We start from the raw sequence: 72,089 nt of genomic DNA on the forward strand, positions 1-72,089 counted from the left end.
TCGATTCTAGGGAGGGAAGTTCTAGTTCCTGATTATTATTTTTTTCAGTATCGATGGTTCTTGGTTTTGTTCCCGGCTCCTATAGGAGCGGAACCAAATTCAAAATTCTCCTATTTTCATCCATTAAATAATAGTTAATTACTTGAAAAGTTTGTTTTAAATTTTCAAGTTGCAAATATATTTAGTTACCAAAATAGGATTATGAGTTATTTAAATAGTAAAATGAATAAAAATTCACAAGTTAAAGGACTATTCATAAAGGGCCAATCGAATTCCTAAATTTAATTATAAGATCTTTTTTAATTGATTCTCTTATCATATTGTGATATTTTCCTAGGGAACGGGGGATGGGAACCGGAATCGGGTTCCTAAACCCAAAATTCCTGATTTCAATATGTCTCTTCTCTCTCCCCGTTCCTGATACTTTTCCTTCTCTTTCCTCTCGGCGACGCTGCGACGCCCCCAGCAATGACCCAATGCTGCCCACCACCCTCGATGCCGCCGTCACGACCCATGACGTCGCCGCCGATGCCACTGCTGCTCCGTTTGACGACGGTGCCAACTCTGGCCGTCCCAGTCTTCTTCCACTGTCTCTCCTCCCGCTTCTCTCGCTGCCGCTTCCGCTTCTCTCGCCACTGGTCGTATCCTCCGACTTGTCAATCCTCAGGTATGCTCTCTCTTGAGGACTCTGCTTAGTTGGTTGGTGTCACTGCTCTTTCATTTTCTTTCTTTTCCTGGCCTTTTGGTTTCCTCGTTGCTCGGGTATTGAGATCGGCTCGTGCAGTCGTCTTCATGCCTGTGCCTGTCTGCTCTCCCCCATTCCTCTTCTCTCCCGATGTTTCCATTTGCCATTCAAAAGTCTCCCTTTGTTGTTGCTATTGCTATGTTGATTTGCCGTTCGAAAGTCTCCCTTCGCTCTGAGGCATCATTCTCTTTTGATTCTCTAAAGTTCGTTGCAAGAGGTGGTTTTCACTTCGTAATTGCTTGGACGGTAGAGTTGATTCTCGAGGATATACCCAAGGATCTTGTACTGATTTAACTGTCTGTGTTAGGTCAAAACAAAAATGTGAGTACCTGCAGCTGATTGTCTTGCTGTTTAGTATCTTGTTACATGTCATCTTCCTAGCATTCTATCTTGAGGAGAATGGATTTTCTTGCAATTTCATTTTCTGGATTTCTCTGGAGCTGCTAGAAAGCTTGCGATGAATGTTGTAGAGAGCTGTGAAGCAAAACTTGAACCGGGTATAAAGCAGCTTCTTGTTTCAATGATGTCTGGAGATAGCAAGCCTTTGAATAATCAAATTGACTACCACAAGGCTATATGTGATGTATATCAATGTGCTCCTCAGATATTGTCAGGAGTCATCCCATATCTAAATGGAGATCTAAATGGAGATCTCGTGGTAATGCATGACTTACGGCCTCTTGTTTGTGTTTTTTACATACTAATTTTTTGGCTAGAAACCTGCTGTGCATGAATCGATTCATTCAAGCATTTCGTTGTCGGGGATGCCTGCTCAAGTAGTCACTTTTTACTATGCTTTTGGATTAACTTTTCGATCCATTGCACATATAGAGAACCTGCACACTCTCTATGTTCAACGGCTTAAGAAAAGAACTATCAGTAGAGTAACATTATTTGCATGATTTTCATTTGAGAGTGATACAATGTATTACATTGTGGACTCGGGAGGTTTAGCCTCATAGGAAATTGAGGGATAATTTCTCTGTTTGTAACATTCTTATATGTAGACGGATCACCTAGAAGTTTGTTTACAAGCTGTGATACTAGTTGGAGACCTATTTTCCACTCCAGACCATGCTATCACTGAGCCTTTCCAGCCAATCCTTTCAGAGTTCTTGAAGAGGCTGACTGATAAAGCTGTTGAAGTAAGAATGTCTGTGCTTGAACATGTCAAGAGCTTCCTGCTGTGAAATCCTTCTAGAGCTTAATCTTCTCAAATAATTGGTAAGGGGTGACTAGTGAAATTTTTTACGACAATCTGTGTTTAAAATTTGTTGACATGTTTTAATTTGACTGTTAGATGCCTTATGCGATTGACTGCTGGACTATGATGAGAACGTGAGAAAGCAAGTTGTCACTGTTATTTGCGATGCGGCATCTAATTCTCCAAACTCCATTCCAGCTGATGCTATAAAACTCGCAGATCGTCTTTGAGACAAATCAGTAACTTACCTATCCTACTGTTGATTCTCTCTCTCGTCGTAAGAGGCAATTTATCTTGCTTTAGAACTACATGCCTTATAACACTAGAGTTGGCAATAGAGGGAGAAGTACATATAGGATATCTACAGGTTCAGGTGTTTTTGGTGGCTGTGATATATAGGCTTAAGCTATAACTTGTGTTCCAAGTTGAAGCCAAGAATTTTTTCCCTCCCAGACACACTTGGCTTTTCACTTTTGGTACTTGCAACATCCATTTCAATGCAGATTTTGTTCCCTTTCTTCTCTTTTATCTAGTTGAATTTCTTGCCAAGCAGCAGTCAAATCCATTTCTTCTCTTTTGGTACTTGATTTTGTTCCGTTTCTTCTCTTTTATCTAGTTGAATTTCTTGCCAAGCAGCAGCCAAATCCATTTCTTCTCTTTTGGTACTTGATTTTGTTCCGTTTCTTCTCTGTTAGCTTTGATAAGTTCCCTAACGAGATGGCAATATCTCCAGCCAAACGGTTGTTGCTCAAGTTCAGGCTCAACAACTTCCATAGATTTCCCATCTCGTCGGGAATTTTCCCGGTCAAGTCATTGCTGTACAAAGTCAGGACATGCAACTGAGACAACTCCCGAAGCTCTAGTGGGATGCGGCCGGCAACTTTGTTACCATACCATCTATCTTCAAATTCGTGAGATTTGTACACTCTCCCCATTGTGCCGTGAGATTCCCGACAAATCGGTTGTTGCTGAGGCTTATAAAGTCCAGATTCAAATAAACTCCAAACGCACTCATATCTGCAGTGAACTGATTGCTGTCTAGATGGACTCTCGTCAGCTTCGAACAATTCTTCAAGCAGTCGGGCAGCGGCCCTGTGAAGTCATTCCCATCGACGGCAAGATATCGAAGAGCAAAGCCGCTGCATAAATCTCGCGGCAGTTCTCCAGTGAAGCTGTTGTCCGGAAAGCAAACATCTCTCAGAGAAGGGCCATACTTGCCGAAATCACGTGGTATTCCTCCGGAGAAATTGTTCGTGCACAAAAAGATCCACAGTAAGTTAGCAAGGCGAGAGATGGTCTCGGGGACCTCTCCGTAAAGCTAATTCATGGTGAGGTCGAGATAGGTCAACGATGTGAGATTCCTGACCTCCGGATGAATAATCCCTGAGAGCGAATTGTTGAGCATAGAGAGGTATTTGAGCTTGGTCAGGCTTGCGATTTCGGGAGGAATTTGCCCATAGATAAAATTGTTCCGGAGCTCCAGAGAAAAAAGTTTAGTCCAATTCGTGAAGAAGTCAGATAGTAACTCACCTGGCAGACGATTCATTGCTGAATAATCTTTTAATCTCATGATAAAATTACACACAAATCTTGAACTCATAAGATTTAACTGGCTTGAATACTTGTATTTTCTTAGATATAATTTACTAACAATACCCACAAAATAACCCACGCCAAGCACTCGCTTGGAAATGGCGCTTCAATATTTCTTCCTGCTCAATTACGGAGCAACCCACAAAATATATATTTATACTCGAATGAGCACTCCCTGAAAAAGTGCAACAAATCGTTAGAAATAACCCATTCGCGTACTAGATAAAGAAAGGCAAATCGAAGTGGAATTCGGTCAAACCAAAAGTCTAACTTGGACTTTCTTTCCTTCCGCGCGATCTCATCCTGAATCAACAAACCAATTGCATCCATATTCGGTCGACCCAAGTCCAATTGGACTTTCCACTTTTGACTTCTTCGGCCGACTGCACTAACAGGGAAATATAAAGTTGTGTTGTGTGCCCCTCCCTTTATTTCACGACACAGAAGAATTTATGTAATGCTCGATTTCGGACGTCCGTAAAATATCCAATTTGGAATATTCTTATCTCCAGAAGTAACAAATAATCTCTCGTCAAGTTTTGTTTATTGAGCTTCAACTCGAGACATATTTTAACAGAATCCATCAAGGGTGATTTCGCTTTTTTGTTTTTATAAATAAAGTGCATTTAGTTATAAAGAGGGTGGAAATAATGTCACCTAAATAATATTGGGAGTTGCCTCAACAGTCACCCTGCCCACATGGAAAGGGGAAGGTGGGGAGTCTAATTCCCCACCTTCTCAGGAGGGTTAGGGTGGAGACGTTTAGTTTTATGTGTGAATTTTGACTCCCATGCTCTGTAAAGAGATAGAGCAAAAGTCTAAGAGTGAGTTGAGAGTTAAAATATGACAAATAATAATAATAATAATAATAATAATAATAATAATAATAATAATAATAATAATAAATAAAATGGACCACATTAAAGTTGCAAAGTAAAAATAATGCAATCCCCAAAATAATAGGGTATAATTGCCTGGTCAAGTCACCAATAATGCAATTTATGCATAACTTCCGATGCACCAATAACTAATTAATCAAAGTGGTTTTAGGAACAGGTCTCACATTGCCTCAACATGCAAACGTGGGGTTGTACGCCAAGCTCCATTTTTTTTTTTTTTGACCATCTCTATTATTATTATTATTTTTTAACAGTGGAAGAGCGACATATATTAATGATAAAAATCCGTACAACCAGCTGCAAGAGCATCCGCACATAACAAATTCAATAGTGGAAGGGGCGGATGAAAAGGGGATATGCTAATCGTAGGATTTCTACTATGGGCTTTACAGGCCCGGTCGGCGATCCGCGTTAGCCTCCCTAGGGCAAAACCTAGCGAAAGATTGGGGAAGAGAGAGAACAAAGGCCGCCTCCGAGAAGAGAGCACGATCCGGCCATGGCGGCTGTGCTCGTCGATTCAGTGCTTCCACCAGGGAGAGGTTGTCAGAATCAACAACAAATGATGCGTTTTGGAGCCCCTGATCAAGAAGATGACGAAGCGTTAAAGATAGGGCCTGGATCTCCACCTGCAGAGCGGAGGAAGCTGCAACCCTTGCTGAGAAAATATCGGTAAGTTTGCCTTGGTGATCCCTGCAAATACTAGCGATACTACCGTGAGTACTACCCTGGTGATGAGATCCGTCAATGTTAATCTTCAGTGTACCAGGATTTGAGGGACGCCATAAATGACCCATTTGAATGACTGAGGGCTTCTGGTGTGCAGAGGATGGCGAAGACAGTCGATCTACTTAGGTATTAGTAAAAGCTGCTTCTACAACAACGGTCGGATTAGGAAATTTACCTCGGAAGAGGAAGCCGTTTCGAGCCTTCCAGATCTGCCACAGTACATTTGCTATCAGCGCAAGTTGAGGTAAGCGGTTCCCATTAGCAATCGTAGATACAAGCCATGAGTCCAGCCTCGGATATTAGTAGGATCAACGAGATATGCCAATCCGAGAGTGCGACCATACATGTTTAGTCCACGAACATAGTAAAAACAAATGTTCTAAAGTTTGTGAATCTGCGTTTTACAAATTGGGCAACACGGACTGTCGATGATGTGTCTTCTATGCAGGTTGTGTCTCGTTGCTATGGAGTCATTACAAATGGACCAGAGGAATATACGGACCTTAGGAGCTGGGCATCTTCCAAAGATTTCTCCAAAACCAGGTAGGGGTTCTGTATGAAGTAGAAGCACCATCTGTTAATCCACTGAGTTTAGTCTGATTAATTGCGTGGTATGCCGACTTTACAAGATATACGTACCCGAGTTGTAGCTGTCCAAATGAGTGCATCGTAGTGCAAGTTGGTCGAATCTGAATGGCTGTGATTTCTTGAATTATTGGCAAGTCAAAAAATCTATGCAGTAGGTCTGTTTTCCATGAACCAGTAGAATGATCAATAAGATCAGCTACTAGAAGGGGTTCTACTTGGGCCTTTGGTCCACCTAGGATACCCATGGGTAACCATCTGTCTGTTCTGATGTTGATGCATTTCCCATCCCCTACTGACCAACAGATGTTCGGTAGGATAGCTGCTCGTCCACTCAAGAGGCTCTGCCAGCCCCATGATGGGTGGGAACCCTTGACAGCTTTAAGAAAGGTGGATGAATGAAAATATAGTCCTTTAAAGAACTTAGCCCATAATGAGAATGGTTGATGAATAAAATGCCACGCTTGCTTACCAAGCATGGCTTCATTGAAACTGATTAATTTTCTGAATCCCAAACCCCCTTCCTCTTTTCGGTGCTGTAGTCTTTCCCAACATTGCCAATGAATTCCAGCTTTGCTTGTGTCATTGTTCCACCAAAATTTTGCCATACGTTGTTCTATAGTTTTACATAAAGACCTAGGAATCTTAAAAACAGACATGGCATATTGGGGAATAGATTGAATCACGGTTTTTAGCAGAACTTCCTTCCCTCCTTTAGATATAAGCTTCTCCTTCCACCCCTGTAATTTCAATTGAATTCTAGTCAGAATCCAAGAAAACATATCCCTCTTAGATCTGCCCCAATCAGTAGGTATCCCTAGGTATTTACCACATCACTGCAAAATAGGAACCCTTAATTCACTTGCCAAATTTTCTTGAAGTGACATAGGACAAGATGGACTGAAAAAATTCCAGATTTGTTTCGGTTAATAGCCTGTCCAATGGCCAAACAATACTGATTTAGGATGTTAGATAGATTCTGGCACTCCATCAAGGTACCATTGAGGAAAACACAGCATCATCAGCAAATAACAAATGAGATAAAGTGGGACACCACTGATTCAATTTTATACCTTTGAGTAATCCCATATCGAGAGCATTCTTAATGAGGAGTGATAGGAGGTTAGCAACGATGATGAATAAGTAGGGGGATAAAGGATCACCCTGCCGAAGCCCCCTAGTCGGATGAAAGCTTTGAAGATAATCACCATTCATTTTAATACACAAAGTTGTAGTAGAGATGCACTGCATGATTAGCTGTACCCAATGAGGCTGAAAGCCTAGACAAAGGAGGTAATCTTGAAGAAAATCCCATTCAATGCGATCATAGGCCTTCTGCATATCGACTTTTAGTACTGCTTGAAAATGTTGCTTTCTTTTTCTAGTTCTAAGCTGGTGAATCACTTCCTGAACCATAAGAACATTATCTTGTATCTGTCTTCCAGCAACAAACGCACTCTGTTCCTTAGAAATCAAAACAGGCAGTAAAGGTTTTAACCTGTTAGCAAGTACTTTAGAGAAAATTTTATAAGCATAGTTGCACAAGCTAATAGGTCTATATTGATCCAAGCACTCTAGGTTTGGGGTTTTGGGAATCAACGTTATAGCAGTTCGACTTAAGGCCACCGGTAAAGATCCCGTACTGAAATTTTTTTGCACTGCCCGATAGATATCTTCCTTAATTACCTCCCAATGAGATTGATAAAACATACCAGTTAAACCATCGGGGCCTGGGGCTTTTGAAGCACCTAATTGAAAGGTGGCCTCTTGTACTTCTTCCATTGTTACCTGTGCAAGAAGCGTGTTGTTCATTTCTATGGTAACCATTTGTGGACATTGTTGTAGAATTTGTGGATAACATCTAGGGCCAGAGGTTGTATAGAGAAGAGAAAAATGATCTGTGGTCATTTGTTGAGCTGGTGAGGGTCTCGAATCCACGTTGATGATTATCTCGCAAGACTGAAATATGATTACGTTGTCTTCTTTGGAGAGTCGTGGCATGAAAGAATCGAGTGTTACGGTCACCCCACCTTAACCAATTTATCCGAGAGCGCATTGCCCAATATTGCTCTTCCCTCTGCCATGCTTTATGAAGTTCTTTTTTTAAATGTTGTTGCTGTGCTTGATTTAGAGAGGTAGGATCGATTAGTCGGCAATTCTAACTGGTGCTCCAATTGTGATGCCATTTTTGTTATGAGAAAACCTCGTACGACTCCACATGGACAAATCAAGAGCAACTGCACGTAGTTTGACGGAGAGCGGGGAATCCTTTCTTGAAATGGAGTTCCAAGAGGATTGAATGGCCACACGACAATCAGGATCCTGATTCCAGAAGACTTCAAAGGTAAAATGTCTTTTTCTTCGAACTATGCGAGGATGAGTATTTAAAACCAGAGGACTATGGTCTGAACCGACTGCAGGGAGTGCAAGCACCTGAGCATTTGGAAACAAAACGCGCTAGTCAGCATTACACACAGCTATATCAAGACGTTCCTTAACCAAGGCATCTCCTTCTCGATTATTAGACCAAGTGAAAGCGCAGCCACGAGAAGGAAGATCGAGTAAGCTGCAATCATTAAGAAACTCTTGAAAAGAAGTGATGCGGTAAAAATCAGTAGGTCGAGCTCCTATTTTCTCCCAGCGATGAAGAATTTCATTGAAATCACCAAGGCATACCCAAGGTAACGCATTAGATCTGCTATATCGTCTCAATGTCTCGCCAAATATATTGATGATCGTGAAAAAGCAGGAGCATGAATACAAGTAATCCGCATTGACCGCCTTCCGAAGTATCTTTGCTGATGAAATCAAAAAATACCGAGTGGAGGTAAAATCGACAACCGAAAGGCCTCATTCCAAAAAAGAGCCAAGCCACCCGAGAACCTAACGGGCTGAAAACTCGAAGATGCAAAAACGCAAGGTACGTTGCAAACGAAATAAAACATCATCACCATTCTTTGTTTCCATAAAAAAAAGCAAGTCAGGCTTTTCTTTTGCCATTAGGGCTTTTAAAGCTTGAACTGTCAGGGGATTGCCCAAACCCCAGCGGTTCAACCGATGATTTTCATCTCGCACGTGTGGCTGTTGTGGGCCGCCACCGACGCCCTTATGTTGTCCTCGTCGCCATTACAATTGGTGTATCCAATAAGAGTGAATCATCAAAACCTCCAGTGTGCTCAGCGGGTATATCATATGGATTATAACGTCTAGGTTTCTTTGCAGGGCCTATTTTAATACTCTGACGAGAACTTTTGCCTTTCTTTACCAGGGGAGGCAAAGTCTGCATCTGCACCCCTTTAAGCTTGTCCTCCGCTGGAATTAGGGCAGTAGTAATATTATGATGTTGTAGGGTAGCAGAGTTCACTATGGCAGAACAACCCTTTGACATTGAGGATTTCATTTGCTGCGCAGGAATAGGTGCTTGGGGGAGAGGTGGTGGTAAAAGAGGGAGTGGTTGAGCATTGGACGAAGGTGTCTCAGGTACAGATTCCTCCCTTTCCTCCTCAACAGATAAATTTCCATAATAAACTTTCCAGTATGGGCTATATTGCTGAACTTCGGCTTTTAACTGGGGACCATAAGGTGTTTTCTCGAGAATCGTGATCATAGTTTCCTCAAAAGGTATAGACGAACAAGCATCAGTGTAATGACCCAATCGACCACATGAGTAACAGTAGTGAGGTAACCTTTCGTACTTGAAATCCAGCCAGAGAGTTTGGTTATTGTATTTAATGATTCGACCAACCTTCAATGGTTCAGATAAAGGCAGCTCAATCCGTGCTCGACCGGCTCTCGTGGTGGAACCAGTACAAAATCTGATTGTATTTGCAAAAGGGGCCAACTATACTTACTGCCTTACGAATCATATCATTTGTACAGCATTCAAGAGGCAGCCCAATAGCTGAACCTTAACGCACGGGTAGAAAAGTCATAACGGTGCAGAGGTGTGTTGGCGACCCAAGGTTTAAAGTTAATGAGGTGTCCCGAAAATTGCCAAGGTCCAAGTGTCTAGAATTCTTTGTTTTTCAGCTTGAGACCGGAATTTGGCTAGATAAATGCCCTCTTCTCGCAGGATATCAACCTTCTCTCGACTTCCATGCCCTCTTCAAAACCGATTGAAAAGCTTGGAAGTTAAAGGAAGGATTCGAAGGAATCTTACCGATTAAAGTCAACTTACATTCCTCGATCGCTTGGTGGGGGTTGAACATGCCATTCATCAATTTCTTTTTCTGAGCATAAGCGTCCCAATTTTTGACATAGTGCTGCAATTCGAGATGTGCCTATATCATCGTCGCTAGCCATTAGTATAGAAGGAATGTCTCCCATTGAGATGCAGACGAAGACTAAGAAAAGATGAACATGCAGATGGAGCTAAAACCCAGGAAGGAAAACCCAAAATCTTCAATCCATTGCGAAAGAGGGTAAGTTGCCGTAGACGAGAAGGCCGTAGATCGTGAAAATGTGGACATGCAAATGAAGAGAAACCCAGATGATGAAAAAACGAAGCACACGAAGGATGAGTGAAGTGGAGAAAAGTTTGGTATGTGAAAGATGGGTAAGCTGGGGGAGGATGGATTGGAAAAAGAGAGTAGAGGAAGATGACGAATTGCCACTCGCATAGCAACGGCGAGGAGAAACACCAGATAACCAGCTTATGAAGAAACAGAGTTAACGAAGAAGAAGAACTCTATCCCATGATAGAGAGAAAACTCGACAAAACGAGAGTTAGCTAATCAAAACTCTACTCAAATGGGTACATTACCATCTCTATTATTTAGTGGGGAGTAGATTCGTCAAATCAGTGCGTTGGGTTAGTTTGAATGGGTCGCAATAGGGTCCAACCAAATTAACCGATATTGACCTATAATATTAGCAATATATACCCAACACATGCCCAATCCAATTGAAACTCCAATTCTTAACAGCTTTTCTCCTTAAATATAGAAAATAACATACCAAAATAAACAAACCAATTTTAAATAAAATAAATTTGAACAAAACTAGCAAATAAGAAATTACTAAAAATAATACTTCTAAATAACTCACATTTTGAAGGCATTAACAAAGTGACCGGGTCGAGTGGGACTTTATTGTCGGTGGTGGGCAAATCCAGGACAATATTGTTGTGGTTCAGGAGGTTCTTCATCAAATTAGAATACGGAAAAGAATGAAGCATTTTCAGGCAGTGCTTAAACTGGATATGGCAAAGGCTTATGACCGGGTCGAGTGGGACTTTCTCGGTGCATATCTTCTAAAGTTGGGCTTTCATACTCGATGGGTGAATTAGATCCTCCAATGTGTGACTACGGTCTCTTATAGTGTGAAGTTTAATGGCGAATCTCTACCCTATTTTCATCCAACTCGAGGTCTGAGGCAAGGGGACCCTTTATCACCATATTTGTTCATCCTGATGGCCAATGTCTTAACAAGCTTAATCAACAATGCAGTGGCAATTGGCAATCTTAAAGGTATTAAGCTAAATCGCTGGTGTCCTACCTTATCTCATTTATTTTTTGCAGATGATGCTATTTTCTTCCTTGATGCGAAGCTTATCGAATGTCGGAACTTAGCCTCTATCTTAAATGAATATTGCATAGCTATAGGACAAGCTGTGAATAGGAATAAATACGGTATGTTTTTCAGTACGGACTGTCCTAGAAGCTTGAAAGAGAATCTGGCCAGTGAACTTAGAGTTCCTATTTTGCAAAAAACTGGCAAATATCTTGGCATTCCTTCGAGGGGGGACATCTAAGAGAGATATGTTTTCATGGATTATGAGTCGTGTGCATTCCAAGCTCGAAGGTTGGAAGGAAAAGTTGATCTCAAAAGGGGGTAAGGAAGTCTTACTTAAAACGATAGTGCAAGCAATCCCCCAATATGCTATGTCGATATTTAAGATCCTTATTACGTTGTGTAAGTTAATTGAAAAGAGGATAGCTCGATTCTGGTGGCAGTTTGATTACATCAAGCAAGGTATACATTGGAAGAACTGGGAGTCTATCAAGCGACGGAAAGATGAAGGGGGTTTAGGTTTTCGCGATCTTTTGGCTTTCAACCGAGCATTACTAGGCAAACAAGCTTGGTGGCTAGTTCAACAACCACATTCCCTACCTAGCAGAATCCTTAAAGGTCTATACTTTCACTCTCGGGATTTATGGAATGCTACTAAAGCTGCTAGACCCTCTTGGGGTTGGCAAAGCATTTTGTTAGGTCGGGAATCTATTACAGACAAGGTCTTATGGTCTGTTGGGGACGGCACACAAATCAAAATACAGGAGGACAAGTGGCTAGCTAGGGGTGTAATAGGGGGCCCTGCTCCTAGAGATGAACCACAGCGAGTTGCAGACTTTATAATCTCAGAACAGCAAGCATGGAACACTACCCTATTAAGCAAGAGTTTTGATAGTAAACTAGTCGATGAAATACTATCTCTTTCTATCTGGCCACAGCACACGCAAGACAAACTTGTCTAGATAGGAAAACAAAATGGGCAATTTACGGTAAAGAGTTGTTATAATCACATCAGAGCTCAGCAAACAAGTCACAACACCAATCAAGCCTCTTCATCATATTAGCCGCCTCGCAAATTATGGAATGCCCTATGGAAAATCACTATTATGCCTAAATTAAAACCATTCCTGTGGTCAATTTGCAACAATGCACGCCGACTAGAGAAAACCTATATTGTCGACACATTATCTCGGACCACGCTTTGCTGTATGTGCACTACACAGGTACCCGAAACACCCGAGCATTTATTTTTGTTATACCCATGGACTTTAAATGTATGGTTACACTCAGAAATCGACATCAAGCATCATCCTACAGGAGTGAATCGCATAGAAAACTGGCCGGTTGCTGTTATTGAGAAACAAAAGGGCTTACCCGAGCTCAAAACAACTGCGGCTCTTCTCTGGCATATCTGGAAAGCCAGAAACAACTTCTTGTTCCGCCAGCAACGCCCCAACGTTGACCAGGTTGTGCAATCTGCGTTAGTAGACGCACAATCTGCGTGGAGCTTCGGTCAGAAAAGGCAGCGGCATGGGAGAAATCAACATGATTCCGATCAGCAATGGCATCCACCAGCCAACGGCTCTATCAAAGTCAATATTGATGCCGCTTACCTATCTCAGTGTCTCGACGCTTCGATCGCTTGTGTGTGCAGAGATTCCTCTGGTGTTTTGCTCGATGGCTTCGCGCAAACAGTGTCTCCATCTTCGGCACTGCAGGTTGAGTTGCTTGGCTTAAATCAAACCTTGCACTTCTTGTTGCAGCGAGGGCGCGGATCGAATCATCTTGAGGTGGAATCCGACTGCTTGACTCTTGTAGACGCCATCAACGATCCTACCCTGACGTCGTGGGAGCACAGAGGCATTTTTCAGGAGATACAAGATTTGAAACTTCGGTGCCCTAATCTCACCATCGTGCACTGCAATAGGGTAGTGAATTCAGTGGCGGACCGGGTTGCAAAGGCCCATCGGGCTTCTCTGCTTTCCTTCGATTGGGTGCATCATCCTCCTTCCTTTTTACAAGATCTTTTGTATTCTGATATGCCTATAAATGTAACTTCTAATCTTAGTTTATAATATATTTCTGTTTTCGACCAAAAAAAAAACAAAGTGACCCGTGTCAATTTTCTGCAATCACCGTCACATCGTCGGCACTATCGCACTGATGTTGTTAGAAGTTTTGGAAATTAAAAATTTCGAATTTGTAATAAAAATTATGTTAGGAAAAGATGAAAAATGTTTCTTCCTTCAAAAGAAAGAACATAATAGACATATATAAGAACCAAAATTCATCCAACCATCTCCTGTAAATTATTTCCTTCACTACAACGAACCTGTATTAATCCATTTTTTAATGTGTTGTGTTCTTAAGAGAGCTAGTGGTGATTGGACCTTTGCGCCTGTGTTCCTAATCATTAAAAAATGAGAGCTGATTGAGGTAACAATTACTTTTTTCTCTCTCTCTGTTTTTTTTTTTTTTTTTTTTAAATCGTGTGTTGCATCATCTATATATCTAGTGTAAGGTCTAAATTGATACGATTTCAAGTGCATGGACCATGGACACGATTTCACAGCTCGCAGCTTTTGAACATGGGATAGCCCTCAATTATCGATCTTTCTACATATAAAGACAAAGCTTAGTCAATCTCAAGTGTTCTTCACGCTCAACTAAAGGAGCCACTATGTATATTAACCAGTCAACCAAATCCTACGCTTCCATCTGGCGGAACCTTTGGAAGCACTTGAGTTTTTCCAAGCAGACATGAATTGCACATTGGGCCAATAGCAGGTTGCACCTATTGGATTGCATCCTGAAAGTGGGCGTAATTGATAAGTCAAAAAGTCACCAGCAATGCATTAATGCCTAACTTCCAACCCACCAATAATTAGGATTGGTGAAGCTCTCTCCAATTAGGACTTTCGCAAATCAATTTCTCTTTTTGAGTAATGTGTCGTGCCATAGAGATGAATGTACCACTAGTGACGTTCAAAACTATGGAAACTTATGGTGGCTGACAAATTGCCAAGCACTTTAAGCGATGACTTATAAAGAGGTTCGGCAGTAGGTGATTTAAGGTTGTCAAAAATAATAAATCAAGAAAAATATGATGTTCAAAGGGACTATATTGCAACTTTCAAAAAGATTTAGGATTTAGACCGTGTTTCTCGAATGGCTAAGAAGTTTACTCATTGATTAAGTAGCATTATGTGAAAATTGGCTAAACAAAGGAAAGAGGGAAAATTGTCCTAAAAGTTCAAAACATATTGTATTTTTACCAATTTAGTTATAAACCATTTTAATTTGTCAATTGAATCATAAACATTTCAATGTTTTGTCTATTGAGTCAATCCAGCCAATTTTGTTCAGAAATCGCTGACGTAGGCGCAAGCATTGACATGTAATTTTTCTTTTTTTCTCTTCCATTTTTCCTCTTCTAGCCTAAGTGTCCAATTTTCAAAAAAAAAAAAAAAAAAGTGGCACTTAAGTATACCTTTTAGAAGTTTTAGCATGCATGTGTCCCTCATTGCCAAGTTGCGGCACTTATGGTGTTCTTCTACCGACTAATTTCCCTTTACCCTAGAGCCTCGAAAACCCTTCTTGGTGGGTATTTCATTTTGATAGAATTATTACAAGAATATTAACATTTTTGTTGGAACATAACATCATAAATTAAGCGAGAAAAAGCCAAATCCTAAACATTCATGCGAGTTTCTCATGCTGGAATTTGTGTGGGCCAAAAAAGAAAAATTGCTAGAGCTGGCTAGTCACATTGGAAGTTCCCATCATGTTACTCTTTTTGGTCATTGAATTTGATAACAAAGTTCCAAGACGTGGAATTTCCATAAACGACTCGAGAATGCGACACAATATTAAAAGTTCAAGTTTGTGTTCATAATGTTTGGTTCACAGATGTTCGTCAGCCCATTTGATGCGATCGACAAAATGACTATTGTTTGAGTTTGTTTGCAGACAAAAACCTACTTGGAAAAACACCATAATAGAGTTGGAATTTAAGCACGCAAGTATCTCTACATGACCGTGAAAAGGCAACTTGGGGCACATCCCGTACCAACATATAGGAAAACAAAATGGAAAAGTGATGACCTTCTTTATATTCATTAGCATATCCGTACTTAGGATTCGTAAGCATGTTTTGATTGATTAATTGTATATGTGAATAAATATTATACATGTGATCTTGGTGTTTTACAATTATATATGATTAGATCTGATACCACATGTATAATATTTATTCACATATACAACTAATCAATCAAGGAAATAACAGATCCATATATGATTGGAAAACACCGATCAATAAATGTAGCGGAATTAAAGCATACATGTTTGAGCCATTACTTCACTTACAGAAAAGTAGATCACTCTAATAATCAGGGATCTATCGGAATGCCAGATCTTCATCTCTATAATTTATTTCAGTATAGCAGCTTTCAATGGGATTAAAGCAACTGATAGGTATAACCTACTCTTTTATAGGCTAGAGAGGGGACCTAACAAACCTTAATCAACAGCATGTCAACTGGGCCCTTCCCATTACGGGCTTCAATTAAACACAATTGCCTCCACTTTGCTGCTCAACTAGGCCCGTTATTAATAGATGACAATACCCAATTCAATCAGATCACTTTAGGGTTCAACAAATATTAGAATATCCATTAACTTGATTATTTAAAATAGAAAATCAATTAATTCATGTAAGCCCATATTATAGGAAATTTCCAACATTGAAGACAATACAGACGCCAAAGGCCTAGCCATAATATTTAAGAGTACATCAAGCGCCGAGCACCATCCATTATCCAATGTTCCTTTCTATTCTGTTGTTGCTCTTCTAGGGGTGATGTAAACTGATGTTGTCAAATAATCATATGGATTAATGTATGTCAGTTTTACTTCTGTGATGTTTCATTGATGTGAAAATGTGGTTTTTTCTTGCATTCATTTGAGTCCGATGTAGAATAATATGAGAATATTGGTTGACTGAGAGTTTTGGCCAAAATGACAATAGTTTTAGTCTTGATAGACGAGAAAACACTGTGTACGTCCATAGCAGATACAGACACTTCAAGTTGGAATGTCCAAGCATGAATGATATAGACAGCACCTTTTTAACACTTGATTATCTCATTAAAAAAAAGCACAGAAACTTGTTACACCTCCCCAGAACAAACTATAGAACAACAAGTTTAAATGAAAAACTCATTGAAGAATCTATCTTTTGTACAAGATATAACTAATAATCAACAAAACATGTGCAATCATTTCACCTCCCCAAAGCTCGAGCAAGTCTTCCAGCAACGTTGCAAAATTTATTAGACAGAATATTCTCTTTTCCATCAGAAGATATAGGAAGCCCAATGACGAATTCATCCGCCTCATGCTGATTACCACGAAAAAATTACTCAGAGGAGTCCATGTGTAGCTTACCTGCAATAACAAAGTCAATTTACTAACTTAAGGATGCCATGAAAATCAACAAAAGAAGAATTCCGACCTCCTTTTCTGCAATGTCCAGAAGCCGCAGCTCTAGCTTCTGTGCTCACAGCTCCAAAACATTAGAAATCACTAATCTAAATGTTAAATTCACTAATGAGCACGATGCACAAACAGTTCATAGATCACAACGAGAAAAGCCCAGCATTGTAGTTTAAAGCCACTGGGTCAAAGAAAGCCTTTGCTAGAGCGATGGCGGTGCGAGGCAATCCCAGTTTTAACCCGAGTGAGAACCCTCCTCGCCACTTAGATCGATCTGAAGGCAAAGGGCATTAGGGGAATGGAAATTCTTTTCTTCTGGGATTGTAGTGGCACGAATAGACCAAGAAGCATCAAAGAGAGGATGTGGAACTCAGGTATTTCACAAGAATTGCTTCGTGACTGTAACTGGATTAGCCATTCAGGTTTGGGAAGAGAGCCTCACTGCCATCGGGGTGATTTTCCACGACATTCCGCACCTGGGCGACGTGTTATTTCAACAAGCTACAATCACTTTCCTTGGACGAATTGCACCAATATGAACAACACTAACCACGGATGAAAGTGAGTGGAGCTTGCAGACAATAAACTTGAAGCTTGCGGACGACTTAAAGCCTGTGGAAAATGAACTTGTGAAAGAGGAGACAACGACAAACAGCAGACCGAAGCTCACGAGGAGCGACGAGGATCAGGCAAGAGCGACATGCTTAAGCATTCGGGGAGAGGAAGGAAGAAAATGTGAAAAATCGAAAATCCTAATCAATTTGGGAATTTTTCAATGTTTTACCCAATTGTAGATTTTGACTAAATTACCCCAATTCAAGTCACTGAAAAATGTTCACCAGTGAATATTTGGTGGGCTGGTAAGTTTGAGCCATTATTTGAAACTAACTTAGCCACTATGGGCCTTATGTAAAACAAAGTACATTTTAAACTCTTTTTTGAAAAAATAGTCCCATTTTAAGTCCTTAATCATTAAAGTTAGAACTTGAGTACAAAATTATCTATAATGGCCCATTGAAAAGGCAACTTACATCTCATACCATTGTAAAGGACAACAAAAGGCAAGGGAGTCTATCGGATCATCCGAAGTGATAACGTACTTCATATTCATTAGAGGATCCATGGTTAGGATTTGTAAACATGTTTCGAAGACAGTGCAATAAATTTTTCTAAATTATCCAAACTGTGCACCCACTCTTTCTCATTCATTACGAGCAAACTCTAAAAGAAAAAAAGAAAGAATAAAAAAAGAAAGAGAGAGACAGAAAAATATCATTTGATCTGCAACATCTCTTAAATCTTTAATCCTGAAGACTCGATAGCTTTGCTGATAGTTATGGAGCCTAACGGCTCAAACAAGTAAGTTTGAGTGCGTACGAATAATTCTTGCGCGACAAAATGCATGTTGGGTCGTGAATCAGGTCTCGTGCGCGTGCACGCCAGTGCCGCCATGACGATGAATACCACTTTCTTGGCTAGTTGGCCAGTCGGAAGAGGAAGACGCGGATCGAGCACATCCTTAAGCAGCAAATTTGGGTCCTCCGAGATTGTTGATGTTTTCATCATTGATAGAGAAGAGAGAAGATCCCCGGATGCTTCCCCATCATAATCTCTAGCGCCACTACTCCGAAGCTATACACGTCGCATTTGTTCGTTACCCGCATCGTAGTTGCTAACTCTGTTTTTCATGAAAGAACAATGCATTAATGTTTTGATCATAATGTCAAGCTGTGCACAAATTTCAAATTTCTTTGATATTATTAATACAAACTGCTTTTCAAAATCAATATTTGCTCTTCTAAATATTCTTGTGAGAATTATTTGATGAATCCAAATTCGGGAAGTTAATGAGAGAAATTTAAACAACTCCAAATAATATGTACTCGCGAAATGCATAGTTAGCTTTGATCATATGACTTACCAGGAGCCATGTAGCCATAAGATCCAGCCATTGTGGTCCAATTGGACAACCCTGAATTCAAGAGTCTCGCTATCCCAAAATCGGAGAGCCAAGGCTTGAGGTCTGACTCAAGCAAGATGTTGTTCAACGTTATGTCCCGATGGACGATAGGCGGTGAGCAATTGTGATGCAAGTAGCCGATCGCATGAGCCACGCCTTGAACAATCTTCACCCTTGTACCCCAGTCCAGTTCAGCTGCTCCTGTTCCTCCATACAAGACCTTTGCCAAACTACCTCTCTCAACAAACTCATAGACCAAGTAAATGCAACCTCTCATGGAACAGAACACGTGGAGCTTGATCACGTTGCGGTGCCGGACATGGGTCAACACGTGGATTTCGTTGTCGAAACTCTGGCGTTTGATCGCTGGGATGTTGCCGGATTCTGGTGCGTTGAGCTTCTTGACGGCGACAATTTGGCTGTTGGGCAATACGGCCTTGTAAATGCTCCGGAACCCGCCTTTTCCAATGCAATACTCTTCGCTAAAATCATTGGTGGCCTTGGCGATGTCACTGAATGTGAACTTCCCTAACCTTTCCCATATGATCTGCTCCGATTTCTCGTGCTTTTTAAGATGCTTGATCTCTTCGTGGAGAAGCTTTTTTTGCCGCCGAAGCACTAGCAAAATCACAGCAATTAGAATCGCTAGAAGTAGTAAGCAGCTCACGCCAACGCTCACACCAACAAGAACTTTTTTTCTATGGTGGGTCGATTTACAGCTCGTGCCCCAAGGAGATAATCCAACCATGCTTCGACACAAGCCCGAATTCCCTATAAAAGCACTTTTGGGCGCTTGTTGGAAGATCCAACCACTAGGAACTGCACCCATTAGCTTGTTGTACGATAAGTCTATAGAGCGTATACTCACCATGTTGGAGAGAGAAGCCGGGATCATACCCGACAAATTATTATGCGAAAGATTGAGATTTTCTAGTTTAGTAAGCTTTGCCAAATTGGAGGGAATTGATCCTGCTAGGGAATTCTGGCTCAAGTCTAGGAGTAACTGTAGCATGGACAACTTCCCGACCTCGGATGGTATGTTACCGGACAAATTGTTGTTGCTTAAGTTCAAGCTCAGTAAATTCTCGAAATTCGCTAGCTCGTCAGGTATGCCACCACTCAACATGTTTGCCGACAGATCAAGATAACTGAGCTTCGATAACTTTCCTAACGAGAAAGGAATATATCCAGTCAAATGGTTGTTGCTCAAGTTCAGCATGAACAACTCCCCTAGATCTCCCATCTCGTCGGGAATTCTCCCAGTCAATTCATTGCTGGATAATGCCAGGACGCGCAACTGAGACAATTTCCCAAGCTCTGGTGGGATGCGGCCAGAGATTTTGTTACCATCTATCTGCAAATTTGTGAGATTCATACAGTCTCCCCATCGTGCCGAGAGATTCCCGACAAATTGGTTGTTGCTAAGGCTTACATAGACCAGATTCGGATGGACTCCAAACGCACTCGTGATATCTGCAGTGAACTGATTGCTGTCTAGACGGACTCTCGTCAGCGCCGAACAATTCTTCAAGCAGTCGGGCAGCGGCCCCGTGAAGTTATTCCCATCAACCTCGAAAAATTGAAGAGCAAAGCCGCTGCATAAATCTGGCGGCAGTTCTCCGGTGAAGCTGTTGTCCGAAAATTCAACATCGCTCAGAGAAGGGCTATACTTGCCGAAATCACGTGGTATTCCTCCCGAGAAATTGTTCGTGTACAAAGAGATCCACCGTAAGTTAGCAAGGCGAGAGATGGTCCCGGGGACCTCTCCATAAAGCTGGTTCCTGCTAAGGTCGAAATGGGTCAACAATGTGAGATTTCCAACCTCTGGAGGAATAGTCCCTGAGAGCGAATTGTTGTACATGGAGAGGTAATCGAGCTTGGTCAAGCTTCGGATGTCAGTCGGAATTTTCCCGGAAAGAAAATTGTTTTGGAGCTGCAGAGAAACCAGTTCGGTCCAATTCGTGAAGAAGTCAGGCAGTAACTCCCCTGACAGGCGATTATGCGAAGCTCCAAATCTTGATAATCTGACCAGATTAGACAGTGAGAGATGCAGCTCTCCATAGATCCAATTCTTGGCAATGGCCAAGTAGGTGAGGTTAGAACAGAGCCCGAGCTCCGAAGGGATCGAAGAGGTCAACTTGTTTACTCTCAAATCAAGCTTTTCAAGCATTCTCAATTGTCCAATGGAGCGAGGAATTGCCCCTTCGAAGAAATTGCCCGCCAGCCCCAAGAACCTGAGCTGGAATAGATTGCCGATTGAGGACGGTATCGGGCCCTCAAGATTGTTCTCGCTGACATTGAAGCAGCTCAAGTTCGGGAACAAAGCGAAGTCAAGCGCGTCGAGCATGCCGCCGAGGCGTGACCTTGGGAGGCTGATCTCCGAGACTGACCCGCCATTGTTGCACGCGATGCCAGTCCAGTTGCAGAGATGGGTGATGTTGGTGAGTGACCATGAGCTCAGAGAAGGTGGTGGAGGAGGAGAGAGAGAGTTCTTCCATTTGACAAGAGCTTGCGCCTCTGTGGTCGGTGATGATGAGGCCTGAAACGCAAGCGAGAAGAGGAAACAGAGGAAGAGGCAGAGGAAGAGAGGGCGGGTTGCAGTTGATTTTGTCATGCCTAGCGAGGTCACTCTCGTGGTTTAGGGAGTCGGTCTCACTTCGCTTGAGCGAGCGCGCGCACAAGGAGTCGTATATAATACCGTTTTGTTGTTAAAATAGTCGAGCACCTTTTGGAAGTTGGCGCATGCAATTTTATATATTTCTTCTACGTCTTTTGTTCCTTGACCGTGAGTTTTGGTTCACCGATTCACACACTTTCACATTAGTCGTTTTTCCAACCTTCTTGGATGAAAATTCCCACGTAGCTGCCTCCAAATAAATAAATAAAAAGAAAAAGAACCTGCTTTCAATACGCATCAACCATTCGACCGAAAAAAAAAAATAAAAATAATAAGCATCAACCGGAATCTCTCGCCCAACACGGCCCAAGGCCGGCGGCGCGACGGAGAAGCCAACGGAGAGCATCGAGGGGGGAATCACGTGCATCGCAGTGACGGAAGCAGGGAACGAAGTTTTTATTGCGGAGCCGCTTCACTGAATCTCAGTCCTCGCCAGCCTCCAACAGAAGCATCAAAAAAATTGAAGGGGGGGAGGGGAGAAGAGCTCACGGGCCCAACAACACGACAAGATCGAGCCCGGGCGAGCAACAGCAGAATAGCAAAAACCCTAAAATTCTGAGAGAGAGAGAGCGAGAGAGAGAGTCAGAATAGCAGCTCGGAAAGAAACCGTTGGGCGATCAAACGAAACGATCATTAGAAAAAAAAAATGGAGGAGGAGATTTGGCCTTTTAATTTTCAATCTCTACACAAAATCTAAGGGTGTGTTTGTTTTGCGGAATACATTTTTAATGAAAATATATTCCTCATTTTTCGGTGTTTGATTCACTCAGAAAAATGAGTGAACGGAAAATGTTTTCCTAATTAACAGAAAAAAATTTCTATCAAAACTTAAATTTAAATAAATAATTTCCCCGTTAAAAAAAATCTAAAAACATTTTCCGAATCTACCAAAACTTAGATTGAGTGCTTGGTTTACAAACAATTGTTCTTATAAAATTATATATTTTTAATTTTTTAATTTTCTTTAAAATTTGAATTTTTAATTTTCTTTAAAATTTGAATTTTTTATTTTTATTTTCTTTTCTTATTTTTTTCTTTTTCTTCTTCTCCACCTATTGTCGACCACGCGGATGGCCAGCGAGCTCTGGCCTTGCTAGATCAGGTGAGCTCATGGCCTATGGTGACAAGGTTCATGCTCGCCCAAGGCTAGTGAGTTGAGCTAGTTCGTGGCCTCCAATGGTAAGCCTCAAGCCTCGCCAGATCAAGTGAGCTTGCAGCCTCTAGCGGTGAGCTGGGGACGCTTGAACCTCGCCGCCAAAGGCCGATGAGCCTAGAGCCTCGCCAGATCGAGCGAGCTTGCGGCCTCAAGTGGCAAGGCTCAAGCTTGCCCAAGGCCAATAAGCCCACAGCAAGACTCAAGCAGCAAGCCACGAGTTGTGCCAGATCAAGTGACCTCGTAGCCTTTGGCAGCAAGCCTTGAGTCTCGCTAGATCGGCGAGCTCACGACCTCCGACGAAGGCTCAAGGTTGCCCCTTGTAAGCGGGGATGAATTGCCATAGGAAGCATAAGGGATGCCATGAGGAAGCAGAGGAGCGAAGGAGAAGAAGAAGGAAAAGAAAAAAAGAAAAAGAAAAAAAGGAAATAGAAGGAAAGAAAATAAAAATAAAAAAAGTAAGTAAAAAATAAAAATAATTAAAAAATCTAAGTTTTTTAAAATAAAACATTAAAAAATTTAAAAATTGAATTTTTTTTTTGGCTGAGATAAAGTGTGAAATCATTTTTTAATGGAATCCAAATAGCATAAATCATTTTTGATTATAAATCACCAACAAAGGAAAACAAATCATATTCATGCAAAACGCTTTTTGGGAAAGTATTTTCCTTATCATTAAGTTTTCCACAAATGCACCTTAATTTTTATAAATATTCCGAAATTTGGGATGGCTCACGAAAATTGGCCTAAAATCGGATTAGTTCAGGAATTTACCATAACTTCAAAACGGGCAGACCCAAAAAGACAAATTCTTATATCATTTTCTCTTTCTTTTATGGGTGAAAGGGGGGGGGAGGGATCTGGATCTTATTGGAGACCAGGGCCCCAACGATTGCCACCATTACAAAATGACTTTTATCAATTAAGAAAAATTCATAAAATACTAGCTATGGGCCAGGCATCGACTCTACTTTACTAAAGATTGCCACCATCACAAGGGAAGCCATTTTTTTTTTATCGCCCTCTTTTTGAATTTGCTTACAAAATACCTTACAACATGTGTGATTTAGCAAAACAAGTAAAAAGAAGATTATGGTATCAACTGGTATGGTAAAGTCTTATTGTCATTTTTTAAGTTACAGAAGTATACCTACAGCATGTTGCGTTCGGTCTAATTATTCCAACTCTAGTGTCAAAGAGTTAAATACCGATTTCCTGCCATTTGACTATGCATCAACGGATAGAGAACTGTTCAAATTCATACAATGGACTGTGCATCATCGGAAGCGGTTAATGATGATTTTGCGCCATTAAAAGGTTGATTGAGGCGGGTAAACTAAGCGGGAGATAAAAGCTGCCTGCAACGCAAATAGATCTAAAAGGCCACAAATCGATTGGAATCGGGCAGAGATAGTTGGTAACATGAAATTTGTAGCAAAACTCTTGACTTTTATGGTTAAGAAATATAGTCAAGGTCGGTTTTCTGAACCTAAAAAAGATATGAAAGTGAGCACTTTTTCGATGGTTATCTACTGAAGATTCCATTTGAGACCAGCTCGAGCACTCGCTAATCTGATTGCAGATTTAAAAAATTTAGTAATGCAATAAAAAAGTAGGATGGATATTGAACGATTCGCTAATCTTTTCTAAAAATACCAGGAAAGAACATTTGGAAGTCACACAAGGGACCACCACGCACTTCATTGTGGCTAATGATCATCCATCAATCAATTCAACCATCGACAAACAGATTTGATTAGAAAAAAACCAATTGAAAAAGCTAAAACCAAGGATATAATAGAAAAAGAGGAAATTCATTTGTACCATTAATCACGTTGGAATAAAAAAAATTATAATCAGGTAAATCAAGACTTATCAAAGCCAGCACGACCGGAAAAGCACAGCGGGTCAACGCACCACCTTAGAAGTGGTGGGCACTACCAAAGGCCGCTAATAAGGGATAAATTGACCTTCAAATTGACTTTGACATTTCTTTCGTGCATCTAGGGCGTTAGAGATGTACTATTATGTCTGATTACTATATAGGATTAGGTTAATTATAATCTATATTAATTGTAATTTTACTCTGATTGCATTCTCACCCTATACACAGGGAATGCAAGTGAAATAAAAGTTGGCAAATATTTAAATCAGTCCTCCTATTAAATATTTTTAATTAGAAACATGTTGTAACAGACGCACAATTATGTCATTTCTTGTTCGATCATTCCTAATCAAAGGCGCGTGAACAATCTAATGTAAACATAGAGTCATTTAAGAGATCTTTGCTTGCTAATCTTGTAATTGACAAAGACCAATAATACGTATGGATACATTTATTTCAAGAAAAATTAACTATTGCGAGAATTTTTTTGAAAATGATCATTTGCGTTGCTTATAAAAATGAATTGATGAAAATAATTTTTCACTAATGAAAATATATAAACATAAACTGTTATTGATGATGAACCTTACTATAAAATTTGGGAAATGAGGGCAATAATGAAACTGACGAGGACGATGTCAAGAAGAAAACATGGGGCTAGTAATATAGCCACGCATTATATTAGAGAGCGATTTTCCCAGACACACTATTCATCTATTCCAGCTAAAATACTTTAACATCAAATAGATTATGCTTGAATCTAATTGAAATTTCTCAAAAAAAGCGGGACAAAAATTCATCAAGAACAACTGCATAGAGGTCGATGGTATGGACCATTCCTTTTGGAATTATAAAAAGCAGTCTTTTAGGCTTTAAAATAATTGCAAAAATTCATCTATCTAAAACATATGGTTCAGAGCTAGCTCAAGTCCATTAGTATTTGTAGCTATGATAAGTCCATTTCTATTTGTAGCTAGGATTTTTGCTTTACATTTATATACGGATATTCTCTTGGCCTTTTATACGATTATATTGCATTATAAGTCTAGCTTTACATGGAGTATGTGGATCTACCAATATTTAACATAAAGATTGTTTGACAAGTCCTAATTAAAGACAAATTGCAATGAAAAACTAGATGCGCGGTTTCCATGTCTTATTTGAGATGTGAATATTCCGGGAGTTTACTTATCACTTATTTTACTTTGTTGACTAAAAGTGTATTTCCTTCATATTATGTTGCACAATTACAATGTTGTTGTCATTCACTTAGGCTCCTGATGCTCCTCCCCGTAGGCCTCTTGTTTGACAATTACAAACAGGGCAAAGTTGTTTTGACACTTATTCGACTAGATCCACCCCTATTTTCATTAGAGAGACAGAATTGCTCTTTATTATTGTCCTATTCTTTCTAGTTTTTCTAGTTTTTCTAGTTTATGTAGCATATGGTTACCATAATTGAGAATAACACATTCCAGTAAATATTATCATGCACATCAAAAACCTCTCTGAGAATAACACATTCCAGTAAATATTATCATGCACATCAAAAACCCCTCTCTCTCTCTCTCTCTCTCTCTCTCTCTCTCTCTCTCTCTCTCTCTCTCTCTCTCTCTCTCTCTCTCTCTACACATGTTAGCAACTTTATTTATTAAAGACATCTTTAGAACTTTTCATTTCCTCAAGTGAACTTCTGGACTAATTTTCATGTAGAAATGCAGAAAAGCCTATATACAAAAAAAAAAAAAAAAAGAAAATTGAAATAGAAACTATGCCTAAAGTAATAGAAATATTTTTCATGAAAGCTTAATTTCACTCATGTTGGATTGACAAAGAAAATGTTGATTTTAATCTTCTAAACAACAATGTATTTAAATTTGAATGGAACCTACAATGGACAGAAATCAATTGAGGGAAAATGCATAAATGTGGAATCCATCAAGGGTGATTTTGCCCGTCTTGTATAATCAGAGTGTATTTAGTTAGGTGGAAATAATGTCACCCAAATAATACTGGAATGGTAAATGATGCAATATTTGACCACATTAAAGTTGCAAAGTTAAAAGGGAAAAAAAAAAGCCTAATTTATAAATGGGTATAATTGCTAGGTCAAGTCACCAACAATGCAATTTATGTGTAAGTTCCAACGTACCAATAAATAATTAATCAAAGTGGTTAGGAATAGGTCTCATATTGCCTCAGCATGCAAACATCAGTTTGTACGCCAAGCTCTTTTTTTTTTTTTTTTTTTTACATTTCTATTATTTAGTTAGAAGTAGACTTTCAAATTGATGCATTGAGTTAATTTGAATGGATCGCAATAGGGTCCGATCCAAATTAAATTATATTGACCTATATAATTTTAGCAACGTGTACCCAAACAAATACCCAATCCAATCGAGACCTCAATTTTTAACAGCTTTTCTTCTTAAATATAGAAAATAACATACTAAAATAAACTAACCAATTTTAAATGAAATAACATGAAAAGAGATCGCAGATAAGAAATTACTAAAAATAATCCTCCTAAATAACTCGTATTTTGAAAGCATTAACAAAGTGACCAGTGTCAATTTTTAGCAATCATCATCGCACCATCAGCACTGTCGCATTAATGTTGCTAGAAGTTTTGGAAATTAAAAAAAATTAAATCTGAAATAAAAATTATGTTAGGAAAAGATAAAAAATGTTTCTTCCTCCAAAAGAAAGAACATAATAGACAAATAGAAGAACCAAAATTCATCCAACCATCTCCTGTAAAATATTTCCTTCGCTACAACGAACCTAGTAATAATCCATTTTTTAGTGTGTTATGTTCTTAAGAGAGCTAATTGTGGTGATTGGACCTTTGCACCCTTGTTCCTAATTTATCAGTGGAAGAGAGCTGATTGAGTTAACATTATTCTCTCTCTCTCTCTCTCTCTCTCTCTCTCTCTCTCTCTCTCTCTCTCTCTCTAACCGTGCGTTGCACCATCTACATATCTAGAGCAAGGTCTAAATTGATAGGATTTCCAGTGCGTGGACCATGGATGCGATTTCAAAGTTCGCAGACTTTGAACGTGAGATGGCCCTCAATTATCAATCTTTCTATAGATGTGTTTAAAGAAAACTAATTAACAATCTAAATATAAAGCTTAGTCAATTTGAAGTCTTCTACACGCTCAACCTTTTTAAGACAAAACTTAGGGCATGTTTGGCAACATGCCAAACAATCCTAATTCTGATTTTTTGTTCTCAAAATCAGTTTGGGACGAGAATCGCGTTTGGTAAAATTTTTGTTCCTAGGAACAGATTGGGAAGATAATTGAGTATATATATATATGATTCTTCGTCCGAGAATCAAAATAGTGAAACTCTTATTCTTCCCTTTCGTCATCCCGCAATTGCTGTCCACCACCGCTTGCCGCCGTCCGCCGCCGTCCACTGCCGCCGTCCGCCGCCGTCCACGCCGCTGCCCGCCACCACCGTCCGCCACCGGTTGCTGGGCCCGGCGAGCTCGCCGAGCCGTGGCGAGGTCCAGCGAGCTCGCTGGAGGCAAGCCCAACAATCGGCAAGGCTCGGCCTCAGCGGGGCTAGGCGAGCTCGCCGGCCGCCGACGACGCTTTGGTGAGCGTCGCTAGCCCTCGTCTAGCCGGTCGCTGGACCGGCGATCGGCCACATGAAGAAGAAGAAGAATAGGAAAAAGGGAAAAAAAAAAATGAAAAAAGAAAAAAATTATTTAAAAATCAAAAGAAATTAATTTGGAACATAATCAATTAGCACGGTATTAAATACGATTCTATTCCAAAATAAAAATTTTGGACATTACAAACGCATTTTTTACTGGAATCGGTTCCCTAGGAGCAGAATCAAAAATAATTATTTCTAGTCGAATCAACTCCCGAGAACAGAATCATTACCAAACGCACCTTTAGTCAATCGAAGTCTTCTAGACGTTCAATCTTTTTAAGATAAAGCTTAGTCAATCTGAAGTCTTCTACACGCTTCCAAATCCTACACTTCCATGTGGAAAAGCCTATGGAAGCACTCAAATTTTTCCAAGCAAACCAAAATAACATTTTGGGTCAATAGCTTGCTGTACCCATTGGAAAGTGGGTGTAATTGATTAGTCAAGAGACCAACAATGCGATTTACGCCTAACTTTCAACCCAACAATAATTAGGATTGGCGAATTTTCTCTTTAATTAGGACTTTTGCAAGTCATTTTCTCTTTTGAGCAATATGTCCTACCATAAAGATAAATGCACCACACGCGATGTTCAAAAGTTATGGAAACTTATTGTGACAACCTCGATTTAAAAAAAAAAATCGATTAAATAAATCGGGTCTTTTGTCGACGTGCCGATAGTCTTATTCTCTGAGTTGATCACTCACAAGATAACTAAACTATCTGGGGAAGCAATTAAGGAATCTAAATGCAATGGACTTGAGAATTCGACCAGGAATTGACTGTTCGACTGTGTTGGTCTGCAAGGGTCATTACGGCACTGTCAGAAATCGATCAGAGATCGGAGATAGGTTGATTTGACTGAGATATGTGATCAGAGTGTGGGTGATTTCACCTGATTGCAAAATACTCGTCAATCGGCACTAGACCGATTTTTCTATCGTTTTGGTACCCGGTGCTCGTATTTGAAACCTTGAGATTTTCACGACAACCAAGGGTCGCTAATGTGTCAAAGATGTTCATTATGACTCGAGATAAATCGATCACGGGTCAATTGCACCAAAAATTCATAAAAGTTACCTGGTAGATTAGGTCACGCTAAAAGCGCGCCGGATTGAAATTAACCATGAATTTGAACTGGATTTCAAAAATTGAAATTTCTATTATGTCACGATGTATTTTAGAAATGTTGTCTCATCCTCCGAAGAATTTTCAGAGATTTCGAGAATTTTACGAAAATCCATTTTGGACGTTACGGAAAATTAGCGGAAATTCGGATGGGCCAAATTAAAGGAAATTTGGACTTCCAAGCTGAGTCTTTGAGTATTGGGGTCTTATAAAAAATTGTTCAGATTTTTCTTCACCGAAATGGACCTCAATTTAGAAATCTCATGAAGAAATTGGAGCCAAAATTTAAGGAAATTGAGCTTTTTGGTTGGGGTGCATTATTTGCATCAAAATTTAATTATTATGGACTTATCTTGTTGGAAAGTATTAGGGGACCAAAGGTGATATCTATAAAAGATCTAGGGGACAAAGCATTAAAGAAAAGCGGATATTTGGTTGACTTTTGGCCCTTCTTCTTCAACACACTTCAATCGGTCCCTTCCTCTTTCCTTCGTCCATCGTCTTCCCCGATCCCCCTCTATTCTGTTTTGCTTTCGTTTTTCCCTCGCATCTTTCTTCCTCTGTCTACCCATTCACCCCACCAAAGTCACTCAGCCTCATCATCGTCCCTGCTCCACTTCTTCTTGTCTACCCTCCACTTCAGCCACGCGAGGTCTTCCACCGAGGCTGACTTCATGGTTCGTTGACCCCAAGACCCCACCTCACGTCCACGAATTTTCCCCACGCCACCACTGAATCCCCACCACCAGCTCGTGCCCTTCTCCACTTCCACGTTTCATTCCCCCTACAGCCACGTTTCCACTGGGTCAGCTTACAAGCTTCAATTGTTGACCGTGAAGTCCCCTCGTCCAGCATCGACGATCGAGCAGCTTCCCATAAACCGAAGCCCCGCGTTGACGCCAGCTTCTTCGACCCCTTCGCTGCTTCTGTTGTCCGAGCTTGCTGCCTCGCACGTCCGTGGGTTCAGCCCACAATCCACCGAGGCGTTCTACTCAGTCCAGCGTCTTCAGCCCAGCAGTTGGGCCCGTCCTCAGCCCATCCTCTCTCGGCCCAGTTCGCAGTTGCCCAGCATCTTCAGCCCATCTTCATTTCTTCAGCCCAACTTAAGTTCAGCCCGTGAATTTCAGTCCAGAAAGTTTCGCAGCAGCCCAGCCCAGATTTGAAGCCCATCCTCAGCCCAATTTCAGCTCACTTGAAGCTCAAGAAGCAAGCCTAAGCCTAAGTCTAAGCCCAGAAATTTCCATGGGCTTGCAAGGTTTCTTGGCCTAGTCCAAGTGTCCGCCGACGCCGCCGAAAATTCGGATTTCGGCCGCTGCGCGCCGTCATCGCGGTAAACCGGTGAGTTTATGCACTAAACTCTTCTTAGTATGCTAATGACGTTTAAGAGATGTTTAATTTAAGTTAATTAAGAATTAGGTGGTTGGTTAGATTAAATTAGTGATTTAATTATTCAATTATGCATGTTAAATGGTTAGATTATATTAAGTGAAGCCTAGATAAGTGGTATTATTTATCTAGAAGGATTCGAGAATTTTCGGGCCCATATCGGTATTTAATTTAGCAATTTTGGCCTAGGTTGGTATTTTTAGAATTTAAATTGAATTACTTAATTAATTAATTATTATTTATTTTTCTGAAAATTAGGCCGGGATAGTCAAGGACCGGAATTTCGTGTTGATTGCAATAGTGTGGTTAATTTTTGCAATTGAGTATTAATTTGTGCAAATTGAGTGCTGATTGGAAATTCAAGTATTTAATTCCAAAATTGTGAATTTTGGTATTTATTCAGAAAATTCCCGGTGTCGGATTTTAACACCGAAAATAGTTTTATATACTATATAAAGCAGTGGGATTTTAAATTAGAGATTATGAATTTTCTAGGTCCAATCTGACCGTGTACATACACACGACTATTTTACAGTGTATTTTTAATATGAAGAAAATAAGACAGGATCACCATCTTAATTGAAGTATTTGAGTACAATGCATAGTGTCCTAGGCCGAAATTGATTGGTCGTGTGTTGGTTAAGAAAACCCGTCTCGAGCAATTATGCCAGACATTACTAAATCCCTTTTCGAGTTACCTATGCATTAAGGTCGCGAGTCGCAGTAGATTTTGGGCCTATGCTCATTTGGGAAAGCCGTCAATGAGACGTAGCCGTGCTCAATGGGGAAGAGACGTTGCTTGGCTATGCCAGTAGACAGCCGAACATGGGAGTCGGTTGTGCTTTAAGTGGCTTAATTAATAATTGGAACACATGATTGGTTAAATGCATCTGATTATGAGACAAAATTATATGGCATGATATGGGACGTGTCATAACGGTTTTGCCTTATAATCGGAACCCTTGTGATTAATTGAGTTGATGAGGTGTTCCAATTGTGATATGCATTGATTATATGGCTCGTGATGTGAATTGTACTGACCTGTAGGGTGGAACTAGGGCAAGGTAAGTCCTCTATGCTAAATGCGTGATTGTGTGGTTAGGACATCTCTTGGCGTATTGCCCTCCTAATTGGGGTTTAGAGTATGAACCCGCTGAGATTTATATCCCACCCCGTCATGGGTTAAATTTTCAGAGTTGTCGAGTGGAGGACCTAGAGCTGAGAGGAGGTGATCGAAAGTGTAGGTCACTTAGGGCCGTTTTGTTTTTTTTTTTTGGAAAGCCATTTTTTGTAGTCTTTTGGTTATAGACCTTGTATATGACTCTATGTGATTATAAAAGCATGTTTTTTTGTGAATCTGTTGTCCTGCTTTTCTATCCTGATATGATTACTGTCAGGGGATTTATTTTCGCTTCCACATTTGCAATAAAATCCACATTTGCAATAAAATGAAAATGGTCGGCGACTCGTCCTGGGAAGTGGCAAAATATTATCGACTAAAGAGGGATGGGCACGCGCTCGGGGTTTGGGGCATGACACTTATGGTGGCCAACAATTGCCACTCACTTTAAGCAATGACTTATAAAGAGGTTCCAGTAGTAGGTGATTAAAGTTTGTTGGAAAGAAAAATTAGGGAAAAAAATTGATTCTCAAAAGGACTACATTGCAACTTTTCAAAAAATTCAGGATTTAGACAATGTTTCCAAAATGGCTAAGAAGTTTACTTATTGGTTAAGTAACATTATGGGAATTGTGTGAACAAAATAAACGGAAAAAATTGTCTAAAAAGTCTTATACCTATTTTATTTTTACTAATTCAATCCTAAAACTTTTTAATATTGCCAACTGAGTCAAAAACCATTTCGCCCTTTGCCAATTAACTATATCCAACCAATTTTAGCCAAAATTGCTTACGTGGATGTCGCCATCTCACTTTGAAGATTATACAGATCATTGTGCTTAATTGCTCTCATTATCACCAAAGCACCTCGAATAACTTTCAGAACTTCACATTTTGAAAAATATTGACACTCAACTGAATCTAGGGCACTCGAGGAAATCAAGTTCTTCTTCAACTCTAGAACATGTCTCACTCCAATCAATGTCCTTACAATACCATCATATATTCTGATTCTAACATCACCAATACTTACAATATCGCATTCAACATTATTCCCTAACTACACTTTACTACCATTCGTGCATGAATAAGTAGCAAACCGGTTTTTATTTGGTGTTGAATGAAACAAACAACTAGAATCCATAATCCATTCGTCAAATGATGACTAATCAGTAACGGACAAGGCAAAATCGACACTATTCGAATTATGACAGCTACAGCTATAATAGCATCTGCAGAATCAACTATAATTCCTTTACCATTTTCGTTCTTTAACTTAAGGCAATTTCTTCTAAGATGCCTCTCTTGCCACAATTCCAACAAACGGCATCACTAGCTCTAGACTAACTACGTCTGTTCATGTTTATGCTACTCTCGCTAATACATGTATTAGTTCTTCCACTACTTTCACCTACTAAAGCAGTAGATAGAGGTTCACCAGATCCTCTTCTACGAGTGTCTTCACTCAGAATTAAATCTTGAACTCCATCAAACGTCAAGCTCGTTGACTTAGAGGAATTACTAACAGTAGTATTCCAACTATCATGCAATATGAATAACAAAATCAAAGCACGTACCTCATTTTCAAAATTAGTCTCAATTGAACTTAATTAACTAATAATTATATTGAATCCACTGATATGTTTAGCAACTGGTGCACTTTCGTTCATCTTTAAGTTAAACAGACGTTACATCAAATAGACTTTGCCCATCGCATAAGGCTTCTCATCATTTCACCTCCCCATGGCTTGAGCTGCGATTCTTCCGAGGACGCTGCAAAAATTTATTAGGCAGAATAGTCTCTTTTCCATTAGAAGATATAGGAAGCCCAATGATGAGTTCTTCCACTTCCAGTTGATCACGGCGGAAGCATTACTCAGAGGAGTCCATGTCTAGCTTACTGACAATAAATGTCAGATTACTAACTCAAGGATGCCATGAAAATCGACAAAAAGAAAATTTCCGATCTCCTTTTCTGCAATGTCCAAAACTCTAACTTCGTGCTCACTTTGCTCCGAAACATTTAGAAGTCACTAATCTTACTATTAAATTCACCAATGCGCTGTTGACACCTAAATTTCGTTTTTAATTAATTAGGTTTTTTACATTTATTTTCCTTTTTTGGATAATAGGCAAAACAAATAACAAAAACAACAAAAAAAAAAAAAAAACAAGAAAAGCAAAAAGCAAAAAAAAAGCAGCAGCCCCCTTTTTTTCTTCACGTGGGCTCGTGCGACTTGGCCCCACCCCCTTTTCTCCTTCTTCTTCCTTCTTCTTCTTCCTTCTTCTTCTTCCTCGCTCCTTCTTTCTCCACCTCTCGTAGTTCACGCGCGTAAGACGACGACGCGCGCAAAGGGACGGCCTACGGCCGAGGGGAGTAGGCCGACGTCGGCCGGAGAGGATAAGATCTCAGGCGCCATCAATGCCGAGCACGCTTCACTGGATAAGCTCGGATGGGACACCGGTTTGGCCGTCGAGGGCCGCTCGGTGCGCGAAGGGGACCGGCGGTCGAAGTTCCGTCGACCGGCCACCCCCTCGCCTATAAATAGCCCCCGATGTCGACGACGAAGAGCACGAGCGAGCTCTGAGATCTTCCCACTGAGAGACTTCGGGGGAGGAATCGAAGAGCGAGCGAGAGAGAAATCGGGTCATCGCGAGCTCGGCCGACCTCCCACTGAGAGACTTCGGGGGAGGCCGCCGGCGAGCGAGTCCGAGGAGGTCAGATCTGGCCGGTGGAGGCTCGGATCTGACTGGAGTGAGGGAGATCGGCCGGAGGGAGAGGGTCGGTCAAGGTCCAGATCTAGGTTCTCGCTGCTGCTGCTGCTGACACCCCGATGCTGCGTCGAGCCGTGCCGCCGTCCCCACACCGTCGCCTCGATCGAGTCCCGACTTAGTCGCCTCGAAGGCTCGTCGCCGTCCCCCCTGCTGAGCCGTGACCGATCCGCTAACGCCAAGCTAGATCTGGGAACTGAGGGAGCTGCCGTCGCTACCTTCTGTCACCGCCACCGTCACCTCGTCGCTCCATTCTGCTTAGCCAGTTTACCAACGCCGCCACCACTCGCCGTTGCTTTTCCGTTCGAGATCTGGTCGCCGCCTCCTTCTGCCGCCTCACGCCATCGTCACCCCCGTCGCTACCGAACGGAAGCTCCCCCTCCCACTCAGAACCCTAATTGTCGTTTCGCCTTGCGTCTCAACCCGTGCGGTCGCCTCCGTCACCGCCGTTCGAAGGCTTGCCCCCCTTTTGTCGAGACCCTAGTCTCCGTTGCCGCCGAACGCCGGACCGCCGCCGTTCAATCTCCTAGCCCCTCCATCGGCGCGCGGATAGACGAGGAGGGAAGAAGCATTGCATCGGACCCAGCTCGGGTCGGATCCGGGCCACTGTTCGGGTAGGGTTTCGCGAATTGGGAGGCGGATGAAAGCCGGGTCGTCGGGTCGGGTAGGGTTTCGCCGAGACCGGGTCGTCAGGTCGGGCCGGGTCATTTAGAAGCGATGGGTGTTTTTTGGCTGGGTCACGATTTTAAAAAAAAAAAAAAAAGGAAAAATCTGAGTCGGGCTCGCGTTGCCAAAAATATTCGAAAAATCAAAAATATTCCAAAAATGCCAAAAATCCGAAAAAAAGCCAAAAATTCATGAAAAAGCCAAAAAAAAAAAAATCAGAAAAGCCAAAAAAGACTTGTATTTTTCCAAAAATACCAAAAAGAAATCCCAAAAATCCCTTTGCGTCCAAAAAATTAGAAAATGACTCAAAATGTTTTTCCTCCCAAAAATGTACGGAAAATCCCTAAAAAATCCAAAAAGCCTTAGGGTTTAAACAAGATTAGGTACCGAAAGGGCATTAGTGATTAACTAGTGTAATCAAGTCTTTGATCCTAATTTCTCTGGTTGCGCAGAGTGAGTATTTCTCCCGATACTTCACTTGGGTTTCTAATCAACCCACCCCAAATCGATTAGTGGCGACTCCAATTTAAAAATTGATTTTACGGAGGTTAAAAACTCAGACTATTAAAGTCGTGAATTGGTGGACTTGGGAGAGTCCGGGCTTAATAAATTCAGCCGAGCCATTAGCCTCCTTAGGCGCTCGTACTCGATTGCGGGCGCCGAAAAAAAAGAGGTCGCGACAGCTTGGCGACTCCGCTGGGGACTTTGAGGATTTAGGCCATTTTATCTTTGTTTAAATGCTTTGCTGACTTTGGTTTTTTTTCTTTTGTGCAGGATAATAGCTTAGAGTTTTTTTTATTCTATTAAAATAAAATGTTTTGTGATTAGAAACTGCTGTGCATCCTTAAATGTTTTAGCACTACACATGGCACACACAACCTGGCCGCCGGACCTGAGCCGCCATAAGATTTCTAGGATGGTGTTAAGAAGGATACGACCTCGAACGCGAGACTGCGATGTAGAGGTTGCCTTTCTTTTCCCCGAATTTCTTAGCCGAGGTTAGGAGGTTATGCTGCTAACGCGAGACTGCGACGAGCGGATATCCTTTTAATCTCACCAAACCTTCTCAGTTAGAAATCGAGCCGCACATATCATGCGCATGTCTATATGATTGCCATCAATTTTCTCGTGTGAAGTAAGTTTTTATTTCGTGTACTTTGCAATTTACTTGCCTTACTGTATATATTGTAGTCCATGATTAGTGTAGGATTTAATATCGCGGTCATCTAAGTTTGAAAGTAATTGTTATAAAGTTAAAAAAAAAAAAAAAACTTTTGCAAAAAAATTACTTTCAGTTGATGTTTTTATTCTCAAGCATGTTACAAAATTCTTTTCCGCAAGAATTTTCATTTGCCTAAAAAAAATGGGATAGAAACATTTTTCAAAATTTGTTGCAACTCATGCTTTCTTCGCCTTTCAAATTGAATATCTTTTTAGCTCATGTTAACATGCCACGTGCCCTTTTTCAATCCATGTTTAGGAAATCCTCTACCTTTTTATGAATAAACAAAAATAGTAGGATTAGGTTGTCATCATGGACTGACTCCCTATTTACGCCTTGTATTCACACACATTTGTTTACTCATGACTAGGTAATCACGGAACGTCAACGTCGCCGATCCAAACTCGTTCAAAAGCAAGAGCAAGAATGGCCGAAGAAAATGTACCAAGCCGTATTGCGGTCATGGAAAGTGAAATGAAGCAAGTCTTCAATGTGCTTCAACAACTTTCAAAGCAGATAGACTCCATCCAGGGCAAACTCACTCCCGCCCCGGCCTCAATCGAGGTATTGTTGCCACAATCATCTACTAGGGGTGATCAAGGTGGAGATACCGACGATAACATGCCCGAATTGGAGGATGATCCGCACCCTACCATGATCGAGAAAGCTAGGCCAGACAGTTTGTCTAAAACTGAGCATGACAAACGCCTCGAAAAGCTTGAGGAGAAGCTGAAACAACTGCAAGGCCTCCAAGATCCTACTTTGACGGACCTCTCCATTTATTCCAATGTCAAAATGCCGGAAAAATTCAAAATGCCTGAGTTTGAGAAGTACGATGGCACGACTTGTCCTAGGGCTCATTTGCAAATGTACTTGGTTTGAATGACCCAATACGTTAATAATGCACCATTAATGATCCAGTTGTTCCAATCAAGTCTAATAGGCCCTGCCCTGAGGTGGTACATTACAAAGAACATGAATCTCCTCGAAACATGGAGCGAAGTGAGTGAGGCATTCCTCAAGCAGTATAAGTTCATAATGGACATTACCCCTTCTCGTGAGGACCTTGAGCGAACCGAAAAGAAAAAGCATGAATCCTTCAAAGAATATACTATCCGATGGAGGAATCTGGCCGCCCAAATTAGTCTAGAACCAACCGATTTTGAGCTGAGAAAGATATTCATCAAAACCCTCCCTTACGAGTACCGCAATCGAATGGTAACCACGATCGCCGAATCATTTAATCAACTCATTCCAGTAGGGGAGCAAATCGAGATAGGGTTGAGGGATGGTTGGTTCACTGAACCTGCATCCACGGGCAGGTTTAGCATGAAGAAAGATAAAGAACCCCTGGTAGATGTCAATGCGACCTACAATCATTCTCCAACAATTCAGACAAGTGCAAGACAGCAACAAACCACCAGCCGTCAACCATCCCAGCGTTACAGTAACAAGAGACAATTTACTTCTCTTCCTGGATCTCCGTCACAAGTACTGGCAATCCTCCGGAAGAAGAACCTCCTTTCGATTGAGCCAAAGCGACCCAACGCTGAAAGTTTTTCCAATTATGACCCGTCAAAGATATGCGACTATCACATGGAAGAAGTGGGGCATTCGATTGATGAGTGCTTCGCCCTCAAGAGTCGAATCCAGAACCTGTTAGACACTAAAGCTTTCTCATTCCAGAGCAATTCGCTCCCTGATCACACCGACAAAGTAAATGTGGTATTCAGTTCTGAAGACAGTCAGAGCAGAAATGTCGAAGCACATACTGCTAACATTCATCAAGGGCTGGTGAAGGCCGGGTATTATTCAGGCAATGAAGTGCCACCCTTAGCAACAGAGAAAGAAGGGCTAGATGACATGACCACCATGTTTGGAGACCTTTTCATGGACACCATCAATGAAGGACCGTAAGGGGAAATGGGTGCAGGCCTGCTCGAGTAGAACCCTTTTTAATTTCCTTTCGTATTCCCCTACGTGGGAACTTGTACCTCTTTCTTAAGTCTGGCTTGTTTTTATTTTCAACATCAGTTCCGCTTGAGGAACTAACTTTTGAAAACACTTTTCCAAAATGTAAATCCACCTATTAAATAAAGTTGAAAATATTTTGAGAGCATGAGGCGGTATCCCAAACCAGCCCGGTGATGCTATCCAACCATGAAAAAAAAAATATCATCCAAGGAGAATACTAAGGGCTGGGCTTCCTCATGCTTTTTCTCCCCCAAAGACTTATTTTGAAAATAAAAATATTTCATCACCCAAAAGCTTTTGTTAAAACAAGATGATAAATTTAATCATGTTTGTCTTTCGACTCACTCACTTCATGTCTCAGAAGATCATTCCCTTCCCCTTTGACTTAGTGTGACAGGGGGCATTTGAAGCAAGCGCATCAGGTGAACTCGCCAAATTCAAAGACACCATGCCAAGAAAACAGGGGCAAATAGAAAGAATTATCCTACACCAAAAGAGGGTAAGTCTTATTCTCTGAATATAATTTAGAAGTGATGTTCTTTCTCTTCTGTTTATAGGAAACGAAAAATAGGACGTAATAGGTACAGGCATACGGTTGAAATCAAGCTGTTCCCAAGAGCTCTGTACACTCCACCTTACTCTTGCCCAACTCCTTCACAAACCAGAGCAATATCCTTTCCCCACAATGTACCTAAGCAACCAGATGCTGTGGTTTCATCAACGGGACTTCCAGCTTCGACAAGCCCAAAAGCACAAGGAAGGGATCTTTTCTCTTGCTTTGAATTGGCTACTGTCAACATAGAAGAAATCCAGACAGTTGAAGTGGTCTCTAGCCCCTATTCAAAATGAGGACCTGGAAACTTGACTTCCTATTCAGACGCATGCTCTCGCAAGAGTCAAAGACATAAGAAAATTCCACAGAAGGAAGGCGTTGAAGATAAATCGACAACCATCAATCATGCATACGTGGCCATGAGTGAGGAAGGCCAATCGAAAGAAATGTCAAACTATGCCAAGATAAAAAGGCCATCATCGACATTCAAATATCTTTAGGAGCTAGCACATACAAGCTTTGGAAAAGAGTAATTTGGTATCGTTTCCAATACTCCCCACTCTTTGAATTCACTTTTGACATATTTTCCCTATTGACAGGAAACATTGGGAATCAAAAACCAAACTTGATGGTCAATATTGGCCAAGTGAGGTCCATGAGAATGACCCGTATCGAATTCACCTGACTTCGTGTAAAGAAGGACATGTCATCCAGGAGCCAATTCAGAGAATGATTGACTTAACAAAGCAAGGGATGTAGGACTTCGTGTCCCCTTCTCACTTCAGGTTCACCCAATCATCTGCAAGCCAATGAAGGGTAAAGTTGTATCGATTCCAGTTATTCAACTCTTGAAAGAGTTCATGACTAACACATTCCCTCTTGTTTGTTGCAGGATCACCTGACTGTCAAAAGCAAGGATAACAAATCAACGAGAAGCATGTCTTGTTGAAGGATCACTTGACAAGGATAATAATCAAAGAGAGGCATGACAAACTGTCCTAAATGAAATGGCGTCTTGAGTAATCGCCAAAGCAAAGGACAGAAAATCTTCAGGCCTCAACTCACATTTGATTTTGGCCAAACTAATTGATCTACTTGTACATCTTCTCTTCTACAGGGGCAAAAGCAGAGATGCCCTATTAGATCCCCAACCCCTACTGATCATTCATGTGTCATATCCCTAATCAATAAGGACAACCATCGACACCCATTTGCAAATAATCCTTTTGATGTTCAAAATTTAACATATTTGGAAACACCATTATGTTAGCCCCTAAAGTTGTCGATAGGGTCTTTTTTGAGTCAAAACCATTCACTTGTTTTGAAGAGTCCAAACTCCATCATATGCAAAATGTTGCATGTCGTTTCCAGATAAATTCTACATGATGATTTTGTCTATCTAGATCACTGATTCTACTGAGGACTATTAGAATAGACAGCTAAGTGAAGAATGCAAGATTAATTGAGCATGCTGGATGAGGCGCGTCAGAATGATGAAAGGCAAGCCATATCCTACACACAGTCCCCCATCTATACACTTGTGAGATGAGTGCAGAAGATTCCATGACTGCAGGGTAAAGAGTTCTCTCGCGAATGGTACGATAACCAAAACAGTGAGAGGCATTGCATTGCTCACCCCATTGAGCCCCATACACTGATGAAATTTCTGTCCTATCCTTGTCAAGAACCACCCCACACTGGGGCAGATCGGAGGCGAAGAAGCATCATAAGGTGAGAAGAGAGATAGAAATTTTCTTGCTCGCACTTACATCAATCTTCGGGTGTCCTTATTACATATGAACACTCACGTTAATTTAAGTGCCCTAGAATGACGAAGAGCAATTCTTTCTCTACGCACTTGTATTCATTGTACAACCCAAGTGAGTTTGTAATTTTACCCTTACATTGAGACAAAACAGAAGTTACCGCCATTTAAGCAAAGATAGCCCAAGAGCGCCTCGAAGATGAAGACTCAAGAGTCTAATAACGGTGTTTCGATTGAACTTGTCTAGGCCAGTTCCTCCAATGACAAGAATGAAAAAACATGGGCATAAAAAAGCAGCGTACCTGGTAAAAGCAAGGTCAATGCCCATAAAAGAAGAACTAGAATAAAAATAGGGGCATGAAAAAAGCAAAGTGTGCTCCGGTAAAAGCAAGGCCAATGCCCCCAAAAAAATACAGCCAAGAAAATGTTGTTGTTGTGGTCCATAGAACCTTCATTTGACAAGGTGAGAAGAAAGACGGTGACAAATGCCAAGGCAATCACCAGCCCTACCTTTTTACACATGAATCAAGCCTACGTTGCATCCCATTGTAAAAGTCTCTTCAAACTAGGGGCACTTCAATTAACGTAGGATTTCATATGTCTATAAGCATCGCTCGAAGAAGTACGAGCAAGATTACTCTATCTCTTTTCGCACGGTTCTTGACTTGTAAACCCGGAGATGATCGTGCAACATTTTCGTCCATCAGCTTCAACCTTGATGGCCCCCTTCGATGAGCCACTGACCAAGACTTCATCACAGTTTCAACAAAGACCTCTCACTTTGGTAAAGTCGTACTGTTTGCGAGAATACTCGGACCCCGCCGACATGATGACAAAGTGAGATAGTGTGGTCCTTATGAATCCCCGCATCAATGGTCGGGATAGCCTTTTCCATGAGAGTGAGCGGAAAGTCCTTTCGGACCGAAAGTCCCTCATCCGGCATGCTCAAGACATCTACATTCTAAATGAAGGTTGTCTTTCAAAATCTTCCCCAGTGGAAATCAAAAGATGCAAAACTGACAAAATTATCATGCATGAATCTCATTTGAACCCATGAATTTACAACATATACAATCATGTGTGCATACTGTGCAAATAACAGGCATACTTTTAGAGATCAGAGATATTGCCAGGTAAGCATATCTCTATCCCCATTTGTCTTAAGGTACCTATCACTGTCCAGGTACTCTCCTCTCGACACTCGACCTATTCGAATTGTCTCTTGAGTTTCGATGCTTGCTTGTCTTAGCATCCCATTGTCTTTGAGTACCGGCCACCGTCCGGATACTCCTTTCCCGACACTCGACCTATTCGAGTTGTCCTCAGAGTATTGATACTTGTGACTGACCAAGTATCCTTTTATTGTTGAATACCTACTGCTGTCTAGGTATCCCTGTTGTCTTTGAGTACCGGCCACCGTCCGGATACTCCTTTTTCCTGACACTCGACCTATTCGAGTTGTCCTCAGAGTATTGATACTTGTGACTGACCAAGTATCCCTTTATTGTTGAATACCTACTGCTGTCTAGGTATCCCTGTTGTCTTTGAGTACCGGTCACCGTTCGGATACTCCTTTTTCCTGACACTCGACATGTTCAAGTTGTCCCCAGAGTATTGATACTTGTGACTAACCAAGTATCTCTTGGAATACCTACTGCTGTCTAGGTATCCCCATATTGTCAAGTACCCACCGTTGTCTAGGTACTTCCTTTTCATGACACTCAACTTGCCCGAGTTGTCCCCAAATAATAGCAGCTGTTCAAGCATTCCACTGCTTTGTGTGCCTGCGCCTACCCAGGTGTTCCACCCCTTTTAAGTGCCTGCGGCCATCCATGTAAGCCTCGTGCTACATTCAACTTTATGTTACCAGAAGGTGAGAGACCTTCATGAATATCCAAGGCACGTCCTCGATATTCCCAACTACCAGGAGGTGAGAGACCTTCATGAATATGCGAGGCACGTCCTCAATATTCCCAATTACCAGGAGGTGAGAGACCTTCATGAATATCCAAGGTACGTCCTCGATATTCCCAACTACCAGGAGGTGAGAGACCTTCATGAATATGCGAGGCACGTCCTCAATATTCCCAATTACCAGGAGGTGAGAGACCTTTATGAATATGCGAGGCACGTCCTCAATATTCCCAATTACCAGGAGGTGAGAGACCTTCATGAATATCCAAGGTACGTCCTCGATATTCCCAATTACTAGGAGGCGAGAGACCTTCATGAATATGTGAGGCACACCCTCGATATTCCCCTTTACCAAGAGGTAAGAGACCTTCATGAATATCCAAGGTACGTCCTCGATATTCCATCTATCAAGAGTTTGTACTTGTGATCGTCCAGGTACCCCTTTGATACTTGTGATCATCCAAGTATCCCCCAAGAGTTTGTACCTGTGATCGTCCAGGTACCCCTTCGATACTTGTGATCATCCAGGTATCCCCAAAAAGTTTGTACCTGTAATCGTCCAGGTACCCCTTCGATGCTTGTGATCATCCAGGTATCTCCAAAGAGTTTGTACCTGTGATCGTCCAAGTACCCCTTCGATACTTGCAAACGTCCAGGTATCCTCCAAGAGTTCGCACTTGTGATCATCCAAGTACCCGTCCATTGCCTATGATCAGCCAAATGCCCCTTTTTGATGCCGGCAAAGGCCTAAATATCCTTCAGGTTAGTACTTGTGAATATCCAGGTACTCATTGATATGCCTGTGAATGTCCACGTAGCTTCCAGAATCGATGCCCTGAGAAAGGTCGGCGCATCCTCCCGAGAAAGGTCGGGTTCCAACTAGTGTCTTCGACAGAAGTCAGACACCCCACAAATTGATGCCCCGAGAAAGGTTGGCGCATCCTCCCGAGAAAGGTCGGGTTCCAACCGGGTGTCTTCGACGTGTCGACACCCCACAAATCGATGCCCTGAGAAAGGTCGGCGCATTCTCCCGAGAAAGGCCGGGTTCCAACTGGTGTCTTCGACAGAAGTCAGACACCCCACAAATCGATGCCCTGAGAAAGGTCGGTGCATCCTCCCGAGAAAGGTCAGGTTCCAACCAGTGTCTTTGACAAAAGTCAGACACTCCAACAAAACAGATGCTCTGAGAAAGGTCGGCGCATCTCCCGAGAAAGGTCGGGTACCAACTGGTGTCCTCGATACAAATCAGGCACCCACAAATGAGATGCCCTGAGAAAGGTCGGTGCATCTCCCGTCAAGGCGACCGAAGAAAGGTTCGGGTCCTAGACAAATCATGGATTGTTTTAACAGGCGACCGAAGAATGGTTCGGGTCCTGGAGAAGCAACTTCCCGTCAAGGCGACCGAAGAAAGGTTCGGGTCCTAGACAAACCATTGATTGTTTTAACAGGCGACCGAAGAATGGTTCGGGTCCTGGAAAAGTAATTTCCCGTCAAGGCAACCGAAGAAAGGTTCGGGTCCTAGACAAATTATTGATTGTTTTAACAGGCAACCGAAGAATGGTTCGAGTCTTGGAAAAGCAACCTCCTCATATCACCAGGTAAGATGACGCCTTGATACTTGCCAAACTCGGGGTTCACACCCTATCACACTCACTCCCGGTAAGTAACTATAGGTATCTTCTTATCTGTCTTAGTATATGTAAAGTTATATTGCTCTTTTTCCGCATAGAATAATAAGTCCCAAATAAAATATAATCTACTACGCGTGCATGGATAAAATTTAGGCATCAGTTTGTCTTTGAATGCAACCTCTGCGAACTCACCTTCAAAGAGGGGCACATTTGTTGACACCTAAATTTCGTTTTTTTTTTTTTTAATTAATTAGGTTTTTTACATTTATTTTCCTTTTTTGGATAATAGGCAAAACAAATAACAAAAACAACAAAAAAAAACCAAAAAAAAACAAGAAAAGCAAAAAGCAAAAAAAAGCAAGCAGCCCCCTTTTTTCTTCACGTGGGCTCGTGCGACTTGGCCCCACCCCCCTTTTCTCCTTCTTCTTCCTTCTTCTTCTTCCCTCTTCTTCTTCCTCGCTCCTTCTTTCTCCGCCTCTGTAGTTCACGCGCAGAAGACGACGACGCGCGCAAAGGACGGCCTACGGCCGAGGGGAGTAGGCCGACGTCGGCCGGAGAGGATAAGATCTCGGGCGCCATCAATGCCGAGCACGCTTCACTGGATAAGCTCGGATGGGACACCGGTTTGGCCGTCGAGGGCCGCTCGGTGCGCGAAGGGGACCGGCGGTCGAAGTTCCGTCAACCGGCCACCCTCGCCTATAAATAGCCCCCGATGTCGATGACGAAGAGCACGAGCGAGCTCCGAGATCTTCCCACTGAGAGACTTCGGGGGAGGAATCGAAGAGCGAGCGAGAGAGAACTCAGGTCGCGAGCTCGGCTGACCTCCCACTAAGAGACTTCGGGGGAGGCCGCCGCGAGCGAGTCCGAGGAGGTCGATCTGGCCGGTGGAGGCTCGGATCTGACCGGAGTGAGGGAGATTGGCGGAGGGAGAGGGTCGGTCAAGGTCCGGATCCGGGTTCCGCGCCGCCGCCGCCGACACCCCGACGCGCGCCGAGCCGAGCCGCGTCCCCACACCGTCGCCTCGATCGAGTCCCGACGTAGTCGCCTCGAAGGCTCGTCGCCGCCCCCCCTGCTGAGCCGTGACCGATCCGCTAACGCCAAGCCAGATCCGGAACCGAGGAGCGCCGTCGCTACCTTCTCGTCACCGCCACCGTCACCTCGTCGCTCCATTGCCGCAGATCAGTATCTACCGATGCTCACCACCACTCGCCGTTGCTTTTCCGTTCGAGATCTAGTCGCCGCCTCCTTCGCCGCCGCACGCCATCGTCACCCCGTCGCCACCGAACGGAAGCTCCCCTCCCACTCGTAACCCTAATTGTCGTTTCGCCTTGCGTCTCAACCCGTGCGGTCGCCTCCGTCACCGCCGTTCGAAGGCTTGCCCCCTTTTGTCGAGACCCTAGTCTCCGTCGCCGCCGAACGCCGGACCGCCGCCGTTCAATCTCCTAGCCCCTCCATCGGCGCCGCAGATAGACGAGGAGGGAAGAAGCATTTGCGTCGGACCCGGCCAGGTCGGATCCGGCCTTGTTCGGGTAGGGTTTCGCGAATTGGGAGGCGGATGAAAGCCGGGTCGTCGGGTCGGGTAGGGTTTCGCCGAGACCGAGTCGTCGGGTCGGGCCGGGTCATTTAGAAGCGATGGGTCATTGGCCGGGTCACGATTTTAAAAAAAAAAAAAAAAAAAAGGAAAAAATCTGAGTCGGGCCCGCGTTGCCAAAAATATTCCGAAAAATCAAAAATATTCCAAAAAATGCCAAAAATCCGAAAAAGCCAAAAATTCATGAAAAAGCCAAAAAAAAAAATCAGAAAAAGCCAAAAAGACTTGTATTTTTCCAAAATACCAAAAAAATCCCAAAAATCTCTTTTGCGTCCAAAAATTAGAAAATGACTCAAAAAATGTTTTTCCTCCCAAAATGTACGGAAAATCCCTAAAAATCCAAAAAGCCTTAGGTTTAAACAAGATTAGGTACCGAAAGGGCATTAGTGATTAACTAGTGTAATCAAGTCCCCGATCCTAATTTCTCTAGTTGCGCAGGAGTGAGTATTTCTCCCGATACTTCACTTGGGTTTCTAATCAACCCACCCCAAATCGATTAGTGGCGACTCCAATTTAAAAATTGATTTACAGGTTAAAAACTCAGACTATTAAAGTCGTGAATTGGTGGACTTGGGAGAGTCCGGGCTTAATAAATTCAGCCGAGCCATTAGCCTCCTTAGGCGCTCGTACTCGATTGCGGGCGCCGAAAAAAAAGAGGTCGTGACATGCGCACGATGCACAAATAGTTCATAGATCACAACAAGAAAAGCCTGGCATTGGAATTTAAAGCTACAGGGCAAAAGAAAGCCTTTGCTAGAGCGATGGCGGGGTGAGGCAATCCCAATTTTACCCTAAGGGAGAACCCTCTTTACCACTTGGATCAACCTTAAGGCGAAGGGCATTAGGGGGAATGGAAATTTCTTTCTTTTGTGATTGCAGGGGCACAAGTGGACCGAGAAGCATCGAAGAGAAGATGCAGAACTCGATCTTTCACAAGAATGCTTGTGCCAGAGAAGCAGGCTCCGTGACTGTAACTGGAACAACCATTCGGTTTGGGAAGAGAGCCTTGCTGCCATCGGTATGATATTCCACGACATGTCCACACCTGGGCGACATGTTGTTTCGACAAGCTACAATTGCTTTTCCTTGAACAAACTACACCAATGTGAACGACACTAACCTTGGATGAAAGCGAGTGGAGCTTGCGAACAACGGACTTGAAGCTTGCGAACGACTTAAAGCTTGTGGACGATGAACTCGTGAAAGAAGAGAAAATGGCGAACAACAAAAGTGACAAGGATCAGGTGAGCAGCATGGCCGAGGATTGGGCGAGTGCAATATGCTTAAGTAGCCGGGGAGAGGAAGGAAGAAAATATGAATAATTGAAAATCCTATTCAATTTGGAAATTTTTAAAAAAGTTTACCCAATTGCGGATTTTGACCAAATTACGCCTGTTCTAGTTACTGGAAAATGTTCATCAGTGAATATTTGGCTGACTGGGAAGTTTAAGCCCTTATTTGAGATGGACTTGGTCACTTGGGACCCTTATTTAAAATAAAGTCCACTTTATATTTCAAGCCTTTAATTAGAATTTTTCCTTAAAGTTAGAACTTGAGTATGCAATTTATCTATATTGGTTCATCCAAAAGGTAACTTTCAACTCATACCAATGTTCAGGAAAACAAAACATGAGAGTAGTCTATAAGATCATCCGAAGTGATGACGTACTGCATACTCATTAGAGGATAGAAGGGATTTTTAAACATGTTTTGAAGATAGTGGAATAGAGATTTTCCAAATTATCCTTTTGTACACCCGATTCTTTCTCCTTCATAACGAGCTAAATCCCAAAAAGAAAAAGAGATACAGACAGAAAAGTATCATTTGATCTGCAATATCCATTAAAATTTTATTCCTGTAGACTCGATAGCTTTGCTGATAGTTATGGAGCCCAATCACTCGGACAAGTAAGCTTGAGTGCGTGCACATAATTCTCGCGCGACAAAATGCATGGTGGGTCGCGAATCAGGACTTGTGCGCGTGCACGCTAGTGCCGTTGTGACGATGATTGCCACTTTCTTGGTTAGTTGGCCAGTCGGAAGAGGAAGACGCCGATCGAGCACATCCTTCAGCATCAAATTTGGGTCCTCCGAGATTGTTGATGTTTGTGTCATTAATAGAGAAGAGAGAAGATCCCCCGGATGCTTTCCCATCATAATATCTAGCGCCACTATTCCGAAGCTATACACGTCACATTTATTCGTTACCCGCATCGTAATTGCTAACTCTATTTTCATGAAAGAACAATGCATTAATATTTTGATCAATGTCAAGTTGCACAAAAATTCCAAATTTCTTTGATATTATTAGTATGAATGACTTTTCAAAATCTATACTTGCTCTTAAAAAGTCTGATGAGAATTATATGATGAATCCAAATTTGAGAACAATTCATGCTAATATGTACAAGCGAAATGCATAGTTAGCTTTGATTATATGGCTTACCTGGAGCCATGTAGCCATAAGATCCGGCCTTGTGGTCCAATTTGATGAGTCTGAATTCAAGAGTCTTGCTATCCCAAAATCCGAGAGTCGAGGCTTGAGGTCCGACTCAAGCAAGATGTTTTTCAACGTTATGTCCCGATGGACGATAGGCGGTGAGCAGTTGTGATGCAAGTAGGCAATCGCATGAGCCACGCCTTGAACAATGTTCACCCTTGTACCCCAGTCCAGTTCAGCTGCTCCCGTTCCTCCATACAAGACCTTTGCCAAACTACCTCTCTCAACAAACCCATAGACCAAGTACATGCAACCCCTTGTGGAACAGAACCCGCGGAGTTTGATCACATTGCGGTGTCGAACCTCGGTCAACATGCGGATTTCGTTCTCGAAACTTTGGCGGTTGACTATTGGGACATTGCTGGATTCTAGTGCGTTGAGCTTTTTGACAGCAACAATTTGGCCGTTGGCCAATACGGCCTTATAAATGCTCCCGAACCCACCTTTTCCGATGCAGTATTCTTCGCTGAAATCATTGGTGGCCTTGGCGATGTCGCTGAATGTTAACTTCCTAACTTTTCCCATATGATCTGCTCAGATTTTCGTGCTTTTTAAGACGCTTGATCTCTTCCTCTTTGTCAAGAAGGCTTTTTCGCCACCGAAGTAGCAGAATCACGGCAATTAGAATCGCCAAAAGTAGTGAGCAGCAGACGCCAACACTCACACCAACCAGAACCTTTTTCTTTGGTCGGTCGATTTATTGCTCGTCCCACAAGGAGATAATCCTGTCACGTTTCCACACAAGCCCGGATTCCCGATAAAAGCACTTTCCGGTGCTTGTTGGAAGAGGCGACCACTAGGAACTGCACCCATTAGCTTGTTGTCCGATAAGTCTATAGAGCCTAAACTGCTCATGCTGCTGAGAACCGTTGGGATTGTACCCGAGAAGTTGTTATGTGAAAGATTGAGATTTTCCAATTTAGTAAGCTTTGCCAAATTGGACAGAATTGATCCTGCTAGTGAATTGTGGCTCAGATCTAGGAGAATCTGTAGTGCGAACAAGTTCCCGAGCTCCGGCGGTATGACACCCGACAGATTGTTGTTGCTCAAGTTCAAGCTTAGTAAATTCTTGCAATTCGCTAGCTCATCCGGTATGCTACCGCTTAGTGCATTCTTCGACAAATCAAGATAATTTAGCTTCGATAAATTTCCTAACGAGATGGGAATATCTCCGGCCAAATGATTGTTGCTCAAGTTCAGGCTCAACAACTCCCTAGATTTCCCATCTCGTCGGGGAATTTTCCCGGTCAAGTCATTGCTGTAAAAAGTCAGGGCACGCAACTGAGACAACTTGCCAAGCTCCGGTGGGATGCAGCCGGCAATTTTGTTCCCATTTATCTGCAAAGTCTTGAGATTTGTACACTCTCCCCATTGTGTGGTGAGATTCCCGACAAATCGGTTGTTGCTGAGGCTTATAAAACCAGATTCGGATAAACTCCAAATGCACTCGTGACATCTGCAGTGAACTGGTTGCTGTCTAGACGGACTCTCGTTAGCCGTGAACAATTCTTCAAACAGTCAGGCAGCGGCCCAGTGAATTTGTTCCCTTGATCATGAGATATCGAAGAGCAAAGCCACTGCATAAATCAGGCGGCAGCTCTCCGGTGAAGCTGTTGTTCGCAAAGCAAACAGATTTCAGAGAAGCGCTGTACTTGCCTAAATCACGTGGTATTTCTCCCGAGAAATTGTTCGAGCACAAAGAGATCTTCCGTAAGTTAGCAAGGCGAAAGATGGTCTCGGGAATCTTTCCATAAAGCTGGTTCATGCCAAAATAGAGAGACGTCACCAACGTGAGATTCCCGACCTCCGGAGGAATAGTCCCGAGAGCGAATTATTGTACATGGAGAGGTGATTGAGCTTGGTCAGACTTCCAATTTCGGGCGGAATTTGCCCGGAGATGAAATTGCTCTGGAGCTTCAGAGAAACAAGTTCGGTCCAATTTGTGAAGAAGTCAGGCAGTAACTCACCCGACAGGCGATTATGCGAAGCTCTAAATAATGACAATCTGACTAGATTGGACAGTGAGAGAGGCAGCTCCCCAGAGATCGAATTCTTGGCAAGGGCTAAGTAGGTGAGGTTAGAACAGAGCCCGAACTCCGAAGGGATCGAAGAGGTCAACTTGTTTAGTCTCAAATCAAGCTTTTCAAGCTTTATCAATTGTCCAATGGAGCGAGGAATTGCCCCTTCGAAGAAATTGACCGCCAACTCCAAGAATCTGAGCTGGGATAGATTGCCGATCGAGGACGGTATTGGGCCCTTGAGATTGTTGTTGCTGACGTCGAAGCGGGTCAGGTTCGGGAACGAAGTGAAGTCGAGCGCATCAAGCGTGCCGTTGAGGCTTGAGCCAGAGAGGCCGATACCTGTGACCAACCCGCCCCCGTTGCAGGCAATGCCAGTCCAGTTGCAGAGATGGGGGATGTTGGTGAGGGACCATGAGCTCAGGGAAGGTGGAGGTGGAGGAGGCGAGAGGGAGTTCTTCCATTTGACAAGAGCTTGCGCCTCTGTGGTCGGTGATGGCGAGGCCTGAAATGGAAGCAAGAAGAGGAGACAGAGGAACGGGAAAAGGAAGAGGGGGCAGGTTGCAGTTGATTTTGTCATGCTTAGCAAGATGCTATTAGGCTTCATGAGAAATGAGTGAGCTGAATGAATTTTTATAGCACGAAGGGTTCTAGTTTAGACCAAAGACCACGAGAAAGTGACGAACTCTGCGGGAGTCTTAACGTGACAAACACATGTTTGACTTCTAGTCATTTCCCAAAACGTTGCCTGAAAATCCTACGTGTTGTTTTTTTGTAGAAAAGTTTTACCTAAATCACAAAAGTAGCCTTCAGACTACTAGTACTTCTTATTAATACCCTTTGATTAATACTTCGAAAATATGATTTGAAGATTCTTGGTCAGGTGCCAAAATAATTGGAACCCATCTATACAAATATTTGCTTGTTTAATTATAATAGACAAGCATTTGTCTAGTCAAGGCCACCTCGCCTGAGCAGGTAAGTGCAACCCCTACCCTCTTTTGGGGCCTGCAAAGGTCAACGAGGCCCGATAGTGGCCGATAGAGGGAAAAAGGAAAAGAAATTGAAAGAAGAAAAAAAAAGGGGAAAAAAAAAGAATAAATAAAAGAAGGAAAAGAGAATATAAGGAAAAAAAAATATACGTAATTAATATAAAATTCATAAAAAATATCAAAATATTATTAAAAATTGTCTATATTAGTATCGGCTGTACGACGTAGGAGAGTCAACACCATGCCAACGATTTTAAGCCAAAATTGATCGAATATACTTAATTGGCAAAAGGTGAAAAAATTAAGAACTAAAATGGTAAAAACGTAATAAATTTAAAACCTTTTAGACAATTTTCTTGTGTTCAACTCAATGTAGAGTTGCAACTAGAAACTCCTTAAATATCTGGTGCATAATTGACACAGACAATGCATATAGTGAGGTGGTGCTTGTAAAGCTGGCGGTTATTATAACTGCAAATTTGACAAGTTGTATCTTTGATTTTTTAATAGATATGAATGCAATGGTGATTTTTCTTTATCTATGGTAGAGGATATTGTGTTTGAAAATTCTTATGTGATGGTTAAATGTGTTGGTAGAGTTGTTACCTTGATGAGGCTCGCTTTTTTTTTTTTTTTTTTTTTTTTTTTGTGAATTTTAAGCGCAACTTAAGTCTTGAAAGATGTTGTGGCAACAGAGGAGCCCATGAGGGGTTGTGCAAGAGTAGTGGTAGAATTCGAGTTCAAGTTCAAGCAAATTAGTCGTAACTTAACTCAAACATCAAGCCAATATGAAGATTATTGTGAATATATCTCAAATGTGCACCAATAAAAGAAACCCAATCTAAATAGATTCTCTAAACAAAGTTTGCTTTTATATATTCAAATATTAAGGGGCGTTAGTTTTTGCCCATCAGTGAGCAAAAGAGCTATTAGCCATAATAATACATTGTGTCGCATGCTGATAAATTACATTGTGTGAAGAATATATTCAGGTGGGTATTGGTTTTTGTCTATATGTAAGTAGAGAAACTACTGAGTGCGACAATCAATTGTTCAAGCACGCTCATGAATTACACTGTGAAGAAATTGTAAATGTTTTGAAGACAATAAATCTTGTGATAAGATTTGTGATTCCTTTGTGAAATCAAGAGATTGTTCCCTAGAGTTGTGAGGATTAAATATTATGTAACTTACTGGACATAAATAGGAGTTGTAAAACATTGAGTGTGTTTGAAAGATTCTAGTATGGTTATAATTTCTATGGTATTATTTAATCTGAAGTGGAATTTCCCTATTGTTCTCCATACAGAATTGGTCATAGCAGTTGAACCATATAAATCCAATATCCAATTCATTTTATTTTACTATTTATTATTATGTCTGATTACATGTTTTTTGCAACACTATCTTTTAGAGGTAACGATGGATGGATTCAAGTAAACTTTTGTCATTGTCATGGCTATTCATGTTGGGTTCATATAATTAATTTTCCCCTAAAACTCCATTTGCTTCGTAAAAAACGTGTCATTTATGAAAAATGTTTCCCAATAAGTCATTTTCCTGAAAAATAATAATATTTTTCACTATTTGACTGAAATTTGAAAATAAATTAGAAAATATTTTCCGTTGTTTAATATGGAAAATCTTATTTGATTTTCTTCCGCGCACTCCTTTTAATAATGTTTTTTCTTCTTCTTTTTTAAAAATCAAATTTTTAATTACTTCTGTTTTTTATTTTTATTTTTTTCTTTTATTTTCCTTCTTCTTTAGTTGATTGTCGGCCATTGGCCATGTGGTTGGTCGTCCGTTGTCGCCACGGCAAGCGACTGGCCGAGGAAGAAGGAAAAAAAGAAAAAAATATGAAAAAAATAAAATAAAATAAAAACTAAAAATAAAAGAAAAAAATAATTGAAAGGATGCACGGAGGAGAACATGCTTGGTTTGGGTGAAAGGAAGAAGAGGGAAAATGATTTCTCATTTTAAAAAATGAAAATCATTTTCCCTATTTAAGAAAACCTCTTTTCCATGTGCCGCATACACTAGAAAATCCAAAAATATTTACTTGGAAGTTTTTTTTTGCGAAATGAACAAAATCTAAATACTAAAATATTTTTACTTTTATCAATTAAGAAAAAGTTATAAAATACTAACTACTGGCCAAGTATCGACTCAAGTCTACCGAAGATTGCCACCATTACAAGGAAGCCATTTTTTTTATAAAAAAAAAAAAACAAAAAAGATCACCCTCTTTCTGAATTTGCTTATAAAATACCTTACGGCGTATATGATTTAGCAAAACAAATAAAAAGAAGATTAAGGTATCCATTGGAATGATAAAGTGCTATTGTCATTTTTTAAGCTACAGAAGTATACCTACAGCACTGGTAAAATGTTGCCTTCGGTCTAATTGTGCCAATTCTATTGTCAAAGAGTTGAATCTTGATTTCATGCCATTAAAAGGTTGATTGAGGTAGGTAAATTAGCTGGGAGATAAAAACCGCGAGCAATGCAGATGGATTTAAAAGGCTACAAGTCGATCGGAATCGGGCAAAGATAGTTGGTGACATGAAATTTGTAGCAAAACTCTTGACTTTTATGGTTAAGAAATATCGTCAAGGTCGGTTTTTTGAACCTAAAAAAGATATGAAAGTGAGCACTTTTTCGATGGTTATCTGCTGAAGATTCCATTTTAGACCAGTTCGAGCTCTCTCTGATCTGATTACAGATTTAAAAAATTTAGTAATGCGATAAAAACGTAGGATGGAAATTGAACGATTTGCTAATCTTTTCTCAAAATACAAGGAAAGGACATTTGGAAGTCACACAAGGGACCACCACGCACTGCATTGGCTAATGACCATCCATCAATCAATTCAACCATCGACAAACATATTTGATTAGAAAAAACCAATTGAAAAAGCTAAAACCAAGGATATAATGGAAAAAGAGGATATTCATCTGTACCATTAATCACGTCGGAATAAAAAAAAATTATAATTAGGTAAGTCAAGACTCATCAAAGTTAGCACGACAGAAAAAGCACAGCGGATCAACGCACTACCTTAAAAGTGGTGGGCACCACCAAAGGCTGCTAATAAGGAATAAATTGACCCCCAAATTGACTTTTACATTTTTTGCGTGCATCCAGGGCATTAGAGATACACTACTATGTTTGATTACTATATGGGATTAGGTTAATTATAATCTATATTAATTGTAATTTTACTCAAATTGCATTCTCACCCTATACACACAGAATGCAAGTTAAAGAGAAAGTTGGCAAATGTTTAAATCAGTCCTCCTATTAAATATTTTTAATTAGAAACATGTTGTAACATAGGCACAATTACGTCATTTCTTGTTCGATAGTTAATCAATGGCGTGTGGACAAGCTAATGTAAACATAGAGAGTCCTTTAGGAGATCGTTGCTTGCTAATCTTGTAATTAACAAAGACCAATAATACGTATGCAATACATTTATTTGGAGGAAAATTAATTATTGTGAGCATATTTTTCTAAAAATGATCATTTATGTTGCTTACAAAAATGAATTGACGAAAATAATTTTCTTCATCAACGAAAATTCGGGAAATGAGGGCAATTGGGAAAATGACAAGGACGATATCAAGTAGAAAACATGAGGCTAGTAATATTGTCACGCATTATATTAGAGAGCAATTTTCCTAGACACACTATTCATCTATTCCAGCTAAACTACTTTAACATCAAATAGATTACACTCGAATCTAACTGAAATTTCTCAAAAAAAGCGGGACCAAAATTCACCAAGAACAACTGCATAGGGGTCGATGGTATGAATGATTCCTTTTGGAATTATAGAAAGCAGTTTTTGGCTTTGAAATATTTGCAAAAATTGATCTATCTCAAACATATCGATCAGAGCCAGCTCAAGTCCATTAGTATTCGTAGCTAGGATTTTGGCTTTACATTTATATCCGGATATTCTCTTGGCCTTTTATACGATTATATTGGATTACAAGTCTAGCTTTACATGGATTATGTGGATCTACCTATATTTAATATCAAGATTGTTTGACAATTCCTAATTAAAGGCAAATTGCAATGAAAAACTAGATGCGCAGTTTCCATGTCTTATTTGAGATGTGAATATCTTATCACTTATTTTACTTTGTTTATTAAAAGTGTATTTCCTTCAGATTATGTTGCACAATTACATTGTTGCCGTGATTCACTTAGACCTATCAATCATGATTTGCCATGTGGCTGCTGATGCTCCTCCCCGTAGGCCTCTTGTTTGACAATTACAAACAGGGCAAAGTTGTTTTGACACTTATATGACTAGATCTACCCCTATTTGCATTAGAGAGACAGAATTGCTCTTTATTATTCAATTGAAACTTAAAGTAGTGGACCCCAATTTACACATTGACCTATTCTTTCTAGTTTTTCTAGTTTATGTAGCATCCGGTTACCATAATTGAGGATAACACATTCAAGCGAATATTATCATGCACATCAAAAACCTATCTTTTCTACTCTCTCTCTTTGTCTCTTCTACACATGTTAGCAACTTTATTTATTAAAGACATCTTTAGAACTTTTCATTTTGTCGAGTGAATTTTTGCACCAATTTTCACGTAGAAATGCAGAAAAGCCTATATACAAACAAAATTTGTAAAATAGAAACTATGCCTAAAGTAATAGAAATATTTTTCATGAAAGCTTAATTTCATTCATGTTGGATTGACAAAGAAAATGCCTATTTTAATGTTCTAAGCAACAATGGACTTAAATTTGGGGGGAACCCACATTGGAAAAGAAATCAATTGAGGGAAAATGTATAAATGTGAAATCAATCAAGGGTGTTTTTCCCTACCTTGTATAAACGGAGTGTATTTAGTTATAAAGAGTGTGGAAATAATGTCACCCAAATAATACTAGGATGGTAAATGATGCAACATTTGGCCACATTATAGTTGCAAAGTAAAAAGGAAAAAAAATCCTAATTTATAAATGGGTATAATTGCTAGGCCAAGTTATCAACAATGCAATTCATGCGTAACTTCCAACGCACCAATAACTAATTAATCAAAGTGGTTTTAGGAACAGTTCTCATATTGCCTCAGCATGCAAACGTCAGGTTGTACGCCAAGCTCCAATTTTTTTGACATCTTTATTATTTAGTTGGGAGTAGGACTTGTCAAGTCGGTGCATTGAGTTAATTTGAATGGGTCGCAATAGGGTCCGATCCGAATTAACTTATGTTGATCTATAATTTTAGCAACATGTACCCAAACGGATATCCAATCCAATCGAGACTCCAATTTTTAACAGCTTTTCTTCTTAAATGTAGAAAATAACATACTAAAATAAACTAACAAATTTTAAATAAAATAAACTTGAACAGAACTAGCAAATAAGAAATTACTAAAAATAATTCTCTTTGCATTTTGAAAGCATTAATAAAGTGACTAGTGTCAATTTTCAGCAATCCTCGTCGCACCATCAGCAATATCGCATTAGTATTGTTAGAAGTTTGGAAATTAAAAAATTGAATCTGAAGTAGAAATTAGGTTAGAAAAGATAAAATATGTTTTCCCTCCAGAAGAAAGAACATAATAGACATATGGAAGAACCAAAATTCATCCAACCATCTCCTGTAAAATATTTCCTTCGCTACAACGAACCTAGTAATAATCCATTTTTTAATATGTTGTGTTCTTAAGAGAGCTAATTGTGGTGACTGGACCTTTGCGCCCTTGTTCCTAAATTATCAATGGAAGAGAGCTGATTGAGGCAACAATTACTCTCTCTCTCTCTCTCTCTCTCTCTCTCTCTCTCTCTCTCTCTCTCTCTCTCTCTCGTGCCTTGCATCATCTACATATCTAGAGCAAGGTCTAAATTAATAGGATCTCAAGTGGGTGGACCATGGACGCGATTTCAAAGTTCGCAGCTTTCCTAGAGCAAGGTCTAAATTAATAGGATCTCAAGTGCGTGGACCATGGCCGCAATTTCAAAGTTCGCAGCTTTTGAACATGAGATGGTCCTCAATTATCGATCTTTCTACAGATGTGTTTAAAGAAAACCAATTAACCATCTAAAGACAAAGCTTAGTCAATTTGAAGTCTTCTGCATGTTCAACCTTTTAAGACAAAGCTTAGTCAATCTAACGTCTTCTACACGGTCAACCTTTTTAAAGGGGTTATTATGTATATTAACCAATCAACTAAATCCCACACTTCCATCTGGAGAAGCCTTAGGAAGCACTCGAATTTTTCCAATCAGACCAGACAGAAAGTGGGTGTAATTGATAAGTCAAGAGTTACCAACAATGCCATTTATGTCTGACTTCCAACCATCAATACCTAGGATCAGTGAATGTTCTCTAGAAATTGGACTTTTGCAAGTCAATAAGTACTCTTTTTGAGCAATGTGTCGTGCCGTATAGATGAACGTACCACTAGCGACGATAAAAAAATATGAAAATTTATGGTGGCCAACAAATTGCCAATCACTTCAAGTGATGACATATAAAGAGGTTTTGGTAGTAGGTGATTATAGGTTGTCGAAAAGGAACATTCAGGAAAAAATGATGTTCAAAAGGATTATTTTGCAACTTTTCAAAAAGATTCAAAACTTAGACCGTGTTTCTAGAATGGCTAAGAAGTTTATTCCTTGATTGATATATTCAAGAAACCGAGGCCCAATACAGGGAAGATACGGTGAGGCTGATGCATTCTTTTTTTCCTGCAAATCTGGTGCTTGTGTGCAGAGAGAGAGAGAGAGAGAGGAGGATCAGGACTCAGGTCTAGATGCAAGAAGATGTAAAGGATGATGAAGACCTTGAACTTTAATAATAGAACTTGATGACAAATGTTCGGTTAATATAACCAAATTGTGAGACTTGACCCTAATGGGCAAGAAGTCCATATAGATGTTATTGCAAGCTTCTGTTGCAGGTCAATGTCCACAAAAAATGACAAAGCTGATAAGTGGGAAAGAGACAGATATGTCTCTTTTTGAGTAAAAGTGCGAGAAAATTCATTTATTTGGTGAAATTTGTCATCAGTCTGAGTCCTTTCATTTCCATAATACCTTGGTGACTGGTCCAACAAGAACTCATTCAGGGTCATTACCTTTCCTCTATTCAAAGAGCGAGATGATTATCATACAATTCGGTCGTTTCTTGGTAGAATTATGAAAGAAATTCACTTTTGACTCTATTCATGCTCAATTCAATAGTCATCAGTACTTGGACCTATGACTCCAAAGCCGCATTTGAAACGTTCTCAAAAGCAGACCAACCAATTTTGTCGCTTGAAACTTCAGTTGGGTTGGTTTGAGAGGAACGGATCTAAAGAAACGAACAACTTACCAGAGGAAGCTCCAAAAACGACAAGATTGGTCATTCTAACTTGGTGAGACGATATAATATTAATGGCTTGACATAGTCACAATGCCCACATACTTTTCGAGAATTAAGTAACATTATGTGAAAATTGGCTAAACAAAAGAAAAGAGGCATCCAAAAACCCTAAATCTATTGTATTTTTACCAATTCAGTTATAAACATTTTTAAATTTGCCAATTGAATCATAAATATTTTAACATTTTGCTTATTGAGCTCATCCGACCAATTTTGCTTGGACCTTACTAACGTGGACCCAAGCATTGACATAAATAATTTTTAATAATATATTAATATTTATTTTTTAATATTTTATTGATTTTTTCTTTTATTCTCTTTCTTTTCTTTTTTTCTTCCCTTCTTCCTCTTCTAGCCTATCATTGGGCCTCGCCCATCGACTGCAGGTGAGGGCCAGCGAGGTCAACCTGGCTAGCCTCTAGTGAAGCTCGAACCCTCTCGCCACTAGCGAGGGCGAACCTCACTATCGTTGGGTGAGGTTGCCACTAGTGAGGCTCAACCTCACTTGCCCTAATGAGGGCAATCTTTGCTAGAGGCCAGCTTGGTTGACCTTGCCATCCCTCACCTATGGCTAGTGTCACGCCCTAAACCCCGAGTGTGCGACAATCCCTACCTCACGGTCGATAGAAAGTGACGTCCTAGGACTCGTTGATGACCATTCATTTTAATCTTTCATTATGTGCAAGCAGAAAACAAACCATTCCCAGTCAACATAATCAAACAATCAAATAGGGATAGAGGGATGAACAACAAGAACAAAAGCGACTACTTGCTTATACAATTTCATTGGATTAACCAACGGAGGATTGTTTCCAATTCACAAGCCCACCACAAAGGCCGATCCATCCTCTAAGCCAAACCAAAAAGAAACTAGGCTAGGCTAATCCAACTATACAAAAACGAACCCTTGGGTTTGGCACCCCTATTACTTAGACCCATCGGACTCAAGCTCTGTCGGGTCGATCACTGGTGGAGCGGGGGCACGATTCTCCACTGCACCAGCGAGTGCGCCACTCTAAGGCCTGAAAATGATTATACAATAACCAGTGAAATAAAATCTCAATGAGTTCTCCCTTTAAGCTCCGGTTAGAACACCAACTCAACTCGAAGTATCTCTTCTGAACCACCCCACAAGCAACCAACAACCAATAACCAGCAACCAACAAATGATAATAGCTGGGTCAACCAACAATCAAATAGTCGGTTCGCATGCAACCTTACCCGGTATGCTATATCCTACACGTTATATTTCAGCACAATACACACAATGCACATGGCCATGAGATGATGCAATTCATCAATCACATACGAGTCGCATCACAAGCAATCTCACATGGCCATTGCCACACCTTGCACGTTATCAACTCATGCATGCATACCATAAACAATGTGCTCAACTCATGCATAATCGGAACCAATGATGCAATGCTTCTCATACACACTTGCATCCACCCGTGGTTCGATTATTACTATCACCCCTATGACTCCCCCAATTATTACCCCCCAAACTCCTATCGAGGCAGCATCTATTGCAACTATCACCCCCCGGACTCCTACCGGGGTGGCGAGTATTGCAGCTATTACCCCTCGGACTTTTGTCGGGCCAGCGGGTATTTCGACTATCACCCCCCGAACTCTGCCGGGCGGCGGGTATTGCAACCGTCACCCCGAACTCCTGTCGGGCGGCGGGTTCAATTTAGTGATCATGCAAGCATACCCCCACAACCCACTTATTATCTTTGAGCATTAGCCAATGCACACATGCTTGCATATACAGCCTTAAACCCCTTTTCTCATAAAAGCAGTCCATTATGGCGTCCCTCGGACAAACCATTTTCTCATTTTTTGTGAAAACCATATGATTTAGACGGATGTCTATGCAATGACATATCTTGTTCACATTATAGGATCAAATCACATGAAATTAAACAATTTTTCACTCTCGGGTGAACAGTGCGCGTGAATAGTACCGCATGAATAGTGCATTATGAACAGTGAAATTCCAAAATTCAATAATTAATAAATTAAATTCAGGGATTAAACCTTAATTAAAATAAACAATCAATTAGTTAAGGCAAAACATGCTTAATTAAACACATAAGCACAATTAATTAACAAAAAAGCGAGATTAGCCTAAACTAATCTTAACCATCTTTCTAACCACTTATCTTAGGGCTAAAACAACTCAATTAAACCCCTTAAACTAGAATTAGTCATAACTAAACCAACCCTAAGCATGTTTAAGCACTAAACAGAAGTTTAGGAGCTAAACTCACCCGTTAAGCGGGCCTGAGACATGAACGCGGTGGCGGCGATGAAGGCGACGCATAGGGACCTCTACCATGACGATCCAAGGCAGTCCCAAAGCTAGAATAGCAGCCACAACCTCCACTTCCCTTTGAAACACCGAAAAATTGACTACCGGAGGAGAAAAGGAGCTGGGTGGGTTGGCCGGAGCTCCGATGAGCTGCTTGCCGACGACTAGCGGCACCCAAGGAGGAGTGGCTGGTGGTTGGGCTGGGCGGAGGAAGGGTCGGAATTGGAGAAAAATGGCTGAAATCGCGAAACGGTGCAAGCGAGCAAGCTGCTAGGCGGTTTGGTGAGTGGTGGGTTTTGGTTGGCCGGCGGGTCAGCTAGCGGCTCCGACCGGTGAGCGGCCGCCTTCGTCTGTATGGACTGGACCTCTTGAGCACGGTGGTGGGTGGCATGAGCAGTGATTTTCACGGGAAGGCAACTATTAACTCAGGTTTTTGGAGAAAGGTCAACTAAAGCGTAAGAAGAAATGAGGAGAGAAACAAGGGAGAGAAGGGTGTGGTTGATGGGTAGCTGAAGGAGGGAGAGAGAGTGATGTGAGGGCTGGTTGTCAAGCCTAATTAAGGCCCTCACATGCTTGCTTCAAGTCCCCATGCCCATGACATCATCTTCTCTCTTCTCTTGACTTTTGCTCACATCAACTAGGGCAAAATGGTCATTTCACCTTGCACATTTCCCCATCTTCCCTTGGGCTGAAAAAGATGGGCGGGCCTAAGAAATGGGCTTGGAAATGAATAGGAACGGGCTCGGGAATTGGTTGGGCTCGAAATGGCTAAAGATTGGACAATGGGCTCGGAAGGTAAACTGATTGGTTAGGTCCAACGGGCTCACTTGCTTGTCTCGGGCTACCTTGGTGGCTGTCCCACCTTGGGCACGAGGCCCACACTGGCCTGGCCCAGCCCACGTCCTCATAGGCTCGCTTCCTCGGTCCGTAAATCCCTTTTCCAAAAACTCGGCTTAACTGACACTATCAACTGTCGAAGTAGCACCATCCAAAAGTCCATCTCGAACGTTCTCAAAAATTCGAAGTCCAATCTTGATTCTCATGCCTTGTCAATTTCACCCAAATGCTATTTTGGTACAACTTAGGCTGATATGCAGCTTAAAGGATTCACGCGTAACTGACTCATGCCAAACCTGTCACGCCCCGAACCTCGAGCACGTGCCTATCCCTCTCCGATCGATAAAATTTGCGACTTCCCAGTACTAGTTGCCGACCCTTTATTTGTTTCATTGCACATGCGGAAGTGGATTGTAAATCCCCTGACAATAATCATCTCGGGATAGAAAAGCAGGACAATAGATTCACAAACAAACATGCTTTTATATTCACACCGAGTCATGTACAAAAAGTCTATGGCCAAAAGACTACAAAAGATTGGCCTTCCAAAAGAAGCGGTCCTAACCGACCTACACTTCCGATCACCTCTCGGCTCCAGGTCCTCCACTCGACAATCCTGTAAATGTTGTCCCACAACGGGGTAAGATATAATCTCAGCAAGTCTAAGCTCTAAACCCCAATTAGAAGGGAAATACGCCCAGAAGTGTCCTAATCATGCAATCATACAATCATAGAGCCTTACCTTGGCCTCAGATCCACCATGCAGGTCAAGAGAGTTTATAACTCGACAACATGAAAGAATGAGCGACAACTAAGCTCAATCAACTGAAACACCATATCGAAATTCTCAATAAGCATAGTAGTCCTGATTATAGGGCAAAATCGTTATGATACGTCTCATACCTCTCACACTACTAGGTTTATGGAATCAAGAAACGCTAAGTTTCTTGAAAATGACCTAATCAGTAGAGTGATCAATTCATAAACCTTGTTCCTGAAGCAAATCATTCAAATACTCAACCATACACTCGGGTACTGGATTGGTTGTTTATAATGCCCTTCAGTTCAACCGGCCATTAAACAACCAATCATTGAAAATCCATAAGTTGTTGACATTGATAATGTAGGCCAAATTGTTCAGCAATTACCGATACTATTAAACTTTCGTTGAACAAGAAACTCCTCAGGAGAATTTTGGTGCAACATTAAGAAAGTCTACTAGAATTAAGAAATCAGCAATCCGTAGTGACTACATTGTATATCTACAAGAATCTAATTATAATATTGGAGCTAAAAATGATCCTAAGACGTTTTCACAAGCCATGAGTTGTGATAAATCCAATTTGTGTTACAATGCCATAAAAGAAGAAATGAGTTCCATAGCATCTAATGAGGTTTGGAATTTAGTTGAGTTGTTTGATGGTGTGAAGGCCATTGGTTATAAATGGGTCTTTAAAACTAAGAATGATTCATTATGCAACATTTAGAATACAAAGCCAGACTCATTGCCAAGGGATTCGCTTAAAAGGAGGGAGATTATACATAGACATTTTCTCATGTATTTAAAAAAGATTATATTCATATTATTTTGGCATTGATTGCTTATTTTGATATGGAGTTACATCAAATGGATGTGAAAACGATGTTCCTGAGTGAAAAACTAGAAGAAGTTTTTGACATGAAACAACCAAAATGATTCTTCTCTAGTGCTGGTGAGCATTTGGTATGCAAGCTTAAGAAATCTCTATATGGCTTGAAACAAGCATCCCATCAATGGTACTTGAGATTTTATGAGGTCATCTCTTCATTCGGTATTGTGGAGAATGTCATGGATCAATGTATATACAAGAAAGTTAGTGGGAGCAAAATTTGTTTCTTAGTACTATATGCGAATGACATTTTACTTGCAACTAATGATAAATATATTGTTATATGAGGTAAAACAATTTCTCTGTAAGAGTTTTGATATGAAGGATAAGGGTGAAGCATCTTATGTCATTGGCATTAAATTTAAGCATGCAAGTATCTCTACATGACCATAAAAAAGGCAACTTAGGACACATCCTGTACCAACATATTAGAAAATAAAATGGAAAAGTGATGACCTTCTTTATATTCATTAGCATATTCATACGTAGGATTTGTAAGCATGTTTTGAAGACAATACAGACACCAAAGGCCTAGCCATAACAAATAAGAGTACATCGAGTGCTAAGCACCGCTATGGCCAAAAATCCAATATCAAATGTTGCTTTCTAGTCTGTCGTTCCTCTTTGTAGGAGTGATGTAAACTGATGTCGTCAAATATTCATATGGATTAATGTTTGTCAGCTTTACTTCTGTGATGTTTCATTGATGTGCAAATGCGGTTTTTTTGCGTTCCTTTGAGTCCAATATAGAATGATATGAGGATGTCGATTGACTGAGAGTTTTGGCTAAAATGACAATAGTTTTAGTCTTGATAGACGAGAAAACACTGTGCATGTCCATAGCAGATACAGACACTTCCAGTTGGAATGTCCAATCATGAATGATATAGACAGCACCTTTTTAACACTTGATTATCTCGTTAAAAAGATGCACGGAAACTTTGTTACACCTTCCTAGAACAAACTATAGAACAAGTTTAGATGAAAAACTCATTAAAGAATCTACCGTTTGTACAAGATATAACTAATAATCAACAAAACATATGCAATCATTTCACCTCCTCAATGCTCGAGCCACCAGTCCTCCAGCAACGTCGCAAAATTTATTACAGAATATTCCCTTTTCCATCAGAAGATGTAGGAAATCCAATGATGAATTCATCTGCCTCTTGCTGATTACCGCAAAACATTACTCAGAGGAGTCCATGTCTAGCTTACCTACAATAATAAAGTCAAATTACTAACTCAGGGATGCCTTGAAAATCGACAAAAAAGAAGAATTCGGACCTCCTTTTCTGCAATGTCCAGAAGTCGCAGCTCTAGCTTCTGTGCTCACAGGTCCAAAACATTAGAAATCACTTATCTTACTGTTAAATTCACCGATGAGCACGATGCACAAACAGTTCATAGATCACAACGAGAAAAGCCAAGCATTGGAGTTTAAAGCCAGAGGGCAAAAGAAAGCCTTTGCGAGAGCGACGGCGGTGCGGGCAATCCCAATTTTAACCCGAGTGAGAACCCTCCCGCCACTTAGATCGATCTAAGCCAAAGAGCATTAGGGGGAATGGAAATTCTTTCTTTTTGGGATTGTAGTGGCATGAATAGACCAAGAAGCATCGAAGAGAGGATGCGGAACTCGGGTATTTCACAAGAATTACTTCGTGACTATAACTGGAACAACCATTCAGGTTTGGGAAGAGAGCCTCACTGCCATCAGGGTGATTTTCCATGACATGCCCACTCATGGGCGACGTGTTCTTTCAATAAGCTACAGTCACTTTCCCTTAGATTAATTGCATCAATATGAACAACACGAACCACGGATGAAAGTGAGTAGAGCTTGGAGACAACAACATGAAGCTTGCGGACGACTTAAAGCTTGTGGACGATGAACTTGTGAAAGAAGAGACGACGGCGAACAGCAGATTGAAGCTCACGAGGAGCAATGAGGATCATGCGAGAGCAATATGAGCATTTGGGAAGAGGAAGGAAGAAAATGTGAAAAATTGAAAATCCTATTCAATTCAAGAATTTTTTAATTTTTTACCCAATTGTAGATTTTCACTAAATTACCCATATTCAAGTCACCGGAAAATGTTCACCGGTGAATATTTGGCGGGTCAGTAACTTTAAGCCCTTATTTGAAACTTACTTAGCCACTCTGGGCCTTATTTAAAATAAAGTATACTTTAAACTCTTTTTTGAAAAAATAGTCTCATTTTAGGTCCTTAATTAGAATTTTTCATTAAAGTTAGAACTTGAGTACGAAATTATCTATAATGGCCCATCGACATCTCATATTAATGTAAAGGACAACAAAAGGCAAAGTAGTCTATCGGATCATCCGAAGTGATGACGTACTTCATATTCATTAGAGGATCCTTGTTTAGGATTCATAAATATATTTTGAAGACAGTGTAATAGAAATTTTCTAAATTATCCAAACTGTATACCCACTCTTTCTAATTAATTACGAGCAAACTCCCAAAAAAAAAAAAAAAAAAACAACAACAACAGACGAGAGAGAGAGAGACAGAAAAGTATCATTTGATCTGCAATATCTCTTAAAATTTTACTCCTGAAGATTCGATAGTTTTGCTTATAGTTATGGAGCCTAACGGCTCAAAGTAAGTTTGAGCACGTGCAGATAATTCTCTCGCCACGAAATGCATGGTGGGTCGTGAATCGGGGCTCGTGTGCGTGCATGCCAGTGCCGCCATGATGATGAATACCACTTTCTTGGCTCGTTGGCCAGTTGGAGGAGGAAGACGCGGATCGAGCACATCCTTCAACAGCAAATTTGGGTCCTCCGAGATTGTCGATGTTTTTGTCATTGATAAAGAAGAGAAGATCCCCGGGATGCCTCCCCATCAGAATCTCTAGCGCCACTACGCCAAAGCTATACACATCGCATTTGTTCGTTACCCGCATCGTAATTGCTAACTCTGTTTTTCATGAAAGAACAATGCATCGATATTTTGATCATAATGTCAAGTGGTACATAAATTCCAAATTTCTTTGATATTATTAACACAAACGACTTTTCAAAATCTATTCCTGCTCTTTCAAATAGTCTTGTGAGAATTATTTGACGAATCTAAATTCAAGAAGTTAAAGAGAGAAATTTAAACAACTCCAAAAAAAAAAAATATGTACTCACAAAATGCATAGTTAGCTTTGATCATACGGCTTACCAGGAGCCATGTAGCCATAAGATCCGGCCATTGTGGTCCAATTCGACGAGCCTGAATTCAAGAGTCTCGCTATCCCAAAATCTAAGAGCCGAGGCTCGAGGTCTGACTCGAGCAAGATGTTGTTCAACGTTATGTCTCGATGGACGATAGGCGGTGAGCAATTGTGATGCAAGTAGGCGATCGAGTGAGCCACGCCTTGAACAATCTTCACCCTTGTACCCCAGTCCAGTTCAGCTGCTCTTGTTCCTCCATACAAGACCTTTGCCAAACTGCCTCTCTCGACAAACTCATAGACCAAGTAAATGCAACCCCCTCTTGGAACAGAAACCGTGGAGCTTGATCGCATTGCGGTGCCGGGACCTCAAGTCAACACGCGAATTTCGTTCTCAAAGCTCTGGCAGTTGACCGCTGGTATGTTTCCGGATTCTGATGTGTTGAGCTTTTTGATGGCGACGATTTGGCCACTGGCCAATACGGCCTTATAAACGCTCCCAAACCCGCCTTTTCCAATGCAATACTCTTCGCTAAAATCATTGGTGGCCTTGGTGATGTCACTGAATGTGAACTTCCCTAACCTTTCCCATATGATCTGCTCAAATTTCTCGTGTTCTTTAAGACGCTTGATCTCTTGCTTTTCGTCGAGAAGCTTTTTTGGCACCGAAGTGCCGAATCACTGCAATTAGAGTTAGAAGTAGTAAACAGAAAATGCCAACACTTACACCAACCAGGACTTTTTTTCCTATGGTGGCCGATTTACTACCTGTCACACAAGGAGATAATCCCGTCACATTTCCTCGCAAGCCCGGATTCCCGATAAAAGCACTTCCCGGTGCTTGTTGGAATAGGCGACCACTAGGAATTGCACCTGTCAGCTCGTTGTACGATAAGTCTATGGAGCTTAAACTCACCAAGCCAGTGAGAGTTGCTGGGATTGTACCTGAGAAGCTGTTATGCGAAAGATTGAGATTTTCCAGTTTAGTAAGCTTTCCTAAATTGGATGGAATTGATCCTGCTAATGAATTGTGGCTCAGGTCTAGAAGAATTTGTAGCACAAACAAGTTCCCGAGCTCTGGCGGTATGACACCCGACAGATTGTTGTTGCTCAAGTTCAAGCTCAATAAATTCTTGCAATTCGCTAGCTCGTCTGGTATGCTACCACTCATTGCGTTTTTCGACAAATCAAGATAATTTAACTTCGATAAGTTTCCTAACGAGATGGGAATATCTCCGACCAAATGGTTGTTGCTCAAGTTCAAGTTAAGCAACTCCCCTAGATTTCCTATCTCGTCAGGAATTTTCCCAGTCAATTCATTGTTGTACAAAGTCAGGACACGCAACTGAGACAACTTTCCAAGCTCCGGGGGGATGCGGCCGGCAATTTTGTTACCATCTATCTGGAAATTCGTGAGATTTGTGCACTCTCCCATTGTGCCGTGAGATTCCCAACAAATCGGTTGTTGTTGAGTCTTATAAAGACCAGATTCGGATAAACTCCGAACGCACTCATGATATCTGCAGTCAACTGATTGTGCTCTAGACGGACTCTCGTTAGCCACGAACAATTCTTCAAACAGTCGGGCAGCGGCCCCGTGAAGTTATTCCCATCGATCATGAGATATATAAGAGCAAAGCCACTGCACAAATATGGCGGCAGTTCTCCAGTGAAGCTGTTGTGTGAAAAGGCAACATACATAAGAGAAGGGCTGTACTTGCCGAAATCACGTGGTATTCCTCCCGAGAAATTGTTCGTGAACAAAGAGATCCACTGTAAGTTAGCAAGGCGGGAGATGGTCTCGGGGACCTCTCCATAAAACTGGTTCATGCTGAGGTCGAGATCGGTCAATAATGTGAGATTCCCGACCTCCGGAGGAATAGTCCCTGAGAGCAAATTGCTGCGCATGTTGACGAAATTGAGCTTGGTCAGGCTTCCGATTTCGGGTGAAATTTGCCCGGAGAGATTGTTCATTGAGAGGTCTAACTGAAGCAAATTTGAGGCTCCCAATCCCTGGGATTGGGCCGGAGAGCGAATTGTTTTCCAAGGAGAGGTAATTGAGCTTGGTCAGGCTTCCAATTTCGGGCGGAATTTTCCCGGATAGCCAATTGCTGTACATGAAGAGGCAATTGAGCTTGGTCAAGCTTCGATTTCAGTCGGAATTTGCCCGGAGAGAAAATTGTTCTGGAGCTGCAGAGAAATAAGTTTGGTCCAATTCGTGAAGAATTCAGGCGGTAACTCACCAGACAGACGATTCTCTGAAGCTCCAAATTCTGACAATCTAACCAGATTGACAGTGAGAGAGGCAGCTCCCCAGAGATCGAATTCTGGGCAAGGGCTAAGAAGGTGAGGTTAGAACAGAGCCCGAGTTCCGAAGGGATCGAAGAGGTCAACTCGTTTAGGGTCAAATCAAGCTTTTCAAGCTTTTCAATTGTCCAATGGAGTGAGGAATCGCCCCTTCGAAGAAATTTCCCGCCAGGTCCAAGAACCCGAGCTGGGATAGATTGCCGATCAAGGACGGTATTGGGCCCTCGAGATTGTTGTTGCTGACGTCAAAGCGGATCAGATTCGGGAATGAAGCGAAGTCGAGCGCATCGAGCGTGCCGTTGAGGCTTGAGCCAGAGGTTGATATCTGTGACCAACCCACCCCCGTTGCAGGCAATGCCAGTCCAGTTGCAGAGATGGGGGATGTTGGCGAGTGACCATGAGCTCAGAGAAGGTGGTGGAGGAGGAGGAGAGAGAGAGTTCTTCCATTTGACAAGAGCTTGCGCCTCTGTGGTCGGTGATGGTGAGGCGTGAAATGGAAGCGAGAAGATGAAACAGAGGAAGAGGCAGAGGGAGAGAGGGCTGGTTGGAGTTGATTTTGTCATGCTTAGCAAGAATTCATGAGAAATAAGGAGCTGAATGAACTTCTTTTTGTAGCCCGGGAAGGGTTCTAGTTTAGACCAAGGACCTCGAGAAAGTGACGAACTCTGCGGGAGTCTTACGGTGACAAAAATGTTTGACTCTTAGTCATTTTCCCACAACGTTGCAAGAAAACTTACGGGGCTGCCTCCATGTCATTTCGCCCGCGTATATAGCCACGTTATTTTTTTTTTTAAGAAAAGTTTTACCGAAATCACAAAAGTAGTCTTTGGACTACTAGTACTTCTTACTAATACCAATTCTTTGATTAATACTAGGATGATATGATTTGAAGATTCTTGGTCGGGTGTCGAAATAACCGGTATCCATGTATACAAAAATTTGCTTGTTTAATTATAATAGACAAGCATTTGTCTAGTCAACGCACTCTCACTTGAGCGGGTGAGGGCAACCCCCACCCTCTCTTGAGGCCGGCAAAGGTCAATGAGGCCTGGCAGGCCGATCGAGGGGAAAAGCAAAATTAAAATAAGAAAATAAAAGAATAAAGAATAAAGAATAAAGAAAATAATGAAAAGATAATATAAGAACAAATTAAATTAATATAAAATTCAAAAAATATTAAAATATTAATTTAAAAATTGTCCACATCTTGGTCGTGCGACATAAGATGGTTGGCACCATGTCAATAATTTTAAGCCAAAATTGGTCGAATAAAGTCAATTGGCAAAAATGAAATGATTTAAATTAAATTGACAAAAGTGAAGATAAGAATGAGACAAAGCACTATAACTTTCATACGGCGCTCATTTGAGTGTCATAATTTTTTTTTCGCTACTTGAGTGCCATCAAAGATTTGCCCCGCTGAAAATCCGACATGGGCACCGACCGTCCCATGTGACATTGGTAGCACTAACATGGATGATTTATAAAAAGTGAAAAATAAAAAAAATCCACGTTGGAATGGAAAATTATTAAAAAAAAAAAATGCATGTAGGATGATTTACTGGAAATGATACTCAAATAATCAATTTTACTTTCATGTGGCACTTAGATGAGCAAAAAAAAAAAAAAAAATTATAGTACTCAAATGAGCGCCATACGAAAGTTAAAATAGTCCAGCTATTCTTATACCAAGCATTTTTATTTATAAATGAAGGTTGGGGAGGAACCAATAAAGGCAACTATCTCTCTCAACTTCATCACAAGGGTCTCATGTAGATAAATGCCTTGTATTAATTAATTCTTTGTAAGAAATAGTAATAGAAATGAGTGCCGTATATAAAACCAAGTACTTCTCATGAATGAAGCCCATTGTTATAAAAATCCAATATATTTCAAATTTAATTTTAAATAAATATCGAAATTAAAGTATCACAAAAACAATTATTATGTACTAATACATAAGTAGTATTAATTATATTTCACCTCATTCATCTCTCCTTTTCCCAGCCACCGTATGGCTCTTTGACTCTATAATCCTCTATCATATTCTCTACTTATTTTACTTGCATTAACTCAAATATAGATAAATAGATTATGTCTAACATTTAAATGAGTAATTATATGAAAAGGATAAAAACATAAAGTATCACGCTTTTTCAATCCAATTTAGCAAAGCTCATGAAGCTGGAAAATCTCAATCTTTCGTATAACCACTTCTCACAATCCGCCGTTCTCACCGGCTTGGTTAGTTTAAGCTACATAGACTTATCATACAATGAGCTAACAGCACGATTCCTAGTGGTCGCATCTTTCCAACGAGCACCAGGAAGTGCTTTTATCGGAAATCCAGCTCGTGTGGATACATGACGGGATTATCTCCTTGTGCGACGAGCAAGAAATCCGCCGACCATAGGGAAAAGGTTCTTATTGGTGCGATTGTGGGCATCTGCGCTTACAACTTTTGGTGACTTTAACTGCTGTAATTCTAGCGCTTCAGCGGCGAAACAAGGAACTCAATGAAGAGACTAATGGTCTTATGAAGTACGAGAAATCTGAGTCGATCATATGGGAAAGGGAAGGTAAGTTCACATTCAATGACATTGCCAAGGCTACCGACAACTTCAAAGTGAAAGGTATTGCATTGGAAAGGGCGGGTTCAGGAGCGCTTACAAGGCCGAACCGGCCGCGGCCAAATCGCGCTGTCAAAAATGTCAAAGTATCGTAATCCAGCCGATGTCCCCGCGGTCAACCAACAGAGTTTCAAGAACGAGATCCGCATTTTGACCGAGGTCTGACACCGCAATGTGATCAAGCTCCACGGGTTCTGTTCCAAGAGGGGTTGCATTTACTTGGTCTATAAGATTGTGGAGAGAGGCAGTTTGGCGAAGGTCTTGTATGAAGGAAAAGGAGGAGCTGAACTAGACTGGGGTACAAGAGTGAAGATTGTTCAAGGTGTGGCTCATGCTATCGCCATTTGCATCATGATTGCTCCCCGCCTATCGTCCATCGGGACATAACCCTCAACAACATCTTGCTCGAGTGGGACTTCGA

The 72,089-nt window shown here is 41.2% G+C and overlaps 3 protein-coding genes across 3 annotated transcripts in view; all 3 read right to left on the minus strand.

Moving 5' to 3' along the window:
* Positions 1-18,052: 18,052 nt before the first annotated feature.
* LOC108953960 (MDIS1-interacting receptor like kinase 2) lies at positions 18,053-48,848 on the minus strand. The gene is given in 4 exon segments (XM_039316308.1): positions 18,053-18,345; positions 18,348-18,437; positions 18,681-21,258; positions 48,270-48,848. Coding segments are annotated over 4 exon segments (3,540 nt in total).
* Positions 48,849-48,983: 135 nt separating this feature from the next.
* Positions 48,984-50,921, minus strand: LOC120295297 (LRR receptor-like serine/threonine-protein kinase GSO1). Its single transcript, XM_039316314.1, has 3 exons — positions 50,128-50,921; positions 49,840-49,933; positions 48,984-49,661 (listed from the first exon to the last, which is right to left on the minus strand). Exons 1-3 carry the CDS (start codon positions 50,919-50,921, stop codon positions 48,984-48,986), a joined length of 1,566 nt encoding a protein of 521 aa, XP_039172248.1.
* Positions 50,922-66,109: 15,188 nt separating this feature from the next.
* LOC104455531 (MDIS1-interacting receptor like kinase 2) overlaps positions 66,110-72,089 on the minus strand; it is a 12,190-nt gene continuing 6,210 nt past the window's right edge. Inside the window, 10 exon segments of the mRNA XM_039316318.1 lie at positions 66,110-66,389; positions 66,391-66,490; positions 66,740-67,049; positions 67,051-67,101; positions 67,104-67,389; positions 67,391-68,162; positions 68,165-68,680; positions 68,748-68,879; positions 68,882-69,025; positions 69,028-69,277. Of these exon segments, the coding sequence (XP_039172252.1) occupies positions 66,110-66,389; positions 66,391-66,490; positions 66,740-67,049; positions 67,051-67,101; positions 67,104-67,389; positions 67,391-68,162; positions 68,165-68,680; positions 68,748-68,879; positions 68,882-69,025; positions 69,028-69,277 (2,841 nt within the window).

The sequence above is a fragment of the Eucalyptus grandis genome, chromosome 1, assembly GCF_016545825.1.
Source record: "Eucalyptus grandis isolate ANBG69807.140 chromosome 1, ASM1654582v1, whole genome shotgun sequence".
Taxonomy (NCBI): Eukaryota; Viridiplantae; Streptophyta; class Magnoliopsida; order Myrtales; family Myrtaceae; genus Eucalyptus; species Eucalyptus grandis.

What these genes read in the sequence shown, in the direction of transcription:
- LOC120295297 (XM_039316314.1), bottom strand. Translation starts at nt 50,921, where the DNA reads ATGACAAAATCAACTGCAACCTGCCCCCTCTTCCTTTTCCCGTTCCTC. An exon ending in TCGGGACTATTCCTCCGGAG is followed by an intron (nt 49,934 to 50,127) that starts GTCGGGAATCTC and finishes TGCGAACAACAG; the next exon opens with CTTCACCGGAGAGCTGCCGC. An exon ending in CACTGGGCCGCTGCCTGACT is followed by an intron (nt 49,662 to 49,839) that starts GTTTGAAGAATT and finishes AAGACTTTGCAG; the next exon opens with ATAAATGGGAACAAAATTGC.